The sequence below is a fragment of the Passer montanus genome, unplaced genomic scaffold, assembly GCF_014805655.1.
Source record: "Passer montanus isolate IOZ18808 unplaced genomic scaffold, ASM1480565v1 scaffold27, whole genome shotgun sequence".
Taxonomy (NCBI): domain Eukaryota; kingdom Metazoa; phylum Chordata; class Aves; order Passeriformes; family Passeridae; genus Passer; species Passer montanus.
Window position 1 is genome coordinate 1,375,326 of NW_024367372.1, and position 69,384 is coordinate 1,444,709.

The following is a 69,384-nucleotide window of genomic DNA, read 5'->3' on the forward strand; positions in this document are numbered from 1 at the left end:
GGTGCTGGGCACTGCCCAGGCTCCCCAGGGAATGGGCACAGCCCCAAGGCTGCCAGAGCTCCAGGAGTGCTTGGACAGCACTGCAAGGGATGCCCAGGGTGGGATTGTTGGGTGTCTGTGCAGGGCCAGCAGTCACACTCACGATCCTTGTGTGTCCCTTGCAACTCAGAATATTCTCTGATCCTATGATTCAGAACTTTCTCCTCTTCCTCCTTCCAGGATTCAGGGTTGATTTCCTTGCTGGGCGGTCACTGTTCACTCTGAAGGATTTCAGCTGAGAACATTCCTCAGAAGCTCTGGTCCTTCACATCTTATAGATTTGCCACAACATCACAGCATGAAGGACCTGAAAATGCTTTAAAATCCCATGTCAGATACCATTACCCAAAACAAACTATCTCAGTTGTGTGGATTGGGAAACCTGGTGGAAAACCTCACCGGAGAGCCACCGCTGTGCCAAGCAGCCAGGCAGGCAAATGGTGCTGAATGTCCTGACTGCAGGGAGGAAATAATGCAAATTTCAAAAAAGCCCCTGAAATCCCACTCACATTAGGCAGCCACTCATGGGGAAAAGAAAAGATTTTAAAATTCTGCAGGAGCCCCAAGTCATTAGTTTTGTCAGGAATTTTGCTTTCTCAGATCAGAGGGAAAAAGCCCTCAGATCTGTGGGTTCACAGGAAGCCCGAGAGAAAGGCAAGCTATGCACTGAGCAGGGCTGTAAGTCATGGGGGCTGATTATTGTTAATTTAGCATTTTATATAAGAATGTGAGAGATCCTTATCAAAGCCTGAAACAAACGCCCTGCATGTTTCAACACCTCACTGAATCCAGCTAGGAAAAAAAAAAGACCAAATGCTGGATTTTCTCTCTCTCTATTTGCATTAATTTTTTATACTATTTATAATCATGAATCCCTGCAATTGACAGGAAGTGGAAGTTAATAGATTATATGCACACATGCAAAAAAAAAACCCATTTCAATTGTTACTAAAGAAGGCCACAAAAATGACTACAATTTTCTTCCCGGAGTAGTCAGCTAGGAGTAACTCCATTGTGGGAACTTGAGCTATATGGAAAGAGATGTTTGATCCAATTCATCTGTAAGGGAATAAAAATAAATCTGTCCTAAGCAGCATCTGTCAGCAGAAATGACACTGGAAATTCTTGCAAGAAGAATTAAAGCTCATAATAAAAAAACAACAATCTAAACCATGACATTGTATGTGAGCAGGATGAAAATCCATCGGGCTACTACCAGCCTCCACATAATCCCCACACTACCACAATGTAGATATGCTGTTAATTAAATTGAGATGGTCACATTTTGTACTGCTGGAAATCCAGCTAATTAAGTGAATTGTTCAAAACTGTTTTCAGAACTCACTGGAAAAAAAATTATAAATTACATTCACCTTCCATTTCTGGATTTCATAATTTTAACATAGCACTTGAAAGCCAAAAATCTGGTTTAAAACTGTACTGTTCAATTTTATCACATTCAAAATATGAGCAGCACAATTAGAGACACCCAGAGAGCTGAGTGCCCATCTCAGTGACTGACATCTTCAGAGTGATCCCACTTAAATCATGATTTCTGCCAGTTTCCCTTAAGGCTCTTCAACCCCCACCTCCCAGCAAAGGCCTGACACCAGTCACTCCCAGTTTCTACATTTGCAAAGTAAAGCAGAAATCACAATGGGAAAATCCCTCTCCTGCCCTCCCCAGGCTGCTGTTCCTGCAGCAGACACCCAAACCAGACCTGGCCACCCCTGAAATGCTGGGGTTTACACCCAACTCAGCAGCAGGAATTGCTGCCTGATGCTTTAAGTGCTGCATCCCACCCAGCTGTCCCAACTGCTCAGCTCCTGGCCATGCCACAGCCTCCCCTAAATCCCCCAGGACAGGACCATCCTGTGTACTCACATGCCAGCAGAACAAAGCAAGCACCTAAATCCCTGCAAGATCAGGGCCTGCCATCACTCTGAATAATCCCTACTCAGTTTCAAGTCAATTAGTATTCCTACACCCTCATCACATGGCTTTAATTATATTTTTTTCCCAAAAAAGTTTTTGACCAAAAAGCAACAGCTTTAGCTGGAAGCACTCACTGTAAAGGAAAACCTATTTGCTGTGACTCCAGTAGGTCATCAGGTCTGGGCCACAGAGGTGGAATTTAATTTCTAATCTGGAGATCTCAAGCCTTTGGTATCAGATAGAGCTAAAGGGATCACAGGGAAGCTGACAGAAAAGCAGCTTGCCAAGCAGCACAATAATAACCATGCTTTGAATTCCTATGAGAAAGATATTTCAAAGCAAGTTCCAAATTGTCTTCTTCTTTCTTGATGGCATCCTAGCAGAAGATGATTTTTTAAGAGTTGACAGTTAATGGTTATTGTTAAGTGAAGCAAATGCAGAAATGACACAGAAAACACCTTGTCCCCTGTAAAACACTCCCTGTGTAGTGGAACAGTAACAGTCCAAATAATTTTCTCCCATTCATCATTCACAGCACCTGCTCATTATTTATGCTGTTCTACATTAATCTAGAGCAGGTTTTAAATTAATACTCTTCTTCATCAATACCTGTGGAATGAAGATGTTTTCCTTTGCAAAGAAAAACCTTTGCAACACCAACACAACGTGTCCCTCCTCAGCACCTGAAACGTAGCAGGATGGACAGCAAACAGAATATGAAGTGAGAGATGGGGAGAAAAAAAAGAAATGGAGAATCAGACAGACCTTGTGCTCCAAGGGCTCTTTCAGCCTGAGGATCAGGTGTCCCAGGGCTGGAGCAGCTTGCAAGGCTGGCTCAGCATGTTCTTCTCTGCAGCCAGGGAAGGGCATTGATTGAGCTCTGCGAGGCATCACGGGAACAGTGAGTGTCAGCCTGTGACAAACTTCCAAGGAAGCATGCAGCAAACACCCTGCTAGCCTGTCTGGATAAATCAGAGAGCACAGGAGCCATCCCAGCTGCTCTTGCCACCAGAGAGTAGGTTAAAATGGGAGTATTTTGTCTGAGGTTTCACAGGGGATGTGTCCACCTGCCCGGAGCAACGAGTGTCACAATGTCCCCAGTTTGCCATCCCTGGTGGTGACACACACCTGTGTCCCAAGGGTGGCTGGAGACTTGGAAATGTTCACAAACCCTTAGGTCTGAGGACACATCCTGTTCTCTGGTGCCACAGGAGATCCAGAAATTCCCAGCAATGTTGCAAACTCACCATGCATCCCTCTGCAAGCTTCTATTTTAGCTCACACCTAAAATGAGCAAATATTCTTCTCTTCACCTCTATATCTAATTTTTTACCTAGTAATAAGCCTCTCCCTAGTGAACCTACAGCTGCCCACATTGTGCCTAGACTTTTAAGGGTTTCTGTCATACTGTTCATAAGGCCTGGGGGACAGAAAGGGTTAAGAACCAACTCAGATTCTCTAGGGAAAACAGAAAGGCACCAGAAAAGCCAATTCAACTGATTTTACCCAGAGGGACAAAAGAAGGTTTAGTAAGTCCTTTATAAAATGTCAGAGAGAAAAGCTTTATTTTCCCACAGGGAAAAACATACCCATTAACAAATTAGGTGAAAGCTGAGTGAGATGTAAAAGGTCTGAAATTCCTCAATGCCTTTAAACTGTCTGTCTTCACACACTTCATTTATTTTGGACAGCAGCACTGCCCTTGCCAATTTGGGAGCAAAGAGGACTGTGAAAATACCTAGGGATGAATGTATTTTTAAGGTTAATAAGCAAATATTAATTGATCTGAGCAACACTGTTTGGGTTTTAGAGAACAACTAACTCCCAAACTCTAGCCCATCCGGGTTCTTCATTTTCCTCAGAGCATCACTGAGCAAACCTTCACAACTCTACCTGAGTGGAAACAGATTTCAGGGGAGCTACTCTTGTATTTATGAGTTGGGTAAATGCCCATTGAAGGGAGGCCAAAGAAATCACAGCATTTAATTATTCTTGACAAGTCACAGGAAAAAAAAAAAAGAGGAAAAAAATAACACCTTTGTAATGAAGGGCACTGTGACAAGTGAGCTTCTTCCACAGCCTGCAGATACCAAAAATATATAAAAAATATTCCCTACAGTATCATGGAAAGAATGGGGAAAATTCACTCATATTGCACTTCCAGAGGCTGACCATAAAAGCCAAATGCTGTTGGAGGGAAACTGCAAAGACAGCAAGGAGGAGGGAGGAAGAGCCAAATGGAGTGATGAAGCTGTAACAAAAGGGATCTCAGGCTGGGCTCCTGCTTGGCTGGGATGAGCATGGAAATGAGATGAAGTGCAGGAGCAGGAGGCAGCAGAGCTGGGCACAGACTCCTCCATCACAGCTAAACCAACAGCATTCATCAGCAGAGCACGGGTGAAGGGCTGGAGTGACAGAAACAGGACGGTGTTAACAGTTAATTATGTGTGTTAAAAGTACAGAACCATCAAGGAGAGGGGATCGGAGCTTCTGCTGACATCTGGCAGCGTTTTGGGGAAGCTTCGTTTCTCCCGAGGTCCTCGTTGATTCAGGAGCACTGATTTGCTGACGTTAATTGGAGGAAGAGGTAATGAGAACTGACTAATCACCGAGCTGTGTGCCCTGCAGACTCATTCCAGTGTCAGTCATTCTATCTTGCTGATCACTCAGCCAAAACTCAGTTTTAGGGGGAATTCAGTCATTGGTCAGCACCCTTCTTTGACTCATTGTATTTGCATTTAGTTGTACAATAAGCTGATCGAAACTGTGGTGGTGTCACAGTTCAGCTGACACAGCAGTGAAGGCATCACAGAACATGCTCTAATTCCTGGAGAGTTTGCACTGAAGGTCTGGACATGCTAATGTCACTGCTGGTGTCTCCAATGTGACCGTGACCCCTGCAAAGTGAATTAGCAGAGGTCTGCCAGCATCTGCTGCGTGCACACCTCTCCTTTTCTGTGCAAACACACAGGACTGCTATTACTATATTGTTTTTCCAGATAAGGCTTAAAGGATCAGTATTTAATTGCAGCAGTGAGTTCAAGGTATGAGACACGGTGTTTGCATTAGAGAGATTTGCCACAAAACTTGGAGGGAAACAGGAGCCCTCGCATGATCCATCACACACTCACCTCATTTAAATGCAATTCAATTTAGCCAGACCCTTTGGCACAAGAATGGGAAAGATGACTTAACAAAAAGCACAGAAGAATACTTCTGACCCCAGGTGTCAGCTGGATTTGTGTGTGACATTCACACAGGAGCTGTCCAAGAAAGCCTGCAGCCATTCATTGCTAGGCTGCAATTAAGGTGGCAGCCAATGTTTAAAACCTTCCTCATCCCATTCCCCCCCTCCCTTTTCTGGCCACATTTTAAATACAACACAGGATGAAAAATAAAAAATAGACTGCTGTGCCCTGCCCCACATGAGGCTGGGCCAGGATGAGTGGATTTCTATGCAAACAACACACAGAATGCTTTCCTTTAATCAGTTTGTTGCCTGACACAGATAGGAAAATTAAATGAAGTTAACTGTACAGTTTTCAAGCCACCATTCAGCCTTTCAGTTGAGACAGATGACTTCTACTTACAGTGCCTCTTCCTCTGGCATTCAGTGGAAAATTTGGCAATCCTCTCTGGGTCTGGTTCTCAGCAATTCTCTGACATGGGGGCAGCTAGTGTCTCCATTGCACATAATAGAGCTGTAGAAGCCAGGAAAAAAAAAAAAGGCTCTTTTCTGGCCAGTTTACTCCTTTCCCGACTGACAGAAGTGATTTTCTTCCCTGATCCAAAGGCCAACACACCCTGCTCTCCTCCAGTGAGTATGGCAGGCATAGCACACAAATGCTCAGAGTCCCCTAATGTTTGCAAAGAGTATCAAATTGCCCCATGACTGCCCTTCTCATAGAGTAAGAGAGGCCCAGTTTAAGCAGGGCAAAGAGGCAGCCTTACCATTGTGTGACTGGGGCTGCATCACCTGATCCAGGGAGGGGCACACAGCACTAGGGGGTAAATGGGAAGTTACAGCCCTTCCCATCACCCAGCAAACCTGGGAAATGACACTGGATCCTGGATTCTGGCTCAGCTCCCAGCCATTGTAACCTCACTTCTGCAGAGGGTTACCCCTGATTTACACAGGTAAAGTTAGACCCAGGTATCAGCTCTAATGGACCTGATTCTGTTCACGTTTACACCACCACAACCCGATAATAATGGTAAATAATACACAATTAAAAGTCAAATTACTCACTCGGTGAGTAGTCATGGCAACTTCTTTCCTTCCCCAGCAATCAATCCAGTATCTGCTGATACTGCCAGGCATTGATGAGGTCTGGAATGGAGTATTACGGGACAGGTAAGTATGAAGGTGATGGTCACACTTGTCAGACCAAAGGCACTCCAGCATCTCCAAGTTTTCTTTTGGGCTGCAGGCATTTCTCGAGAGCTTTTCCAGCTCTGTGCAGATCCTTTGCTCCCAATGACTTGACTGAAGCTCACCTGGTGCTCTCTCTGACCCTCTCCAAGTTCCCCTCAGCATCTCACTCTGTGTACGTCCCTGCCATGATGGGAATCAAGGCACAGGGACCAAAACAAGGCTAAACCACACAGAAGGAACAACCTCCACAACAAGACTTGGATCCTGCTGTTGACAGAGGGGTGCTGACTCCTGGACTAATTACAAAGTGCTGAATTTGGAGACATCTTGTGCATAACATATTGATTTTTAACTTGGAACATGGTCCAGCTCTCAGTTGCTCTTCTACGTGCTGCAAAGGCAGAGCTTTAACGCTGCAGGCAGTGAGGGCACCAGGAGATGGAAGCTACACCTGAGGCAAGCTCCACTCTTCTGAGACAATTACAGCTATAAAGGTTTAGCATAAAGCTCAGGAGAGCAGAAAGAAGAACACTGTCAGTCACAAGCTTTTAATTCTCAAACTACCTCCTAAAAAAGATAAGATAAAGCCAAACCAGATTAACCAACTTCAAAGCAAGCAGCAAGGCATTTAGGGCATGCTAGAATAGCATGCAGCTGTGCAGAGCACTGATGAATTAAACAGGTAGAGGTTCCTTAATGACTTGCTCCTTGTCCCTTCCAGGTTTTTGGAAGTCTCCTGTGATTAGTCCCATCCCCTAATGAGATTACAGCACCCAGGTGACGCAGCAGTGCCTCTGCAGAAATGTTGAAGAGGCTGATTGAGGCGAGCTAGCAGGAGCTCTGTGGAACAGCCTTCCCCAATTAGTTATCCAAGGAAGAGTGATATTGAATGACTCTCACAAAGGACACACAAAGCACTTATTGTTGAGCTAATCATCAACTTTCTAAGTAAAATTAACCAATTTGCTAATTAAGGCTCATGGCAATTCATCATGACAGTAACTCTGCACTGCAGTGATTCATCAGCGGTCACTGAACTGAGGGAGGGCTCCCCCAGCTGCTCCTTCCCTGCTCTGAGAGTCCTGCCCTGACTCACCTGGGCTGGATCGGGATGGCTGCTGCTTCCCAAAGGAATTTAAAAGATGGGGGAAAGAGAATGGAAGGAAAAGAAGAGAGGGAGAGGGGAAAAAAAGTGGGTGGGTGGAACCCCAGGCAGTTGGAGAGAGAAATAATCTTTTTAAAAATCTGCATGGGAAAAATAGTTGCCTTTTCTAACATTTGATTTGGATGATTTGAAATCAAGCAGGTAGGTCTCATGAGTTCTAAGTGGTGCATTTTGCATTAACATCTGTCCAACCCATGGCAGGGCTCAGTCTCCTGCTGAAGAAGGAAAGAGCAGAGAGGGAATGATGCCTCTGCTGACTAAGGAGACACAGCAGTTGGGAGGCTGAGGGGATTTGGTGCCTCCTGCTCTCTGGACCTGCCCTCCCTGGGGCTCCCAGCACTGCACACCCCCCTCATGGAGCCTCCCTGGAGGAGGAGTCTGTGAGCACAGAGCCCTCCTGAGGCACAGCCAGAGCTGCCCTCCTTTGGGCAGTGGCCAGCAGACCCTTCCCCTGCAGCAAAGCTGCCCTGAAAGCTTGAATTGCACACACAGTGTGACTCTTGGATCCTCAGAGGCTCTCTTAGCCTTCTAAACCCTTTCCCTTCTTCAAATGGATAAATAATCTTTCACCTATTTAACCTGAGACACCATACTCCATGACTCATCCAAAATCTCAATGCTTCCTTGTGCCCCTGCCATTTGTCCTTATTCAAGGCAAGAAACAACACCAGTATCGAGAGATTTATATTTTATGTTCCTCTCTGATGTAGCCTCGCTCACTTGAACACCATTATTTGACCTTCTGTATCTCAGGTTCAAAAAATGCAGACAAAACAATTCCCAGGGGCTTCAGGATGAGCATGTCTCCTCTCCAGGGGGTTCTGCAATGAAGGATTAATTAGCTGAGGAGATTCACAGCACTACAGCTGCAGTGCTACAGGCAGGGCCACACCAGGGGAGCCCCAGGAGCTCCCCCAGCTTCCCAACTGAAGCAGAGCAGCAGTGTCACCCACTGGGGGAGCAGCAGCCTCCTTCCCCTGAGATGTCACTGCAAGGGCAACACTCAGCACGATCCCTCTGCTCAGTTCAATGGTTTCTGAGGGCAGGGCAAGCCCACAAGGCTCTCAGGGAGCAGCTGTGAGGGCTGGGCTGGCACTGCAGAGCCCCCGAGCACAGCCCTCAGTGCCCACAAATGCAGCTGAGATCATGGAGCTGTCTGTGAGCACCCCAATCACCTGCCAGCCCTAAATGGGACATTTTAGATTTAACCATCCTGAGCTGACCCGAGCTAGCTCCACCAGCCTCCCTAATTTAAAGCACAACCTCTCTGAGTCCTCTCCTTGCTTTGCTGCCTGATTTGCCTCCAGGACAGGCTGTGTGATGTAAACCAACCTGCTTGAGGCTGGATTTTTCTGGAGCTGGGAGGATTTGGCACCTTTTATTACTCACTTGTGAGTCCCAGAAACACCACAAACAAGCCCAGCAGGCTGGCTGAGGAGGGAAGGATGCTCATCAGCCATGGATAAAGGGCATTAATCTAAGCCTTTGCACCTCTGGAGCAGTAAGAGGAGCCTGGCAGCACCTCCCAAGGACCTGCTGCATGTCTGAGCTTTGACATCTTCTTCCAAAGGGTTTCTTCAGTTCAGCTTGCTGTTTGTAAGCAAATCTCACAGTAAAGTCCTGTCTGGCAGAGCAACAGTGCAGTGATCACAACAACCCACCAGGCAGGCACGGGGATGTGGTGCCAGCTGTGCCTCCACAGAAATCCATCCATCCATCCATCCATCCATCCATCCATCCATCCATCCATCCATCCATCCATCCATCCATCCATCCCCACACAGGAACAGGACAGGAGAGAAGGAACAAATCAGACAGCAACTGCTGGCATCAACTCAAGTGGCACCCAAGCCAAACTGTGTCAGCAGTGTGAGACTCCCAGAGCATCCAGCAGCCATGAGCTCCTCCCTGGGAACATGCTGCCTCACACTGGGACATGGGAAAAGGGAATGGCCCTAAATCATCACTCACAGAGGGCAGAAGTACACTCCAGAGGGGAAATGCCTGCACGGGGAGGACAGTGAATGTAAAGTGTAAAGACTTCTCCCTGCCCCCCCTCAAGCAGCGTTAACCCAACTGAGAATAAACCAATTCACCACAACACCTTCAGTTTGATTTACACTTTTGGCTGCGGGGGCCCTTCTGGAAGGACCAGAGGCAGGTGGGAGAAATTAAGGGGCACATGACACTTGCTGAAAAGCTTCATCTGTGCAAGGTCTAAACTATATTTGGTACTACTAACTACAAGGTCCAAGTTCATTCCTCTTCAGCCCGCAGGCTCAGAGGAGCTCGGGCACAGGTTGTGTTTTAGGCTCTTGTAAAGCACGCAAGAGCACCCCGATTTCTGTAATCCTGCAGGATGGGGCAAACCCTCTCAGACAGCCGTGCAGGCAGACCAGAGGCTCCAAGGCTGGTAGATGAGGGTAAAGCTCCCCGCTGTGATGGGCTCTGCTCCCTGACACGTGGCACCTGGGGGTTAAAAGCAGCACCGGAGCAGGGTTGGCAGCTTTGTGTCGGTGGCTGTGCCCATGGAGGGCGTGTCGCCGCTGGAGCGGTACCTGGAGAGCTGCAGCGGGCAGGTAAGGGAGGAAAGAAAAAATCAAGGAAGGAGGAGAAAAAAGAAAATTGAAGCTGCGTTGGCCGGGAATCGAACCCGGGTCAACTGCTTGGAAGGCAGCTATGCTCACCACTATACCACCAACGCTGCGCTGGGAGCAGCCCCGCAGCCGCACCTCAACTGCGTCATTACCGCAATCCTGCCGGGATGAGCCCCAAATTCCATTGTCCCGGGGGTTCCTCCCTGTCCCGGGGGTTCCTGCTGTCCTGGAGCTGCCGGAAGTATGGAGGAGCTCCCTGCCAAGAGGGACGATGCGGCTGCGTTTAAACGCTGGCCGTGGGATGCTGCCTGCGAGGCTCAGCCCGGGTGCTGGTGGGCACCGAGAGGGCAGCAGGCTCGCATCTCCCGTTCGGGTGAGTAAATGTGTGCAAAAATTCCTTATTTCGGTGTTTGGCGTGGTCGTCCTCCACCCGCCATAAGCAACGTGTAAATCTCATCATTCCCTTTTCTGCTCCCCCAGCCAACCCAGTGACATGTGCTCTTCAGAGGGCTGAGGAAGCATTTCAAAGAAACACTCGAATAAAAATGCTGTTTTGTTTAAGGAGCCTTGCGCAAATGCATAAATGCCTAATTTTCATCAGGAAAAGCTGTTGTAAAACGGTGTGATTCAAAGGAAAAGCCAAGTGTGTTGGTTTAGCTAGACTCGTCCTGATCTCAGGTGGTTGTAGGAACAACTGGGAGAGGGCTGGGCTCCACAGCTGAGTTACACATCGTTACTCAGGGAACAAAACTTCTTTACATCCTGTTGTAAACTACTTTTCAGCTCAGAAAACAGGCTTAGCATGAGCTGTTTAAATCCAGAGACTATCCCGTGGCAGTGGGTAAAGCGCTCTGAATGTGCTTTCACAAAGTATATAATGTGGTAATGCATAATACGGCTTTTATAAGTGCTAGTGAGCTTTTTATATTTCATGTTTGCTGGTCCCCTTGATAGTAGCAGATGTGTGATATTACTGCAGGGAGGAAAAGAAAAAAATAATCCAAGTTTGTTGCTTAAGGCAGCTGGATTTGATTTGTGTCTACCTGAGTTGCAGGGATTTCTGCAGTGGAAGTGAAAAAGGCTGTTTCCCCTCAAGCTGCCCCAAACTGAGAGATCTCAGACAGGATCTGTGAGTGAAATCTCCTCCCTGGAGCTGCTGGGAGATGTCCAAAGCTATGCAGTTGATGGGGCCTTGGTGAAGTTAATTAACCCAGAGTCTATAGCAATAACCCTTGGCAGCCAGCCCAATGCAAACATGGTCTTGTGCCCCTTTTGCAGCCTCTGAGCATCTGTCTGACAAGAAGGAAATATTCCCCAGCACTTAACCCTATCAGGGCTTTTCCTCAGACCTCTTAGGTGCAAACCTGATCAGAAAGAAAAATTTGCTTTCTGTTTCTACCTGCTCAATGCAATTTACTCTACTTTTTGAAAACTTCACATCTGTGTGATACTTCCAGCCTCATGTGCCACTCGTTTCTCCATCAGCTTCTTTAAGATATGTCACAAACTGGCGTTGGTTGTTTGTTTGTGGGTGTTTTTTTTACTGTTATGATCATTCTTTGATGCCCATTAGTATGATGTGAGTAGTCTCACAGGGAGCTTTTGTATCATTTTCTCTATGCTGTGGTTACTACAAAACCTTCCTAATGAGCTCCTGTACAGCTAATCCTTAGTCCACTGAAATTCTTGCAGGGACTGTGACTTTCTTCCCTTGCTGCTGCCTTGAAAAATATCTATTTAAAATAGATGTATTTTTGTGATTCCATAATATTTTACTTGTAACTGTTAATTAAATATTTGATCCTTTTTTTCTAAAGAGTAAAGGAGTACCTAAACTTATTCAACAGCACCCTGCCCCACCAGATCTTCTGTGGGGCTCTGCATTTAGAAGTCAGTTTTAGAAGCAGTTTTAATTGTGCGTGTTGGCAATGCTTTCCTGATTGCATCTGTCTTCAGGCTAGTGAGGGTTCTCTGGGAGGATTTGTGACTTTGTCAGAGTTTTCCAGATATACTGCAAAGTAGGAGCAGAGATGTCCCCATGTGCATGGCTGGGTTGCCAAGTGAGCTGACTAGAAGAGAGCAGCACTAGCTCAGGGCTGGGAAGCATTGATCTGGAAATCCTGCTCCTGCTGGAGGTCAGGCACTTGCTGCCAACTCGAGGGCCTCACACACCATTCCCTGTTATGATTTGTGCTTGGACTTTTCAAGTCTTTCTGGCTCTTGAACCTAAAAATGCCTGATTAAACACAAAACCTCTTGTATGGATTCTTTAGTCCAAGCTGTCACCTGCTGTGGATGTTGGCCGAAACCACCTTCAGAAAGAGGCTTATGCACCAGAGAGGAATAAATTCTGTCCTGAAATTCTTGTCTCATTGACATGATGATGCTTTTTAAAAAGCTTTTAATAGTGAATAGTTGATAAAGAGGGACATCAGTATGAAAGACCTTACTTGCAGGTGTGTTGTGTGCTTGGTTCTGCTGACTGTGGTGAGGCTTTTTTTAGTTCCTTCTGCTCATCTAAAGCTTCATTCAGGCTGGTGGCCTCCAGGAGCTGAGCAATTAATTGCTGCTGGTTCTGTGAGCTGCTGCCCTCTGTTGCACAAAGCAAAGCTGACACTGTCCCCTGCTAGCAGAGAGAGGAAATGGAATCACATACAGAATGGGAGAGAAAACAGCCAGAAAATTCTGTCTGTCTTCCTTGGAAAAACTCATGAGTGTGATAACGTGGTTGTGTGCATGGCTGAGGTGGGACAGTGGCTGTGAAGGGTGAAGTGCCACTGTTGTACCTGCATTTCTCAATTTGCGCTGTCCCAGGAGCTCATGTGATGAAGGTTTCAGTGATGTTTCATGTATCCCAGGTTTCAGTGATGAAACCATGGACTGTGGTGAAAATGCATTATGCGAGCTATCTGGATTTTTACATGCTCACAGGAAAGCAAAGGATATGCTTTCAACCTTAAAACTAGTCTTTGCTAAAATATACACTGGAGGAAAATTATTGAAACTTCCTCATTGAAGATTAATCTTAATTTACTCTCCCTATTACAGTCACTGTTTTAATACAAGACCCTTAATGGCACTTTTTCTTAATTCAAGGATGACTTCTCCACTAGTCCTCATCTGTTCTCTCCTGTGAGCCCTTATGATTTAGAACTTCCAATTCAAGCATCTTCCCAGTTAAGTCAGTCCAAGGAGCTCCATACAGACTTCTCCTCCGTGGACCTCAGCTTTCTCCCAGATGTCACCCAAGATAACAAAGAACAAAACCTCTCAGAGGATGGTCATGAAACCCAAAAAGAGCTTGATGGGTCACTACCAAGTAAGGAGGAGAGTGGTGTTTTCATGGATGAAAGCAGCTTGTCACATCCAGGTGCAGCTCAGCCATCTCCTGAAGCACCTGGCGTGTGTCCTCCCCTGACTCCTCTAACTCCGATCACCCCGGCAACATCTGCCTCAGAAAGTTCTGGAATAGTCCCCCAGCTACAGTAAGTTGTGTTATTTATGTAGCACACACACCACAGTCAGAGTTTGGCTTAAACTGCAAGGTGTTGCTCTGATTTTTCACTTGGAAAATGTAGCAAGCATGACATGGTCTTAAATAAGCCACAAAACTACAGGAGTAGCTTTTTGTAGGAGTAGTTTTTTGTTGGTTTTTTTTTTTTCCTCCTCTTGAAGGGGAGAGGTGGAGAAAATGAACTGACAATATTGGATAAAAATATGAATATATTGAGAAGGAGGATTTCCTCCAGGAAGGAGAATGTGAAGGATGACAGCAGACTCCAGGGGTTAAAAGATGTCACTGTGCCTTTTCAAAAGGAGAAACACAACTGAGTATGAGAATCTCTGGCCTCATTAAAAGGTGCTGTTCTGTCTAAGATAGAGCAAATCTGGAATAGTTTATATCTGTAGGAAATAACCCACCCCTACCTACTTTAGGTGCTGTGGTAACTCTAAATAGTCAGTAATGGTTCAATCCCAAGGTGTGAAAGGCTTCAGTGATGCAGTTTTTGGAAGACACACAAACTTATAATTCTCAGAGACTAAAAATTTCACACTTTGTTCTATCTCAAAGCGCAGTTTTGGATTGAATTACCTAAGTTTTGCCAGAAGTAGCTTAATGCTTGAGTGGGGAAGAGACAGGCAGGAAATCAGTCGATGGCAATTATTAATTGGAATGTGACTGTACTACTGGGGTTGGCTCTGCAGTGGCTGGATTTTGCAATGAGAAAATTCCTCCCTCGTTCCTCAGGAATATCGTGTCAACTGTAAACTTGGGTTGTAAACTGCATCTGAAGAACATAGCTTTGCGTGCCAGAAATGCAGAGTATAACCCAAAGGTAAATCTTGGACTCAGAGCTTTACCCTCACTTCCCTTTCCCAGTGCTGATTGATCCCAATGTTCCTGTGACTGGGGTCTTAACTCCTCTGCTCCTAGGTGGCTGGGAAATAACTTCAGGGTGGGAAAGAAACACTTAAAAAGAAAATATGTGTTGTGACAAGCTTAGAAAGTTTTAATTGTTGCAAGACTGAATAGAAATACAGCTTAATTCCTGTCAGGTTTTCCTTTGGATTTGTAGAGGTTTGCTGCTGTGATCATGAGAATCAGGGAGCCACGAACAACAGCACTCATCTTCAGTTCAGGAAAAATGGTCTGCACAGGAGCAAAAAGGTATTTTTCTAGTTTTTCCCTTCCCTCTAAAGGTCTGGGTCTTGCAGCTATGCATATATTCTGATGGAGAATGTCTGAAAAGTCTTGCGTAAAACATCTAGCAAAGGACTAATTGCAAGAAAAAGTGAAGCACTGATATTGAAAAACTTGCTTTCTTTATGATGGCACTTTAGCAATTTCTGAACAGTGTACTTCTGTCCTTGAATTTAGATTGAGCTAGGCAGACATCAGTAGGAAAGCTGCTGAAATTCCCAGAAATTGTTAAGGGATTATTTGCATTTCTCACTGATTTTTAAAAGTGTTTAGGACATAACTTGTGTCTGTCAAGTCTCCCTTTAGTGTCTGTGTTCACCAGTCAACACATCTGCCTCTAGAGGAAATGGGAATTGGGGAAAGCAAAAGTTTATTTCTGTACTCTGAAGCTTTTTTCCCCTGAAGTTCAGCAGTCAGCTTTGTTTTTTATATCCCAAAACAGTCAATTAGAATTAATTAATTCATGCTTAAGAGACCTCTTCTCCAGCCTCTACCACCACCCAAGGTAGGTGACTGTACTGGTGCTGCAGTTTAACTCCTGGATCAGCGCTGAGCTGTTTTGAGGAACTGAGAAACCTCTCAGAAGGGGAACCTCTGAGTGATGAAACATCTCCAGTGGGTTCAACCAGACCACAGGAAGGTGAATGAACAAGTGCCTTACTCTTTTTAGCTCCCTGCAGCAGTTCTGGGGAAGGGAACCTTGCTATTTTGAGCAGCAGGATCTCTTTTTCTGTAGTGCAGAGTAGCACAGTGGTGGCTACAAACTGAATTCCACCTCAAGAGCAGAGGAAAGCACAAATAAGTGTTATTTTAACAAATAAGTTAATAAATTGTTTTTTCTCCTTTGCTCTTCCTTCAGTCAAAAGCCCCATCCCCCTGGAAGTGCTCCAGGCCAGGCTGGACAGGAGCACCCTGGAATAGTGGAAGGTGTCCCTGCCCATGGCAGGGGGTGGAACAAGATGGGCTTTAAGGTCTCTTCCAGCCCCAGCCATTGTGGGATTCTATGATTTGAGGGCTGTTTGGAGATTACAATAAAGGTTTCTTCCCTCAGTGAAGAGCAGTCGAGGCTGGCAGCCAGGAAATATGCACGGGTGGTGCAGAAGCTCGGCTTCCCTGCCAAGTTCTTGGACTTCAAGATCCAGAATATGGTGGGGAGCTGTGATGTGAGGTTCCCCATCCGCCTGGAAGGCTTGGTTCTCACCCACCAGCAGTTCAGCAGGTAGGAGGAGATCAGGTACAGCCCTGTGCACCTGGCAGCAGGGTCTGAGGCCACTTGAGCCTGGTCCGTGCCTCTGCTCTGATGCCCTGTGCAGGCTGACCTAGAACAGAGACTGGACAGAGTTCAAGAATAAAGCAGGGATTTATTCAAAGGATCTCCTCCATGGATCCACTTTGGGCAGCACAAGAGCCCAGCCAGGGCTGCACCCCAGGTGAACCAAAATGGATCACCAGTCACAGGGTCTCACACTTTTATAAGTTCTGCTCCATTTGCGTATTGGAGTTAATTGTCCAATTCCAGCTTTAGCCCCTGCAGTCCCATCCTGCTTGTTTTTCTCTCTGCAGCCCACGTTGTTTATGCTCTTGGGGCTGAGATTTGGATCATTTGTCCTTTGTCCCCAGCTAGAGCAGGAATTGTTTTGTGTCCCTGCTCTGTGCAGAGAGCTCAGAACTACACCATCAGAACCATCCCCTGATGTGAAGCCCAGCCCCACAGACTAAAGCAGCACAGGATCTGAAAAATATAAAAGCTAAACCTGAAGCATCAGCTCCACTGTGGATTTTAATACCAAGGTGGCCTCTTAAGTACCAGCAAAGCAAATTCCTGTCTGCAGGGATAAGGTTTCCAACCTTCAGGCATGAAGCCAAACTGCACTTGCAAAATGCAGAATTGCAGGTATACTGTGTTTTTCTGGGATATTGTTTCAGTTCTGTTTGGATGTTCTTTAGCCAAGAATTGAAAGTAAAGCTGGAGATGAGTGAGGGCATGTTGTACCTGTGAGATCAGCTTGTTCAAAACTAGATACTGCCATCAGGAAAGGATGATTCCAGCACTGACAAAGCCAAAATTCAGTTGTCTTTTATTAGCACTGCATCTAATAGTTTGCATTTCATTTAGGAATAGATATGTATTAAATATTTACATTGGCTGTTATCTTGTCTTAGTTGCACAGGATGCTTCCTGATAAGGGCTCTTTGCAGACTAAGAAAGATTTCTGTGAGGGTGGGAGGCCCTGGCACAGGGTGCCCACAGAAGCTGTGGCTGCCCCTGGATCCCTGGAAGTGTTCCAGGCCAGGTTGGCTGGGCCTTGGAACAAACTGGGATAGTGGAAGGTGTCTCTGCCCATGGCAGGGGGTGGAATGAGGAGATTTTTAAGCCAGGCCATTCCATGATTTGAGGCCTGTTTGAAGATTACAATAAAGGTTCCAAGGCCATGACTAATCACAAGTGGCTCACAAGTCTTTAAAAGTCAGCATGAAGATCCCCCACCAGCTCCAGCTGGTTTTAACAGGTTTCTCTTCAAGATGTCCAAAACCCGACCTGAACCTTTCTCAGGGCAGCTAGATAAAATCAGTGTGGTTAACTACCCTATTGCTACTGTAATTAAAGAGCACTTCATTCATACAACACTGAAACAGCATTTCCATTTTACTAATCTCACCTGCTTGCTTTGAACAGCTATGAACCTGAACTATTCCCTGGCCTGGTTTATAGGATGGTCAAACCAAGGATAGTGCTGCTTATCTTTGTGTCTGGGAAGGTTGTACTGACTGGTAAGTGCTGCCTCTCTGTGCCTCTACCCACTGCTTCACTTTCTGAGAGCATTTAAATTAAACATTAACTAAAAATCAGTATCTTGCCACAGTAAAGCCACTCAGGGATCTTTTTAATGGCTGCTGCAGCTTTATCTGTGTTTTCTGCAGATAACATCAGTATTGTTGCACTAGAATCTTGTATTGTTTCATATACAGAGTCTCAGATTTCCATGTTAAGTATTTTTTTTGTTCAAAGCCTGATGCCACATGCCAATGCAGAGGATGCCAACAGGATGCTGACATGCCAGCAACTACTCAGGCACTTAAATGGGAACCTCACAATAAGCAATTTAAAATTGCTTGGACAGGAAACAAACTTCTTAAAACACTTCACTGACAACATTTAGTAGGAATTGTCAGAGGAAAGGGTGGAGATCTAAGAGCTTGTTCCAGACTGTTTGGCAAAAAAACTGTGAGGCAAAAGCCCTGCTGAGTCAGTGTGCTCAGCAGACACCTGTACCTCAGATCCCAAGTGACTTTTTCAAAAAAGGTGAATTCCTGAGCTCCTGGCACGTCCTTTTTGTGAAGCTCATGAAAATGCTTATATTCAGATGTACTGAAAGGTAAATGGTGCTTATTCCCAGAAGCTCTGAATGTGGTAATCATATTCACAACACAGCTCTGAGACACGGGGAAGGCAAGAGAAGTGCCTGCCTTAGCCAGAGATTCTCACAACCATAAATCAGGAATGAGCTCAGCCAGCTGAAGGATGGGGCACTCAGGACAAAGCTTAAATGCTTCCCCCTCCAACGTCCACAATTTTCTTAGGTCCAGTAAAATCATACTGGTCAGTAAAATCATACTGGTCAGTAAAATGACACTGGTCAGTTCCATTCCACTGATGCTTGTGTTTTTTGGGGTACACTAATTGTAATGGCCTTGCTGCACACTCAGTCCTTTGCTGTGAGTCCTGGGCCCTGCTATAATGATAAACTGAATTTGCTGAGATGTGAGGAGGGGCTTTTTTCCCTAATCAAGAAAGTAACTTTACTTTTGAAAGTAAAAGTTGTGGTGAGGCAGATGAATTATTCATGTCCAAGTGAGGACATGAGAAAAGGTTTACACATTTAACTTAAGCAGGGTTTAATTCCACTTTTAGCTAATTTAAATGCAGTTTTCTTCTAGCTGATGTTTGTTGGACTGGCATGAGTAGTGTTGCTGGCAGGGAATGTTCCTGCCTACTGCAATGCAGTTTGTGTGCAAAACTTGGTATTAAAGATTTGTTTACAGTACCACAGAAAAGGATTTGAAATCAAAGGTGTCCTAACACACAGCTTAAAAGTAAAATTGCTTCTCAGAGCTGGAGAAGGAGAGTTCTCAAACTGTGGAACAACTCCCAGTATGAAATAAAGGCCTTCCAATTCTTGTTTCTACCTTTCCACTCACCTCATGAGCAGGCAGAGCTGTTATTCTAAAGCAGATAACACCATGGTGGTGCTCAGATGCTTTTTTTTTTTCTTTCTTCAAAGCCAGTATTTTGCACCTGTCAAGAGCAGAAAATTGTTGTTTTGGTTCCACAGATTAAACAAAACTAGTCTTAAAGCTAACCAAGCTAGGAATTGCTCTTTGAGGTGGCAGATAGAAATTCTGCTTTTACTAGCAAGGTGTTTTCAGTCTCCTAGGTTTCTTCATGGTTTGTAATCTCACTGGGTTTAAATTGCATTTAGTGTTGCTCTTTGAGGTGGCAGATTGAAAACACCTTGCTAGTAAAAGCAGAATTTCTATCTCCTGGGTTTCTTCATGGTTTGTAATCTCACTGGGTTTAAACTGCATTTAGTTTAAGTTCAGAACTCTGTTTATTCATGAATTTTTTTTTTCTTAAATGTCCATTTAGGAGCAAAAGACCGTTCTGAACTCTGTGAGGCATTTGAGAACATCTACCCCATTTTAAGAGGTTTCAAGAAACCATCGTGACACGGCTCCCAAAGCAATCCAGAATAACACCTGGGCTTGTGCTGCTGTGCATGGAGCAGAACCAAGGGCATTCCTGGACCCATCTCTGGATTATTAAGCAAATTATTCGTTTCTGAATGCCACATATGCTGATTTCTTTCTGTAACTTGTGAAATGTTCTTTTCTTTCAGATTATCTGTCTGTAATCCACCTAAGTTCTGACAATTTCTGTCAAGTTAAAACACTTGATAAATGCATCCCCTTTTAATAGAATGTATGTTAAGGTGGCACTTAAAAATATTTTGTAATAGAAAATTTAGTAATTTGTCTCTTTCCCTGTTGAATAGGTGAATCCACACTGCACTTCAAATTGGCTTAATCAGCATCCTCAGCTCTAAGGGTCCTGAATTGCTCCTGCAGTGTTGTAGTTTCATGTTTAAGCTCAACATACATTATTGTCTACAACATGGTTTACAAAATCCTGCATGAGTTTGATTTTGGTGGTTAGAACACAAGTGCTGGAATCGCTCTGATCCCACTGGCTGGATAAACTCTTTGTGTGTGAGGGTACAGGGTTTTCTTCCACAGAGGAGACATTCCAGGCCCTGGCTGCTGGGATATAGCTAGAAAATCTGTGGGTGGAGGGGTGTAACTAATTAAATTGTCTAATTTGACATGGGACAAGTTAGAGTTTAACCAAATGGGTACCCACTTGTATTACTCCCTCAGATGATGGGAGTTTGGTGCAGACAGAAGCATGTTGGTTTGGAACTTTGTTAAAAATAGATTTGAGGAAAATACAAAAAGCCTTGGATGGTCATGACTTAATTATCTGTGTTACTTAACCAGAGTTCAGCAATGGACCTACATTTGGTAATTTTGGAGCAAAACCAATGAGGTTTCCTGTACTTGGTTTGAACTCAAGCCTTTCTTTTCAGAAGGTGTCTTGCTCAGCGTGGTGCAGGGAGCAGGAACAGTGCAAAGCCTATCCCATGGCTGCTCTGGAAAGCCCCTGGAAGCAAGCCAGAACAGTTCTGCTGTGTCCTTCCCTCCTGAAGGTGTTGCTACCTGTCTGGAAACACCACTAGAGGTTGCTCTTAGATGACTTAAGTGTAACCCAGGCCAAAATCCTCCTCGGTCCTTGCTGGAAATACTTGGCTCAACTCAGAACAGCGTCTTGCTGGGCTGAGTTTTGTTGCCACAAAAGTTTATTTCTGATTTGGTGAGGGTGTGGCTTCATCTTCTGTATCTGTTATGTGTCTCTCACAAGTGTTCTTATATCTATCTCCCTGCAAACTTTGAAAAACTTTGTGCACTTCCTCATGATAAGCTGGTCTTAGCTGTTATCAGTTTCTGTCAAACTGTGGATTTCCACACTCAAATCTATTTTAAACACAGGCTTAACTTTTCTGTTTGCTTTCTAACGTTGGAGATTTTCCACAGCCATGGGCTGGACTTTTATTTGCACTGTAGCTGCAGTAGCAGCTGATGAGCTTCAGTTAGAACAATCTTTTGTAAGTGAAAACACCCTGGTTTTGTTGAGGTGTTGGGGGTGAAAAAAGTTTATCTGAGATGAGCCCTCTTCAAGAAATCACATTTTGCTTAAGAGCTTGCCATGTGATTTCAGTGGTAAAATTAGTGTTCTTTAGAAGTACAGATAAAGCCTGAGAGATAAGAAATGGGCTCTGTGCCTTTTCACCGAGCTACTGATTAAGTTAAATGTTTGCTATGGTAACTCTTGTCTTAAAAACAACAATCTTGGTTCTACCTCCACAGTGCTGTTCCTGCTTGGTGTTTGATAACACTGGGAAGGGGGGAAAGATATAGGCTGGGTAAGCTGGGAATTGCTCTTAAAAAAAAAAAAAAAAAAAAAAAAAACCTAAAAAAAAAAAAATCAAGGAGGGTAATGTGTTGTTTTCTTGCAGTTGTGTTTCTTGTGGGAAGGGGCATATGGGGATATTGTTTAAGTTATTCTGGCTTCTGTGGACTCTGTCTCCTCTAATTGCCTGCAGACAGAATAGGAAATTACTTCAAACTGAGAGGAGGTTCATATTAGGAAATATTAGTTAGCAGGAAAGACTTTTTTACTCAGAAAAGGGGTGGTGAGGCCCAGGGTGCCCAGAGCAGCTGTGGCTGCCCCTGGATCCCTGGAAGTGTCCCTGGACAGGCTGGACAGGGCTTGGAGCAGCCTGGGACAGTGGAAGTGTTCATTTCGAGGTCAGGAGCTTGGAACTGGATGCTTTTAAGGTCCCTTCTCCTCAACCCTCCTTCATCCTGTGTATTTAACTCCTCATCGTCGCTCCACCGTGGGGGCTGGGTTGAGGTAACCTCTCTCTGCGTCGCTTTTCAGGTTGTACATCGGTCTTCGCCGCTTGGACAAAGCGATTTGTGTGTCACTGTAAATACACGGCCGTGCTTTCGCTGGGAGCCGCAGTCCCCGCAGCAGCGTCACTGCCTGGTTATACTACAGCTACCCGCTGTGAAGCCCCACGGGCCGCATTCAACGCCCCCATCGCTCTGGGCCGATCCCAGCGGTGCTCCCTTTGCTCCTGCACGAGGCAAAGGGCGCAGTTTCTATTAAAAATCAGGATTTGTCCCGCGCCCTCCCCCGCTCCCGCCCGCCGCCTCAGCGCCCCTTCCCACAATGCCCTGCCCGGCAACAGCGTCCCACGTGACCCGCGGCCCCAACATGGCGGCTCCCAGCGGCCGCCGGCCGCAGCCCGCGGGGCCGGGCGGGGGCAGCGGCGCCGGGCCCGGGGCTCTGCGGGGCGCTGAGGAGGACGCCGAGGGTCTCTACGTGGCGGTGGAGCGGTGCCCGCTCTGCAACACCACGCGCCGCCGCCTCACCTGCGCCAAGTGCGTGCAGAGCGGCGACTTCGTCTTCTTCGACGGGCGCGACTCGGAGAGGTACGGGCGGCGCTGAGGGCAGCGGGGCGGCCTCTGCCTGCCCTGCCTCGGGGATGGGGGCCGGGTTGTGCCCCTTCCCCGCTGCCCCGGGGCTCGGGGGGCTCAGGGTGTGGGTGGGGAACGCTCCGGGGCCCGGCCCGGGGCTGGGGGCGGACACAGCGGGACCCGCGGTACGAGCCTTGAAATAATAATCGTTTTAATAATAATAATAATTAAGGGGTCACCCCGAGTTTCACTCGGTCAGGCGCAGATGTGTCCGTGTCGATGTAGCCACAGGAGCTCCAGGCAGCTCAGGGCACAGAGACCCGAGCAGCGTTATTTCAAACGGGTTACCTCTTTTCGTCAACACTCCTTGAAATAGTACTCTGAATCGTTAAGCAAAATTACAAAGGTGTATAAGAAAGAAAATAAACGTTTTTCTTGTGCGTATACCCATAAATGCGGACAAAAAAAGTATCCCCTGGAGTTCAGGGGCTGCTCCTTGTGGAGCGCTGGCTCTCCCTGGAGCAGCGCTGTGCCCATAAACAAATTTCCTCACGGCGTGACTCAGATGGCTCCTCCACCTCTGCTGGCCATCCCAGATTCTTCAAAAGTCCCCAGGGCCATGTCTGGAAGGGCTCTGATTCTTGGCTGGCAGCGTGGTCCCTCGTTAGCAGCTGCTGGGAGTGACTCCTGGGGCTATTTTGGGAAGGTGGCGAGCAGCCACCGCTGTGTGGGGTGGCCGTGTCCTCGCTCCAAAGGCTCCTTGTGTCCCCAGGAACAAGGGGACAGTGGTGCCTTTCACCCACCAGCGTCCACGGGAGTGGGGAAATGCTGTCAGCCGCTGTGAGTCAGCTTGCACAACTGAGACTTTAGTCTGTCACTGGATGGGTTTCCCTTTTACAATATAAAAAAGCTGTGTTGAAGAACCACAAACTAGATTTAGCCTGTCTAAAATAGGTGGAAAATGTGTAGTTGTGTGAGACCGCTTGGGGTTTTCTGCAGGTTCTATTAAAAGGTTGGATATGGAGCTTGGAATATAAACCAAGTTTGGTTTTTTTTGCCTGTCTCTTTTGCAGCCTTAAGTTTTTGGCTAAACATCAGGTTTAATTATAGAAATTCAATTGTAGCCTTTGTTAGAGTTGAAGCCCTGTTGCTTTGTATTAACCAAGGCTTAAGCAGTCTGTGCCCATCAGGAAAATGAAGTCATGAAGAAGCAGCTTTAGCCAAAGTACCAGAAGCAGCAATGTAAGAGAAAACCCTCTTTATCTTCTCACATGAGACAGGATCAGCTCTTCTGTCTGACAGTTGTCACTGCATCCTCCTGAGAAGCTTTCACTGCCCCATTTGTCTGTGGCTGGAAAAGCTCCTGTATATTTACCTTGTGTTTTTTAACTGCAAGGATTAAATCTCTTTATTTTTTTTGTCTTTTTTTCCCCCCTTCTCTGCCTGGACATCACAGTTCCATCCCTGGGGGTCACTGCTGTTTTATTAACCTGGGGCCTCCCTACACACTTTACTTCCCCAGGCTTTGTTTCTCCTGCTGCTCAGAACTTTTCCATTAATTTATTGCAGTAGTGCAATTCATTAAAAATGGCAAATTTATTTTAATGAATTAAAAGAACAGCACTCCTGTGTGAATAACACAGTGTTAACAACCTAAATATCCTCAGTGGCTGCAGGAACACTGTGCAGGGACAAAAGCTTGGGTTTTGAGGATAATGGGATTTTGTTTATACCGTGCCTGAAACATTTTGTTTGTGTTCTCTAATTAATATTTGGAGTGACTGATTTAAGAGTGCGGAAGAGGTCAGTTATCTTTGTTTGCTCTTTGTGGGTGTCTCTGAATTTCTTGTGATGTGAGCCCTGGGAGAGGGGGAGATGTTTGAAGTGGTGAGCAGCAGCACCAGGGCAGAGCCATGCAGGGACAGCTGCAGCTCAGGGGCTGCCTTTCAGCTGGTGTTTACAGCCATCGTTGTTTATTTATTTATTTTATGCCTTCTAGTAGTACCTGGGTTAATTTTAGATCAGCCACTGCTGGAGGAGTGTCATGACAAGGCCTTTGCTGAGTGGCTCAGTGTGAGACATTCAGAATGTGGAAGTGTTTGGGGGCACTTGGGCCTCCCATTTGTCTTTTTGAAATGTTACAGATGGGGGAGAAGGATCATTATCTTCCAGTTAAATAGAAAGAAACCAATCATTACTCCTTGTATCCAACCATGGTTTATTTTTATAACTTTCTTGTAAAATTTCCTTATGTGAAGACAAACAATTTAATGTTCTAATTATTTCAGATTTCATGGGACTGTATTGTGTGCTAACTTGTAGAAGAACTACAGCAAAATTGGAAGTTTTTCATCTGTCTGGGAAAAATCACACCCCGTATCTGTGAGGGGGAGAGACTGAGGAGCTGTTAAGATTAATTACTTAAGGAGAGCTACAATTAAGCATGAGTAGTCCAGAAGTCCTCCAGTAGAACAGTCACTGCCATCCTTCTTTTCATGACTAATGTGTTGTGTATTCAAAAGCCAAGCTGGCATCTTGATGTTGGTCTCAGCTCAGAGGTTCTTCTTCCTCCTGGGAGTGTCCTCCAGCCTGTTGTGTGCATAAATTCTCAGAGTGTGTTTCCCAGACTGCTGAACTGCTTTGCTTTGTGTATCTGCAGCTGGCAAAAGCCAAAGACAATGTAATTGTGACGTCTGAGCCTGGCTAATTTCTCCAAGCTATGGGTTCTGGTTAGGAATAGTGACTTTTTTCAGCAGGGGAGCTATAGTGAATACAGTGCCCTCAGCTCCTTCAGCATTAATCAACTCCTGTAGTTTAGGAAGCCCCTCTCTCTGGTTGCTTCTCTCTAATCATGAACATGTGGAAATAAGCCAGGCAACCACAGAAAATCTCACCTTAATGTGATAAGACTTGAGGAAAGAGAAACATTTCATGGGTAATTCTAGATGTTCTCTCAGTTTACATTTTATGGGAGTTCCTATAATAATTCATCCCGAGTTTTGTTTCTTTGCCAAATTGAAAGGCTAAAGATATATAAAGAAGAAGGAGTTGCAGGATGCAATTGAAATCAGAGCTATATAAAGCAGTGGAAATGTTTGCTTAGGAGAAACCTGCTGGAGGATTTGGTAGGAGCTGTTTGACATCACCGCCAAAGTGATGAGATGGAATTTCTACAGGCTTCCCAAATACTTCTGTCTTCCCTCCACAGCCAGAACTTCCTTTGTTCCTGTGTTCTTTGACAGATCATTCAGCTTTTTGCTGATGTGATGGACAGCACTTGGGTGATTCTGTTCAGTCTGTGCCCATGAATCCAGCTGAGAAACCAAGAGCTGCCAGATCACCCCAGCACTCTCCCTGGGTGGCTGCTGAGCTCTGTGTTTTGGGCCAGGGCACTTTTGGTGGCAGCTAAAGGTTGGGGTGCAGTGGGTGTGCTCTGCTCTGTGGTAAACAGGAGGCTCATGCAGGGCCTTTTGTCATTTCCAGGGTGACTCCTGGGGTGAGGACACACAGGAAGAGGGGATGAGCTGGGCTGAGCAGCTGGGCTCCAGTTGCACCACATTCCTCCAGCTCACGTGTGGCCTCTGGCTTTTGTGCCAAGCACCTGCATTTGGTTTTGGTTTGTTTTGGAAGGAAAACAGATTCTTTTGCTTGACTACAAAAGCAGCAGCCAGTGGTTTTGTTGTTCTAATGCTAATGTCATCTTGGAGGGTGGTTACACAGGCTCTGAATCCAAAGGTAGTCACCAACCTTTCAGATTTCAGCACTTGAAGGAAAAAACTGAAGCATTTTGAAGTTTTACCTGAAATCAAATCCTCAGAGTGACAGAGAGGGAAATCCAATATGTCATCCTGTCAAGGCTTAGTATACTGTTCTTTCTAAATAAAGCATAAATGTCCATTAAATGAAGGTAAAATCATAAAATCACTTGGTTTGGGTTGGAAGGGACCTTAAGGACCATCTAGTTCCAACCCCTGCCATGGGCACCTTCATGCCCCAGCCTGCCTGGCCTTGAACACTTCCAGGGATGGGGCATCTGCAAGTATCATAGCTCTAGTGGGAATGAAATCATCAATTCTATGTGTTGCAGAGAAAAATGGAATGAATTATGGAACAGTAAGGGGAGGCAGCATGTGGCTTTTCTGTATTCTCAAAGGGTGAAAACACAGGATGATGAGTCCTGTGAAAGTTCCTTTCTGATCAGTTCCCATATCCTAGAGTCCAGTGAAGCAGAGCTGAAGCAGACATTTGGGTCATGGGCTATGTGAGATAGTACTGTTAATTTCTCCAGTGACTGAAGGTTTTTAAAGTACCCCATGTTTTTTGTAACACACAAAATACTGATCTTGCTAAGCTATAAATCTAGAAATAGCAGTAATTTGCTATTTATTTGATAGTTTGACACTCTGATGTTTCTCCAGCTTAGAGGCTGTGTTGCAATTCCAGTGAGACTCATGCTCTAGAGTTCTGCAAGAGTTTTACACATTTAGCCATTAACTTCCCCAGATCAAGACAGATAGCTGAGGTTTGGAGAATCCCCAAGCTTCAATTTTATTATCTTTTTCAGACAACTTACAGTGCTGTAATTGTGCAAGATATCAATAAAAGAATTTAATCTCTTCCAGGTTTTCAGAAAAGAAAGAAAGGCTGATGCATCTTAAAACCAAACAGAGAGAATTCCAAAAACAGTAAGTTGTACTTATTAAATTGATATAAAAGCTAAGAGATCTCATAAAAGGAAACAATCTCTTCTAATACACTGTTGCTGCAGACAGACGAAGTCCAGATAGTCATAAAACTTTCAATCATGTTTTTTCCTCTAGTGTTTTGAAGGCCATGGAAGGGAAAGAAATAACTGATCAGCTGGTGAGTTGCTCCAAGTGTCCCATGGTTTTTAAACTCTCTGAATTCCTAGATCTCCTAGTTTAAAGTTACAGTTTACCTTGAGGGCATTGTGCTGCTTTCCCAAAGAGCCTGTTGTAAGCAAAACTGAAATGGGCTCTGCCAGCAGAGTGTTCCAAGCTGTCTGAGTTTTTCATTTCTCATTTGTTCAATAACTTATTTTACCAATTGACTTTATACTAAGCACTCATTTTGTTTGTGGCATTCTTCTGTGCACAAAACACTGTATGAAATATTTACTTGTTTGATCCATTCAAGAGCATCCTGCTACTTTTTGCACTAAAGCTGCTGGCTTTGCTGTTAATCATTAGTTCAGCGTGTTTGAAGTCGTTTGTGCCCTAGAGTTGCTGAATGTTCTTTTTCAGAGATGGAAAATAATGTCTTGCAAGATGAGGATTGAGCAGCTGAAACAGACCATTTGCAAAGAAAATGATGAAATGACAAGACGTGAGTAATGCCTGTGCTTTTGTGATCTGGAAAAATTCTCTGTTCCTTAGAGTGAAAAATCAATTGAGGTGAATTTGAGCATTAGTTTTTTTTTTTAAATGGTGAATTTCCAAACCATCGCTTTCTAAATCAACATGAAGGCAAATCACTGAGTGGATTTTGGCCTTTTTATGCTTGGGTTTTAATTAGCAAACAGCAGACATTATTCAGCTGGATGGAGATGGTTTTGCAGCAGCTTTCAGAGCAAATGCTTAGCAGCCTGTGACTCTGGCTGTGTCCCTAGAGATGGCTTTATTCAGTGTAGTGTTTCTGATCACTTCCTCTTGATAAGGAGGAGCAAACAGCTCTGCAGCTGTCACAGATTTCCTGAAACTGCTGAATTTTAACCCACACCTGTCTGAAAATCCTAAAATCCTACTTGAGCAAGAGTCACTGAAATGAAGGTGTAGGCTCAATTCAGAAACTTCAGCTTTTGAAACCCGTTGGATTGTTTTACACTAAATTTGCAGGGTCATTTTCAGAAGAGAATATGCAGCTCTTCTTACAACCTACATGCAAGGGAAGTAGAGGAAGCATATTCAGAAGCATATTGATTGAATCTGGGATATTTTTGTGGCTTGAAATTCAAGAGGAGCCATACAGAGAGTGGAAGCAGAGGCAGAACCTGAGAAGAATCATAAAGGATTAGCATGGGCTTGTAGAAGAGAATATGCAGCTCTCCTTACAACCTACATGCAAGGAAGCATATTCAGAAGCATATTGATTGAATCTGGGATATTTTTGTGGCTTGAAATTCAAGAGGAGCCATACAGAGAGTGGAAGCAGAGGCAGAACCTGAGAAGAATCATAAAGGATTAGCATGGGCTTGGGGTAAAAAACCAAAAAGGCTGAGATGCAAAATTATTTTCAATTAAAAAGGAGGATGGATAGTAACAATAATAAATGGATGATAAAGAAAAGGTGAATGAGCAGACAAGTGTGTTAGTTAACAGAAAAGAGAGCAATAACAGTGCAGAGAAGTCTGAAGCATTCATTCAGTGCTGCCTTTGCTTCATCTTCCTGCAAAGAAAACGGGATCAGCTGCTTGGCCAGGTTAAATCTGACATCATGAGAGGACTGCAGGCTAAGGAAAGGAGACAGACAGCTACACATTGATTTGCTTTATGGAAGCCAAGGAGCAAGCTGAAGTGGTCTGTGGAGCACTTGGGAACACGTGAGGGAGCGAGGGTGTGTGAGCAGCTGAAAACAGTCCCTGCTTTCAAAGGGTGCAGGAAGGGAGAGCCTCAAAGTGATGGCACAGGCATCCTGCCACAGACCTGGGGGGCTCTGCTGGTAACTGACAGGTAAGGTGGTTAAAAATAGCCATCACTTGGTCATGATACTCACGTCAAATCCATGTTTTGTTATTTATGTCATGGTATTCATGTCAAATCAACCCCTCATCTGGGGACCAAGTGGTGCAGTGGAGGACGAAGCAGAAGCTGCACGTAATTTGGATTTGGGCACTGCCTGAAACTGTCTTGTGAGCAAACAGAATTTGCTCTGGGTGTAACCCCTGCAAGGTCATCACAAAGGGTTAGAAAAGCTGCATTCAGAGAGTGGTGGCACTGGTCAAGCTGAGGAGGTGAGACAGGTGGAGCTCAGCAGGAGCCAGTTCCTGGCCCAGTTCTCCTCAGTATTTCCCATAATAGCTCAGTAGAATAGAGGGTGGAATGGAGGAAGCCAGGCTGGATGGTGAAATGACTTCTCTGGAGACCAGGACCAAATTCAAAATCATGCAGATAAATAGACAGCATCATCTAAAAAGGACAAAATCAAGGTACACATTGTTGTAAAGAGAAACACAAACCCAGAATGGGGGATGGTGGTGAGATTTGTTAGGAAGGGATCTGGGGAATTGCAAATTAAATAAAATTTATCAATCTTGTGCTGCTCCAGAAAGGTTCAGGCCTCTTTCTGGGTTAAGTACTATAAGTGCTGTATTTAAGATGGAAGCAGTTATCCTGCTGTGCCAGGTGTTGCTGTTGCTTCAGTGGAAGCCTGGTGTCCCATTTAAACAATTTTAAAAAGATACAAATCATCTGAGGAAAGTCTGAGCATTGGAAATTAAATAGAACAGCTAAGAAAATTTGTGTTTGGTTTAGAGAGGAGGAAGTTGAAGAAAAACAAGCTTTTCAGTGGGTAGAAGATGATTGTTATGGAGATTAGATTATGACTTTTTGTCTTTTGCCTGTGAAGAAAGGAGAAGAGGAAATCAATGTGACTTTAAGGAATTAGTCACCTCTTCTCAAAATGCTCGGCTCTGGAGGTGGCAGAGTGTCAGGACCAACCAGGGAGTGGGGTTCTCCATTTTCCCACTCTTCTCTGGAATTTATTATCTGCAACTTTTGCAACTTCTCTTGATTCACAGTGGATTTGATTAGATGTAACCAAAAAACTGAGCTGACTGTTGCCCAACTAACCTATTGTTAGCTCAGTTGCTTTTGGAGAGAGACCAGAAATGAATTCTAGCTGTGAGTAGCCAACAGATCAGGATCCAACATGGTCACTTTTGGGCCGCATTAAAAAGTGTGAAAAGGTTGTTTCTCTGCTCTTGGATGTGGCATAGTTTAATTTTCTGAAATAAAAGACATTTCTAGAACGCTGGGTTTCTGCTTTTGGAGTTCACTCTCCTGGAAACCTCAATAAGTGGTGTGCTTAAAATAATGTTTTAAACTCTTTGTGTTTGCCTTCTTTCTGTGCAGAACAGTTCAAGGAGACAGGCTTGCAAATCTCTGGCAGAGCTCTCTGGGCAGAGATCAGTGTGCCTGGGCTTGCATTTATCAGGCAGTGCAGGTGTGTGGGACACAGTGGTGTTCCTGGGGACAGATTTTTAATCACCTCATAAACTGGGTCATAAAGCAGAGGTGCTGTGCAGAGGGCAGGACAGTTGTGGGACTGCTGAAGAGGAAATGTGAGTGCATTGTCTCCCCTGTTCCCAAATAATTGCTGTTGGACCTGCAGGGAAGGGAGTTCACTCTGAAAAAGTAGCCTTTCAAGTCAAAAATGAATGTGAAAATTGAACAGCTGGACCTTTTCCTCCTTGTCCTGTCTCCTGTTCTTTATGCAAAGGGAGAGTTTGGGAATATGACTGCAAGTGTTAATTGATTTTCTGTTGATGTTACAGGATTGCTTAAAGGAAAGGGAATTACAGCTGACACATAGGGATTCAGGCATTGCTCAGAAAAAAGTGGATTTTTCTACTGCTTCTCTAATAAGGGTCACTTATTTAGATTATATAAACCTGAGGATTATTAGTTCTTATCTTCATGGAGGAGTTTTTCTCACCTCCTTTAATTTGGGACTTTGCATCTCCCACATACCAGATCTTCCTTCCTACCAGACACACCATGGATTGCAGCAGATCAGATGACTGGAAATAATTCCTGATGTTCAGAGAGAGCAGCCTCTGTCTGCAGGGGCAGGCACATTTCAAACTAGGGCACAGGGAGAGTTTAAACTTGGGGAGAGCACAAGAAATCTTTCCCTGTGCTTTTAAAAGACAGAGGTGGCTGACTCTCATTACTGCAGCTATTTATTTTATATCTGAATTAGCAGATTATAGGCTCATCAAGGTTGCAAAAGACCTCTAAGATCATCAGGCCCAGCCTTGGATGCTTCAAGATGCTCTTGCAGGGTATTTTTCCAAGCCTCAGTGTGCCTCACACGTGGAGTGAATCCAGGCAGTTGCAGCACTTCATCCCATGAGCACAATTCCCATTTGTGAGTGGAAAGGGAGCTAGCCAGTGTTCCCTGTGGGAACAAGGAGCCTGCACTGTTGGGATCCAAGTGCTGTGAGAGCACATCCATGAGAGAATCCCAAATAACCCACACTACCAGCAGCAGAGGTGCCAGGGCTGCTGAATGAAGATGCTATCTGCACTTGATTTTGGCTGCAAGCAGGGCAGGGCTTTTTTGACCAGCACGATAGAAACGTGTACAGTCAGGCTATTTCTGTCAGGATGATTACCTCAGGAGTTTAATTAAACTGGGAGATCTTGGCTTTTGTGCTCCAAATCCAGAAATAGCTGGGTAAAAGATAGGGAAAGAATAATCCCAGTTGCAGTCTCTTGGAGATCTCCAGAGGAGATAAAAAAGTTATACCACTGAGCAGCTGGAAGAAGTTAATAGTTTAGCAGGGTTTTCTGTTTTAAGCTGCCATAGATCTTGTTTTCCATAAATATTAATAAAGCTTTTCTCAAGCTTTTCCTACAAGCACTTCCCAGCTCCTTTTCCAAGGGCTAACATCTGCTGCTGTTCTCACAGACACAGAGGGGCTGCTGAGGATTAAAGAGGAGAACCAGAAGCATTATCGCAGGGCTCAGAGGCACCAGGAGAAGAAGGAGAAGATCCAGAAGCACAACAGGAAGCTGGGAGACCTGGTGGAGAAAAAAACCTTCGACCTGAAAACGCAGTACGAGCACCTGGCGAACCTCCGGCGCGCGCACATCCTGGAGCTGACCTCGGTCATCTTCCCCATGGAGGAGGTGAAGACAAGCATGAGGTATGGCAGGCTTGTCCTTTTGGGGTCGTTTTGCATGGCTTTAGGCACCCAGAAGAGAGTTGTGTCAGTCTGTAGGTGGTCTGGCTCCCTTAGGGTCTGTGGGGAGGAGGAGGAGGAGGAGGAGTTGTGTTCTCACCCACAGAGAGAGGTCCAGGATGGAAGAATCTGAATCTGGAGGTGCTTGCATCTCCCCACTGAGGGATAACAGCTGTCCTCTGTTCAGCTTCCTTAAAATATGGATTCCCCATCCCTGGAAGTGTCCAGGGCCAGGCTGGACAGGGCATAGAGCAGCCTGGTCTAGTAGAAGGTGTCCCTACCCGTGGCAGGGGTGGAATGAGATGAGGTGTCCCTTCCAACCCAAACCTTTCTAAGATTCTACAAAAACAGGTAATTAAAATCCCAGAGCAAATTAAAGTAATTTTGGGAATGAAGAGTTTTGCAGAAGTGGTCTATAAGGTCCTTTCCAACCCAAACCATTCCTGGATTCTACAAAAACAGCCAAATAAAAACCCCAGAACAAATGACAGTACTTTTGGGACTGAGGACTTTTACAGGAGCACTCCTACAAGCACTTTGCCCTTGGTGAAACCTGGCTCAGTGCCTGCCAAGTGTGTGTCTGATTCCATTCCCAACCACTTCTTTCCAACCCCTCTGGGCCCTGCAGGGACCCTGCAGACGTGTCCTCAGAGAGTGACAATGCCATGACCTCCAGCACTGTGAGCAAGCTGGCAGAGGCACGGAGAACCACGTACCTGTCTGGGAGGTGGGTGTGTGACGACCACAACGGGGACACCAGCATCAGCATCACGGGGCCCTGGATCATCCTCCCCAACAACGGGGACTACTCTGCCTACTACAACTGGGTGGAGGAGAAGAAGACCACACAGGGACCTGGTAAGGGGCAAGGCATGGTTTTAGGCAGCTGGGACATTTGGGTGCCAGCAGAAGGCACTGAGGAGTAGTAGACTGGTCCATTTGTTCTCAGCCTGAGCCAGAAATAAATGGCAGAATTTTAGGAGAAGATTCCCTGCCCCGTTGGAATTAGGTGGTCTTTAAGGTCCCTTCCAACCCAAACCATTCTGTGATTTTATGACTAGTCTTCTGAAATCTTCTTTTGCATGAAATGCTCACTGGCATGCACAGCACAGTGAAATAGAGAAAGTTAATTATTCACAGTTTTGACACAGTTCACATGTCATCATCTTAACAGGAATTCCAAGAATTACTATTTTCTTCCAACTTCTGACAGATTTCACTGGAAATGATTGCAGATTCAGGCTGTTCTCCATACTTAGAAATGACATATTCCAGAGTAGACTCCAGGAACATATTAACACACCCACTGAGACTTCATTTAAAACAAAGATTTCATGTTGTTTTTATTTCTTTCAGATATGGAACATAATAACCCTGCTCATACCATCAGTGCTGCATTGTGCTATGCAACTCAGCTCGTTAACACTTTGTCTCTCATACTTGATGTAAATCTTCCCAAGAAGCTCTGCAACAGGCAAGTAAAAACACAGCAGGGGAATCTGTGACCTTAGATCAGGTCAGTTTGAGGAGTAAAGTCATGGATTGGAACAGCTTTTGATAACACAGGTGGCTTGTGGATTTTTGTGCTGTTTGAGGGGAGGCCTAGCAGGATTTTAGGGCACAGTTAACAGTCCCTCCCTTTTTACCTCTTGAGAGGGAAGCCAACCATCACAGTTGAAAATAACACCTCTCTAATTGACATATTCAGCATCCTCAAATGAGAGATTAAACATGGCAGTGCACGAATGGCACTTTTCATTTTACTGGACCCCACTGTGCTTCACAAAATCCCAGCCCAGTGCAGCAGCTCTGGAACAGCTCTGCTGCCTCCTGTGCTGTAGGACAAGTGGTTTAATATGGCCTGGCAGCAGTGTCATTCCCAATGGGATGAAAAACCCATGGGCAGCACACCTAGAGCACTGTTAGAATTTTGGTGTCTGTGTGGAGCAGCTGGGATCTGCACAGAAGGAGCTGCAGACCTGCTCAGACTGCCAGGGGTTCCAGATGTGCTGCTGAGATTCTTTCAAGTGTTTTAAAGTAGTGGTTGTCAAAGTGAGGGCACAAAAGTTGTGTAGGGTGTCAGCTTTTCCCCACCCTGTGGCTGGGGGTTTGGAACCAGATGATCTGAAAGTCCCTTCCAACCCAAACCAATCTGTGATTCTCTGATTTTGTTTGGGTGTTCAGCCCTCACAGAAGGAAAAGGTTGGGAACAGGAAATGATGCAAGACTTTAAAGGAGATCTGAAACAGTTTGGCTCTGGTGGATCTGAGTTCCCTGCAGTTCACACCACCTGTCCTGTGCAAACTGGTGAGGTCAGGGCAAGCAGAGCTTGATGATAAAATGCTCACAGTCCTGCTAGGTTTAAAATTAATCTCCTCAGCACTCTAGAACTGGCTGTAGACTTTGAACAAGTGCTCGCTGTGAGGATTTTTACTCCAGGATTTGTTAGGAAGCCAGGGCATGGAATGCTGATGCTTCTAGTAAGTGTATTTTCACAGAATTTTGTTTTCTGTGTGTTTTTGTGTGTGTGGTGTTTTAACAGTGAATTCTGTGGAGAGAATCTCAGCAGACACAGGTTCACACGGGCAGTGAAGAAGCTGAATGCTAATATCCTTCACCTCTGCTTCTCTCAGGTAGGGAGGAGGCACATTTGATATCTTTGAATAGCTTTTTAAATATCAGCTGTGCCTGCTGGTTTCCTTCAGGATCTGCTCATGTTTTGTTTTTTTTTCCTTTCCCCATGTCAGCATGTAAATTTAGATCTGTTGCACCCCCTGCATACCCTCAGGAACCTCATGTACCTGGTCAGCCCAGACACCGAGAACTTGGGCAGGTAAGAACAGCAAAATATGAAATCTTCTGTGGCTGAATCCCTTTGGAATTGATGCCTTGTTACTTGTGAGGGAAATTCTCTTCTGCTGTGCCTATAGACCAGTCCTCAGCACAGAAATCAGGGTAGTTCTAGGAGAAGGAAAGACTGGACAGACAAAGGGGCTCCTGAGTAGGGAATTAAATTTCACAGACGTGTGTTTGCTGTGCTTCTGCCTGTGGCAGGCTCAGCTGGAGGCTCTGCAGCTGGTGATGGACTCATTTCCCCTACACCCAGGAGCAGGAACTCCTTCCCTGCAGGGAACAGCAGCACAAATGCCAGGCAGCTTTGCCATGCTCCAAGTGTGACCCTTGCCAACATGCAAATACCTGAGAGCATCCAGAAATACAAACACTGACAAGAATCCCAGGCAAAACTTTCCCAGAATACTTCCAGTCAATGAACTGCCTAGACCAAAGCTGACCCTTTAAATAATACTCATTTATATGTAAATTAAGATTAAAGACAACTGTTCTCTTAGCTTAGAACGTGATGAAAAGAACATCAGTTCTGGCATGCATGCAGCAGGTTTAATAATTTATTTCTTTTTTTACAAGTTAAATATAAGAAAGCAAACAACACTGATTTCCCCATTGGAATAACCCAGACACAAGTCAGTTATGCCCAAGACAGTCTGCAAATATTTGTTTGATGTGCCTGGTGTTTTATTCCCCCCTTAAACACAGTGATGTTCTGAAATCTACTTTTCTGCTTTGTTCTCTTGTACGGATCTGGTTTTATTCAAAAACCTGCAGTGCCACTAAGAGGAGCTGCCTGTTCCCACTTCCTTGTGTTCTCTGGATATATCCATACTGATTCAGCCCACAGACACGGGGAGCCACATTTTTGTAGAAGATTATGGACAAAAATCTGTGCTTGCTGCATGAAGTAGAGTGCTGGAAATAGCCAGAGGATGGAGAGCTGTGTCCTCAAAGGAAAGCAGCTGCTCTGAAGGGTGCAGGGGCTGCAGTGGGCACCTGTGCAGGTGTCACAGAGCTCCCCGTGCATCAGCTGGGTGCAGAGAGTAAAGAAAGGGTTACAGGAGAGCTGGATAAAATAGCCAGCAGGCTGCTGGATGGCTTTACAGACCCCACTGGGAGCAGAGAGTCTGAGCTGGCTGAAACGAGGCACATGCACTTAGCAGAGACATCAATTACCCACAGGAATGAAGGTGGGGATTCTGTTTCCTTCTGTCATCCTCTCAAGGCTGGATGAGTTTCTGGGATGGATGCTGTCATCAGGCAGGAGTTGCTGGGCTCAGGACAGGGAGAAGGGTGGGACCCAGTGGCCTTTGTTAGAGAGGAGGTCACTTGAGATGATCTAATGGGCCCTTCTGGCCTCAACCCTGATGACTCCTTCTTGTGTTGCCTTGTTAAGCAAAAGGCTTTGCCAGGAGGCAGCGCTCCCATTGCTTTCCAGATTATGAAAGAGGAGTGTTTGCCTTTAATTTCTCAGCTGCTGCAGAGTTTGCAGCAACCAGCTCTCTTTGTTTTCCTTTAGATACCTAAGCCTGTGGTTGTCTGACAATCTCCTTTATATGCTGCTGTTTTCATATGCTTATAATTTTACCAAGCTTTAATTATCTGGATTAATATTTCCCATGACAAATCACTGCTTAAGGCTCCTTCTCCCAGTAAGGCTGGATAAACTCTTGCCTGTGTTAAATGGTTACTGTGTTTAATGGTGGGACTCAGTGATCTTGGGGGTCTTTTCCAACCTAAATTATTGCATGATTCCATCAAATTCCTGCTCGTGTTCAGGGGGCAGTTTTGTGGCTTGGAGCGAACTCTGTCAGGGACTCTCCTTGCTGTGGGGAATCTGCCTTTTTCCGTGGAACACAGGCAGCCCAAAGCAGAGGGATGGGGCAGGATGCAATCGCCTCTCCCACCAGGCAGTGGCAGCAGGGAACTCTTGAGTCACAGTGCAGGTGGGATCCTGCAGGACCCTGGAGATGCAGCCCCTGGCCCTGCTCAGAGCTCTGCCCACCACTGGAGCATCTCCCTGCCCAGGAGAGGCTGAGGGAGCTGGGGCTGTCCACCTGAGAGGGGCCTCAGCCCTGTCTGAGGGCTCAGAGACAGAGCAGGCTCTGCTCCAGGGGCCAGCCATGGCACATGGGGAACGAGCAGGAACTGATGCCCACAAGTCCCACCTGAACCTGAGGAAGAACTTCCCTGTGCAGTGACTGAGCCCTGGACAACAGAGAGGGTGTGGAGCTCCCTCACTGGGGACATTCCAGAGCCATCTGGACCCAATCTTGTGCCCTGGGATGACCCTGCTGCAGCAGGGAGATTGCACCAGATGAGCCACTGTGGTCACTTCCAGCCTGAGCCACTCTGTGACTTGGTGGGGTTTGGAGTGTCTCCAGGGGAGACCCCTATGGTGACTTCCAGCCTGAGCCACTCTGTGACTCTGTGGTGGGGTTTGGAGTGTCTCCAGGGGAGACCCCTCAGCCTCTCTGGGCAGCCTGTGCCAGTGTCTGGCCAACCTCAGAGTGAGAAAGAGCTTGAGGTGTTGCTCGGGGCAGAGTGGGAAGTCTCCACTGGTGAGACTCTGAAGTGTCTCTGCTTGTGCCAGACCTGGGAGTTGCCTGACAGAGCTGAGCTTGAGGCCTGGCCAGGGCTGGTGTTGGAAATTAAAGCTGCTCCACATCAAGCCAGGATTCCCACCAATGATGCCCTGAGTTATCACCAGCAGCTTTCTCTGCTGTGTTTCTCTGTCCCTGCCAGAGCAGAACTGCTCTCCCACCGTTCCTGCTCCGTGGTCTGGAACCCTGTCCCTTCCTGGGCCAAGTGTTTGTGTCACATCCAAGGGGGTGGCACCAAGTTCCCTCTGCAGCTCCTGCGCCAGCTGACAGAGACAGGGCATTAATCTCTGCTGTGCCCTGGCAGAGCAGGGTGCTGTGGGGTGGGAGGACACTGATGGCACCGTGTCCTCACCCCCAGGTCCGGCCCCTTCGAAATCAGCGCCGACCTGGAGGACTCCATGGAGTTCGTGGAGCCCAGCGCGGCGGGCGAGACGGACGAGAGCGGCGACGAGCACGTGAGCGACGAGGAGACGGACCTGGGCACGGACTGGGAGAACCTGCCCAGCCCCAGGTTCTGTGACATCCCCTCGCAGCAGGTGGAGATGCTGCAGAGCCAGAGCAGCCAGGTGTCCCAGCCCATCGCCAGCAGCAGCGCGGGCGGGATGATCTCGTCCGCCGCCGCCTCGGTCACCTCGTGGCTCAAGGCCTACACCGGGCACCGCTAGCGGGCACAGGGGGCTGTGCCAGGAACCCCTCCCCGACTGGGCTGTAGTCAACCTTTACCTATTCAGTTAAGTAGTGCCTGGAACAAAGGAAAGGTCAGACTTGCGTTTTGTAAACCGGAGAAAACCTTTTTATTTCCCCAAGATGACCGTGACGGCCCCGTTTTGTAAATTAGCTCCGTGCTCCCGACGGATCCTGCGAGGGCACTCGGATCCTGCGAGGGCACTTCGTGTCTTGGTTCTGTGCATCGAGGATTGGCAAAGGACCCAGCAACCTCCAGCTCTACTTTCTGAAGGAGAAACAGGTTTTGGAGTGTTTGGATCAGGATGAGCGCAGGGAAGGCTGCTCAGGGTGCGGTCTGGACAGTGGTGCAAATGCAGTTCCCACTTTCTTAACTCCTTATAGGGTTTTCCTTTGTGTGTGTGTTTTAAATCTGTCTTGCATAATGCAAAAATGCATATTTCTAGATTTTTTTCATTCAGGACATGAAAATTATGCATTTTTAACATGTTTTCTAATCTCTGTTGCCATATTTTTAATACAAACGATCAGCATGGACAGGGAATTCACACAGCAAATTGCTCTTGGTTTAGATTTGGTTGTGAATCTTTACCCAGTTTTGCCATAGAAAACTGGCTTGTTTCATGCTGTTTCCACTAGTAGGTGTAGAAGTTTTGTGTTGTGCTGCGGCACACAGGCTCTGTACTCTTAATACCATACACCAAAGAAACACTGGACATTCTCTTGCTAGACCCACATTGGATGCTGATACAGAATTGCATTGTTGCAATAATATCCATCGGTTACCACACCATGTTGCCACTTCTTAGCTTTAGAAAAACCCCATTTCAAGACAGTTTGGTGAAGTCACACGCTCTCCACACTACATGTGTTTTTAACCCTATTTTATTGTGTTTTCATGGTGGGGTTTGTTGTTTACTGACTGCCAAGAAGTTGGTTTGGTTCCCCTGGCACAGCTGGCTCGTGGAACCCCAGGAGGTGGGTGCTGAATGGTGACTCGGTGAGCAAGGGCTCCTCCTCTTCCTCTGCCTTGCAGGATGGGACACCCACGGATGGTTTGCTCAGCAGAGCTTCCAACGTTTACATTTAGAGCTGGGACAGTTCCTCCAGAGGGCCAGCCAAGGAAGAGCCTCTGCCCTCCCTCCACGAGGGAGGATTTCTGCCATTGCCCCGCAGCTCGTGGGGACACAGCTCCTAACGAGGACGTGGTGACAGAGGCCACATCCCAGCTCCAGGGCTGGCTTTCCCAGCCACCTCACAGGGTGTTTGTGGTGGATTTCTCTCTCCCTCTCCAGTGCTGCCCCTGTCCCCACCCAGGAGGGGTGGGAAGCCAGGGGTGGCAGTGACACCCGTGTGCCACCCACCCCTCCACGGCAGCTGCTTCTGTTTAGCCCTGAGCTGGGCATCTGTTGTCAGTAGTTTCTTCTATTTTTTCTTTTTGTCTTATATTTTTTTTTAAACCAAAGACCCTTAACTCCGCGCGAGCACCGCGCACGTTGTCAGACAACGCCAGCCTCGCTCCTCTGCTCCAAGAGTTGGGTTTGTTTGAGGAGAACAGCCCAGGCCCCTGGGCTGCTGCAGCTGATGGGGCCAGTGCCCCCAGCCCTGCTGCCAGGCTGAGCTCTGGGCTCTGTTGGCTCACAGCACTTTATCACTCACAGCTCTGAGCAACCAGCACACGCCAGTATTGGAAACTGGGCTCTCAGCCCAGCCCCTTCTGCTTCCCTGTGGATTTTGCACTGGACCTCACCATCTAAATACCTTTTTTTGTTGTTTTTTAATAGGCATTTCAGTCCCTTTTTCATTGCTGCCTTTGTGCTTTGAGCCCCGGAAGGTCAGGCCATGACTCAGCTTCGTGCACTGTCACTGAACTTTGGGAAAGAAAATCCAACACAATAACTTTTCTAAGCCATATTCTTCCTATCCATGTTTTCCAAAATAATTTATTTGCAACCGTGTCATACTCTGAGAGTGCACAAGGGCACCGTGAGGGTGTTCAAATGTGTTGGGGTGGGGCTTTTCATGGAACCTTTTTTTGTAACAGAACACAAGGTTGTGGTGGTTTTTTTAAATGTGTTTTGCACATGTGTAGCTGAGGAAGAATTGTGTGTGTCCAAACCTTGAGTGCAATCACCAGGATTCGTTTCCCAGGTTATTTGGGGGGGTGAGGGAGGGAGGGCAGGAATATCCATAATGATAAATATTTGAAGGCAGCCGGCTGAGAGTTTACAAAACTTTTTGTGTAGCATGAACACGGGAATTTCAGTTCAGGCTGGGACTTCTGCTGGTGGCCAGTGACCTGGGGTGGCCAATCTGGGCTGCCAAGGAAGAGCCTGATTTCGGGGGCCCAGCCCTGTGCCGAAAATCAGGTGCCTGTGCAGGGTCTCAAGTGGGACACCCAGGGTGGCTTTTTCACCTGGGGAAACTCACAGCCCCCCCTCACAACTTCTGGACTTAAGATGTAACTAAACACAAATGGTTTGGGGTTTTTTTTCTTTTTTTTTTTCTTTTTTTTTTGTTTGTTTTTTTCTTCTAAATTTTATTGTATTATTGCAATAAATCTTTAACAGTAATTTTTTTAAAGTTGTATATTTATGACTGTTACTTCTGTGTGGTTTGTTTTTCACCGTGCTGGGCAAAGTACACAAGAATTTCCAGCCTTCAAAGCATCACAGGGAGCAGACCTGTTACAGTGCAGTCACACAGTGGTGGAATAAGCAATACCCATTCTAAAAAAATACTCTTACATAAAATAACTGCATCTCCATGGGAGCTGGGGGTGGAGTCCTGCACAACACACACACACACACATCCCTCTATGTACATGTAAACCTCTAAATAAACCTCGAGTGAGCTTGGCTCGGGGCTGCTCCTGTGCAGGGGGTGGATTCCTTCTGCATACAAGCTCATTTCAGGATGCAGGAAGGTGTCTTTTGAAGGATGGAGTCACTAAAATGAAGCAGTGTCAGAGTGACAGGGATGGGAAAGGGCCCTGGTGGTTCACAGGCTGCTGTGAACAGGCAGTGGAGGAGAAACAACCCCTCCCACTCCATTTATTGTGACATATGGGATGGGGAGGACTGATGGTGCTGTGATTCCTGGCTGCTGGACACTCAGGAGTGGCAGCAGCACCAGCTGGGGCTCCTGCACAGGGAGCTGGGCAGTCCCAGCACAGTCAGGTCATGGCCAGGGCAAAGCCAAGTCTGGGCCTGAGCTCAGCTCCTGCAGACAATGCTCAGGCCACTTCTGCTTCAGCAGGACAGCAGCAGCAGCAGCAGCTTCTGTCCTCTGCCCACTGTGGTTTGTGGCAGGAGAGCAGCTGATAATGGCCTCACCTGTCCCTACACCAGCACTGCCTGGACCAGCCAAAGGCAGGTGGGAAGGGGAAACAGCCCCAGGTGAGGCTTCAGCACCATTTCCAAGAAGTGGGAGTTGAGCCTCAGGTCGGATCTGCCAGCACAGTTTTGTGCAGCTGTGAAATCCTAGAATGGTTTGGGTTGGAAGAGACATTAAAGATCAGCTCATTCCACCCTCTCCCATGGCAGGGACACTGAGCAGAGGGGCTCCAGCCCTGGGAGCTCTTCCATGGCCTTCCCAACAGCTCCAGGGGCTGGCACGGGGCAGACACTGCAGGACCTGGGTCCAGCACAGGGAACTGAGCTCTGCTGCAGCATCCCAGGATTTCTCCACAGGGAACAGGGCCCAGCAAAGGGAAAAGCTGCTGCAGAAACAGCCAGGATGGAGCAAGAGCCCAACCACAAGGCTCCGCCACAGGCAGCTCTCGCAGTGCTGCCCATGCCAGGAGAGCCCAGAGCTTGATGAAAACTGGAAGCTTATGGACAATGGAAATGTTATTACAACTTCTTTGCAGGCCTATCTGGAAACTCAGTCCAGACACTCCAAATGCTCCCAGGCAGGGAAGTCAAGCACATGGTGCACTCCTTCATCCTCAGTTCTAAACACTGAACTTTGTAAATCCAACACTGGATTTTATTTTTTTTTTAATTGCTTCTTAGGGAAAAAAACCAAAACCCCAACATTCATCAGACCTTGGCTTCTCCCTGAACCATCCCTTAAGGAAACAGAAATCTGCATTTTACAAAGTTACAGAAAAAAAAAGCCTGCAGGCAGCTCAGCATGGCAACACTCAGACCCAACCCACTCCTGGATGCAGAGCTTGCTCTGTGAAACAATTTTTAACAGCAATGCTGTGCAGGAGGGACAGTTCCAGCAGACAATGTAATAAATGATGTATAAACCAGCCCACGCTCCCCAGCCAGCCTGGGGGGAGGGCAGGGATGGGGCAGGGGAGACAGCAAGCTGTCCTCTGGCTTTACCTGCTCCAAGAACAAAATAGCCTCATGGTATTATTTTATCCTCATTTTTCCCCTTGTTCAACAAAGGTGACCACAATCTCACACCCTGTTCCAAATAAAATGACCTCACTGGCCCCTTATCTAATTACAAAACATTTTCCTCTGCCACTCCATTCCAGCCTTGCAGGGACTTTCCTTGCTGCTGTCAGCCTCAAGTTTTCCAGAGTCTTGGGTGGGAGAGCAGGAAAGCAGCTTCTTTCCCTTTTTCCCTCATCAGAATTAAGCTGGAGGCTTTTGATGCCCGTGGCTTTGGCAAAAAAACAACAGCCTGGAGGTTGTTGTGCTGCTGGTCCAGGTGCAGCTGAGGGAGCAGATGGAAGTTTGGGTGAAGCCTGAGCCCCGTTAGGGGATGAAGTCAGGGGTTAGTTCCTGCTCTTCCTCTCCCTCTTCCCAGCCGGTTACAAGGCTGCCACACCCTTCTTTTAGATTCCTAATTTCATTCCTCCTGGCTGTCATCACGTCTGCAGTGCAGGGAGGCTGAGCAGCTCCTGGGGGGAGGTGGATGACACCCGGTGGGTGGCAGGAGCAGGTGAAGGCAAAATATAAAACCAGCACATCCTTTAAACTTCCCTGAAAAGCCTGAGCTCACCAAACCCACATTTCAGGCTGTCAGGCCTTGATTTTCCTTCTCCCACTGTTAAAGGAAAGAACAAAAGCCTTCAAACCCTTTTCTCCTCCTCGTGCTCCGAAACCAGGCAAGGCACTCCCTGTGAGCCCGGGGCAGCTGGAGGTGGGTGGCTCAGCCTGGCCCCCACAGCCAGCAGTTCTCCACACCTCGATCCAGCACCACAGGATAAAGAATGAATCACCAAAGGATGAGCCAGGTGCAGGGCCACCCCATCCCTGCCCTTTCCAGCAGCTCCTTGGGGTCTGCAGAGCAGAGGAGAGCCCAGTGGGAAGGTGGCACCAGCTCTTCTTGCACCAGGTCAGAGATTTGGAATGGTGGGAGCCAGGAGTCCATCTGTGCCCTGAGAAGGGGCAGAGGAACAGCAACAGCACCAAGTGGGGCAGAGGAGGGACGTGGCCAGGGCAAAGGCACGGCTGCCACACTGTGCTGGGCTCCCTGGAACCCGGCTGCTGCTCTGGCCAGGGTCCATTCCCAGGCTTCCAAACCATCCACCCTGCGAGGGCTGGAACAGGAGGCTGAGGTCTGGCTCACAGCACTGCAGGACAGGAAAGGATCCAGGGAAATTCTGCCATGGATGCCAAGCTCTGCTCCCGTTCTGAGCGTGAGGAATTACCGTTCATCCGACACGAACCTCAGCAAAGCACTGACCCAGGGCACTGGGAGAGGCCAGGGCTGCAGCAGAGCAGGGAAGCTCTGCAAGGAGTCTTCTACAAGGAATAAATTCCATACAGAGCAGGTAGGAAAGCTTCCAGCACATCCACACAGAGCCAAGGCAACTCCACACTCATCCTGCTGGACCTACATTCCATCCTTGAGCATCCAGGGAACAGGGCAGGTGCCCACACAAGAGCCAAGGAGCAGGAGGACCAGAAAGTGCACTTAGCACCAGAATTTCCAATGAAAGGGGCCTCTGCTGCATGCTGGGCTGGCAGGAAGGAAAGGAAAAGCTGGAATCTGTGATTGTTACAGCAGGGAGTTCTCCAAGTACTAGAGATGTGGGGGGGTTTTGTTCCTTTGTTAGTAGGAGGAGAGGTTTCCTAGAGAAAGCACATTGCACGTCTGAACTACAGCACAGCACCAAGTTTCTGCCACGTGTTTCACAGCATTTTTATTTTGGGGCAAAAGTCTTACAAGAGAAAGTCTGGTAAGGCAGATCTAGAATGCACATTTTCTTTATGTAAAAAAAAAAACCCAAAACCCAACCAGACAATATGGGTAAGGTAGACAAGAACTTTTTTTATATTTTGACTATACAATAATATTCCTCTCTTTCTTTCTTTAATCCACTGCCACGCTACTATAATGGATCTGTTCTATAGTCTAAGTTTCAGGTTGTCCAGTTAAGTTGTCTGCAGCTTCTTTAAACAAGTTGACCTTTACCTATTTAGAGTTTCTTCTCAGAAACATTCATATATTATACAGGATATACAGATTTTGAAACAAGACACTTAAAAACACACACACCTATAGCCGCAACACTGGGATAGCTGCATTGTAGGGGTTACCTTGTTCAGCCAGCTGTAGACTCTGTATGTACAATTAGTTTTTATAGTGTTATTTACAGAGATGGACTAAAAGCTCTCTTTTAATCTAAAAGGTAAAGGCTCTTGTGTTTGAGTATGTGCAGTTTCATAGCCCTGTGGGGAAAAAAAAAATCACGACAATTATATACACTGTAAACAGCACAAGGCATGAGAATCTCCTCCTCCTCCTCTCCCAAACAATCTTGCAGAAAAGTGTTTGTGCACTAATATTCCTCTTCCACCTCGGCTCCCGCTCCTCGGGTTTTCTTATGGATGGCGCGGTTAAAGCTGTGGCAGGCGGGGACCCAGTGATTGTCATGGAGACCCAGCTTGCAGCCCGGGATGCCCTTCTGGGAGCGGTGGCAGCACATCCAGTAGCCAGGCCCGTAGGGCAGAGCCTGGCAGTAGGGCTTGGGGTGCCACCGGCACAGGGACACGTCCCCCTTCACGTATTTCTTCTTGCACTGCTTGCAAGGGTCTTCCCGGTAGCGAGGGTCGCGCACCCAGCGCGAGTCGGCCGGCCTGATGTTGTAGTACTCAATGATGAACTTGAAGTAGTAGCAAGTGCATTTTAGGGCAACCAGGCTCCTGGTGGGAAGCAACCCGAAGATCTTCACGATGATGTGGTGAGGCAAGAAGGCCATGTACTGCTGAGGCTCCAAAAGCTGCTGGATTTTAAACCTGGTCTCCAGAAAGTCATGTGAAACCTGCCGCTTTAGACAGGAAGCATCAAGTACTTGCAAAGCCCCTTCTGTGGGAGGGACAGAAGGGGCCGATGGCTCTGTAGGGACACTGCTTCTGACACACAATCTACCAGATGCCAGATCATCCTCATCCTCCTTTTGGGCTACTTCTCCCGGCTTCTCCTGGGGACCCTCCCGCCGTGGCTGCTGCTCCTGAGCAGCAGGCTGCTCACCCTGGAGGAAAAACAGCCTCCCTGGGAGTGAATCCTCACCAGAACCAGAGAGCTTCTCCTTCCTGCACCCTTCCTCTGTCTTGGTGACCGATATACTGATGCACAAGGGTTCCTTCCTAGCAGGATGCTTTGGGAAAATTACAGGTTCTTTCGACGTACAATCAACAGTCGCGTTCTTGCTCTGCGAGGGATCCGGTGGCAGCCTGGCAGCAGGGGGACACGAGGACAGCAGAGCCCTGGGAGGCTCAATCCGTGTTTCAGCGTCATTCCTGCCAGCTGTCATGGCCAACACCGCGTGGGCAAGTCCCGAATTCACATTCCCCACCCGGGTATCCAGCCCCGAAGGAAACGGCTGCCGGGCAGAGGCGCCGCCATCCCACAGCTCGGTGTCACCCAGAGGGCCACAGCGACCTCCGTACCCAGCCTCTGCCACCCCTGCCTCCCCCAGCCCGTCCCCCTGAGCCGGGACCCCCTTCCCCACCTCTCCCTCGGGCTGGGTGCCGCTGGCCAGGAGCACCCTGCCGACGTTCCTGCGGAAGCTGTTGTTGCGGGAGAGGCTCCCGGCCTCGCGCTCGCTCTGCCGCCTCAGGCACTCGGACTCCAGCCTGGCCACCATGTCCAGCACGCGCACGGGCTCGCCCTGCGCCTCGCCGGGGCCCCGCTCCGCCGGCGCCTCGCACGCCCCGGCCGAGGGGAAGGGCTCGGAGCCGGGCAGGGCCTTGGGCTGGCCACCCAGCCTGGTGGCAGAGGGGGCCGTGCAGGTCTTGGCACAGTCCACCAGCAGGGCGCTGGCCCGCTGCTCCAGGAAAGCCACCATCTCGATGACCGACAGCGAGCGGCCCGGGAAGGCGCCCTCGCCGCCGTCGCTCCCGAAGTGCACCGAGCAGTGCTCGATGCCGCAGGCGAAAGGCTCCGGCTGGGAGCACCTGGAGTTGGCCTCCCTCATTCTTTCCAGTTGGATTTTGTTTTTCTTAAGGTCCACGGATTTTTTCCGGCGCTTGGCCGTTCTCCCGTCGATGTCCCACGTGCTCTTGATTTTCATGGAGCCCGTGCGGGTGCTGCTGCTGCACTGCTGGGCTGCGAAGAAGGCGATTTTCTCCTTGGTGTTGCCAGGTTTCACCACAGCCCAGACATCCAGCGGCCCTTCCCCTTCTTCTCCCTGGTGGATCGTGGCAGACAGGGCGTTCTTCTTCTCCCTTGCACTTGGGCCGTCCGCTGGGCCTTTCCCGTTCATATTGCACATAGTATTTGGATAAATAATCCCCAGAAGCTTTTGAGATGGAGTCACCAGGGAGGGTTTTGGGAAAACGCTCAGTTTGGTGCAGTTGGTGTATTTTTCTCCTTGTGCTGGTCCCTGGTGGCCTCGCAGGGAATCCTGGCTTATTTCTGGGGATCGCTCTTTCTTCTGTAACTTGAGATATGGCTTTAAGTGCATACCAGAAACCCTGGAAAAACAGAGAGGGAAGAAGTTATAGTTGCAAAATATGCCTGTCTGGAATTAGAGAAGGTGGCCCAGAGCAGGCACCAGCCCACACCTCAAGAGGAACCACATGAGAAAGGAAAAGAGCCACCAAGGCTGCAATATCCACCCTTGAAGAACTTCCTGCAGTAGGAGAGAACTTCCCATTACAGAAATCTGTTTCCAGGCAGTTGCAAGGAGAAATCCTACAGTTTAAGTTGTATCAGTTGTGAAAACATAGCTAGTGGCTCATTCTTGAGCTAGAGCCATCCTTCTGCCTGTTCATTCCTCGATCCAGTTGCAAGGCACACGTGGATCACAGGTTTTATCTGGACATCACCTACCACACACACTCTTTTCAGTAGATAATATGTGGTTAAAGCTCAAAAGGGAAATTAGCAAGAGTAATCAGAGATCCCAGGGGATATCTAATCTCCTCCTATCACCCAAAATCACACAGTGGTTTGGGCTGGAAGGGACCTTAAACTCATTTTGTTCTGCTTCCTTCCATGGGCAGGACACCTTCCACTACCTCAGGTTGCTCCAAGTCCCATCCAGGCCATCCTTGGACACTTCCAGGGATGAAGCAGCCACAGCTTCTCTGGGCAATTAAACCTTTCCTTTAGCATAGTGGTAATGGCAAATTTGGTGACTTTCTTTCTTGATGGGTCCTTATGCACCATCAATGCCCCTCCCAAAGTGACAGCAGCGTGACATCCAGCTGAGGACACCCCACTCTCAAGGAGGGGATTTTACACTCAGGAATTCCAGAGCTGTGAAGGACCCCTTGGATGCTGCTGACACTGCATCCTCTGTCCTGTCACACCTTCCCCTTCCCTTCAAAGTTCAGGAATGCAACCACCAGGAGACTCCAGGCCCTTCTCCCAAGAGCATCTCACAAGCAGATTACAGAACTGACTACAGGTCATGTTTCCATGGTAATCTTTGAGTTGGTGCACTCCAAGGCCTCCTCTTCAGGGATGATCTGTGCTCAGGAGTGAAGAGCAGCAGGTTCAATGCCACGTTCACCATGAGCTGACACAGACACATTCAGGCACTGAGCATGTTTCCCTTGAGAGCCAACACCAAGAGAGTTAAGTGTGGCAACTTTGTAGGTTTCTAGCCTAAAACCAGCTTTTTACTAAAAACCGCTATCTGTTGGTCTATAAAGTCCAACAAAATTGTAAGTGATGTTGTCCAAGCAGAGGAAGCCTCCAGGACTAGAAGAAGCTGTGCTGCTTTCTCTGGTTCCTCCTTCTGGCTCTAGTGACAAGAAGGGAGGGCAGGCACAGAGATTTTGGGGAGGTACATCAAGAGGAAGGGCTTAGTTCACCTTTCTATACCTCTTTGGTCCAAGCAGGGCTTTGAAGGCCAGGAAGCAGCTGCTGGAAAGGCAGATTTCGTGCTCCTTCCCTCTGGATTTTTTAGGGAGATCACCATCTGGCTCTTGCAACCAGATAATGCCAAAATCACCTGCATCTCACCTAGAGGCTGTGGGGTAAGAGATCCCAGTGCTGCACACACACCTACCCAGCCCCTGGGTTAATTTTCTCCCTGTGCCTCCTGTGTGCCAATTCCAGCAGCTGGAATTGGGTCACCTCCCAGTTTAGTCTCCTCTGCAAAATGCAACTGAGCTACTTTGTTTGCCTCCTCCGTCGGATGCTGAAAACTAAAATAATCTCATAAAAATAGAACTTCAGGGCGTTGAAATAGATGCATGGAGAGAAAAATGGGAAATCAAGGCTGCTGGAGTTTGCTTTGGCCTCATTTTTCACAGGGGCTGCCTCACTCTGGTTGTACTTCACAGTGAAGCAGGGTCAGGCCACTGAGGTGACCTGGCCAAAGCCCAGCCCAGAAGAGCAGCAGGTGAAGCACTGCAGCAAACTGCTGCAGAGAACGGTGCCTGCAGCCTTCCCCTCCCTTCCCTTCCAGAAGGACATTTCCCAGACTTGGGAGAGAAAAACTCTGGTGGCTGCTCGCCACCGTACCCTGGGGAGAAGAGGTGAATACAATTAAAACACGACTTTGCATGCTGAAATCTCCTGAGCCAGGAGCAGAAGATCAAATTTCATTCATGAGTTTTGTGCCAAGGTGTTTGAAAGATGAGCTGAGCTTGTTTTTAAAAGGCTTTCTTCAAGCAGTTTTCAGGAATCCAGCAGGACAATCAGCTCAACACCCTTCATTAAGAGAAGCTGCAAATGGAGGTGAGACCAGGTATTATGTGAATAAAACCAGAACCAAACTGGTTACCCCAACAGGCTCAGGGGACATGTTCAGCCAGCAGAGTTGGTTCAGCTGCTCCCAGCTATTTCTGGTCCATGGAGAAAGACAAAGGGTAAGTTCTGCCTCACCTATTACAGATTTCTTGTTTAAGGTTATATTTCCTATGTTTCAGTTAGTCCCTGGCTAAGCCAACAATACCATTTAAGGTTGAAAAGTTATAATTTACATAACAAAATTATGCCTTAGTCAGAAGTTTTACTGCCAGAATAATTGCCTCATTTGAATTCAGCATTCAGTTCATTGCACATGTTTTAATGGATCTGGATTTAAAGAAAACCTTCATCTAATAACTTCAGACAGCTATAAAGAGCTCTGCAAACTCCACAGCACCAGCTGCCACCTGCCTCAGAGTTTTCCAGCAGCAGGGAAGAGAACTTTCATTTTAAAAGCCATCTTAGCAATGGACCTTACCTGAAAGTGTCACTTGGAAAAAACGAGCCCTCACCTCACACGCCCTTTGCTGTGGACATTGAGAATGAACTTTTAGGCAATCACAGCTTCTTCCCTGCACATCAGCAGCACATTTCATCTCTAGCTCCTACATTTAGAACAAGGCTTCCCAGCTGAAATTGCTTTGAAGATGAACCAGAGCCCAGTCCCCACCCACAGACTCCCCTGTTTCTCAGTGCTGGCAAGCACAGAGCTGTGGCAGCTGCAGGTAAGCTTTTAAATATTTAAAACCACCAAAAATAGTTGTTAAAAGGTGAAGTCACATATTCCCTACGACACTTCATTCCAGAATAATTCTGTTTGCTTTCCTCCACCCTTTAAGTTATCAAGCTCTCCAATTTTATCTTTAGAGACAACGACTCTTCAGAAGTCCACGGGAGCAAACATAAAAGGTTTTCAATCCCAAATGTGCGGTTTTAAATTGCTGATAAGAGAGAATTCTGCCAGGAATGATCAGCACTGAAACAACGAGCAGTGCTGCCTTTATACTGTTATTCTATCCTTAAGCTGATGAAATAAAGGGGCCAGTTTTTCTATTTCTAATCAGCCATGTCTGAAAAACAGGATACTTGCACTGCTGGAATGAGACTGCTGTTTTTGTAAGTCCTAACTACAGCTTGTTTCCACTGCAGTTTTATCAAGCTGGGTTACTACACACTGCTGATACAGAAATATATTCCTTTATATGAGCTCAGATACTCACACACCCCTCCTCTCCCCACCCAAGGGAAGACCCATAACCCACTGGTGGACTCCCCATCCCTGAAAGTGTCCAAATCCAGGCTGGATGGGGCTTGGATCAACCTGGTCTAGTGGGAAATGTCCCTGCCCATGGCAATGGTTTGGAATGAGATGGGCTTTAAGGTCTTTTCCAACCCAAATCATTCCATGATTCTACTTGCCAAGAATCCTCCAGCATCCTTTTGTGTTTATGTATGTTCTAAATCACAGCAGCCTAAAACAATAATATATTTGCTTTAGTGGAAACTCCAGAGTTGGAGGCAAAACTGTTAGAAAAGACTCAGTTTTCACAACTCCTTTGTAAGGTCCACAGAGAGCCTTAATTCCCCTTGCAGCTCCCAGCTCAGGGACTCTGATGATGCCCTGTGAAGCCAAAAGATTTCCTCTGGCCAGCAAGCAGAACAAGGAACAAAAAAGCCTGATCTTCACAAACAGCATGTTCACACTGCAAGTTTTCTGGGCAAAGCACCGGAAGGTTTTATTAGGGGGAAAATTTCCATCAAAACCCCCAAGTTTCCTATGGATTTCTCCTTGTAAACACCAATTCCAGTCGACACAAGCTCCTCACGTTGCTGACTGCACACCCAGTGCCAACTACAACTCTGAAAAACCCCTCAGGACATACTAACACAAGGCAGAAGCCAAAAAAAAAAAAGGAAAAAAGTCAACAACAATAAAAACCCCACACCTCTGGCAAAGCATTCCTCTTCCCTGGCATCCCAGCTCTCTGTCCATAGAGTTTTCCTCCTCTATGAAGGACACTGACAATTAGCAAGGACTGAGCACTGAGTGGGAGTTAACCACAGCTAACCACTTGTTATTTCTGGAAGGGCTTGGTGGGTCCTTTGGGCTCCATCTCCAGTCCCATTTCCATCCCCTTTGCACTGCCAGGGCAAGGCAAAGCAGACAGAGAGCTGCTTCAAAGGCATTCCAGGGATTCTGCTGGGGAAAGTCCCGGGATGGAAGGCACTCTGCACTCATGGAGTTTGTTCTGGAGCATGGCAAGGGTCCAAGCTCACAGAAAGGAGGGCTGGGAAGCTCCAGAGCAGGGGTGGGTTTGACTCTGGCAGCTGTGGAAGCATCTGATTTCCTGAAACCCCACTCCCCTTGGAGCAGCAACTGCTCCTGACCCACCTCCCAACACCTCCAAAATGCCTCTTGCAGCAAAGAGAGAGCCAGCAAGGATTAGAGAGGGATTTGAAGGCAAACAGAAGGCATGTGGCTGCTGAAGGAGAGCTCTCTGCTCCAGTGGCCAGCCTGGGGCAAGTGGAAGAATGCCAAAACCGTGGGGCAGAGCTGGCCCAGCAGAGCTGAGGAGCTAAATGCACTGTGTAAGAACCAAATTCCTAATGCTGGGTCCCTCCCCAGCTTGTTCACCTTCATCAGGTGCTCACATAACCTGACTCTGGGCAGACAACACCCAAACACAGCTGCACCCAGCACAGCCAGAAAATCCATCCCACAAAGCCCAGCATCTGCAGCACAGAGGTTTTGGGTGACAGAATGCACCCCCAAGCCCAGCACAGACCACTCCACTTTGAGGGCTCCCACCCATCAATGTTTTGAACATGTTTTACACTAAACACACCCACACCCTTCAGTAAAGCACAGTTGCCTTGGCTACCTCCTAAATTTTGTACAGGAAGAAGTGCCACAGCTTTGCCAGGCTTTTGTATAAAAGCACTCACCATGAAGAGAGAGATGTAGCAGCAATTCTGTGCTGAGCCTCAGGAAGCTCAAAGCCCTGCTTCCCAACCACACCAGACATAACACAGAGATGACAATGCAGAAGGGAACAAAACAAACTGAAAGATCTGGAATTCAAGGTTATCAGCTGCTCCAGAAATGTGTAGCTCAGAGATGATGGGATGGCACACGTGGCTGTGGTGGGACAGGATGAGGGGAAATCACAGAGGGACAGCAAGACAAAAACTGGTGCTTTTATAGAGCTTCTCCTGAAAGCTGCTCAGAGCAGCACAAGTAAGTGCCAAGTGTCCTTCTGGAAGTGTTTCACATTTATTAATTTGTTTCCTGATTTATAAAGTGCAAGAGGACCTTTCTTCATATCACAGTGCAACAAATTTCTTGTGTTAACGAACCACCACAGAGTGATGCTATTTATAGCCTTCATTTTTGTGCATATGTAATGAGAACACATCAGAGGTTGCAGAAATTAACCTTGGACCACACGATCAGTAACAGACTCAGCATTCAAAATAAAAACAAGCAAAAGTAGAGCTGAAGGCAAGTTATCAGGCTGCTCTTTGGAAACTCAAGACTGAAAGAAACTGGTTCATGAATTCAGCTGGGGAGAATTTCACTGCATTCTCCAGGAGTCAGAAGGTGTTTTCATTATTAAGACCACATCCCAAACAAAAGATTTAAAGCAACTGCAACTGGATGTGATCCTTCTTTATGAAGGATACCAGAAGCAGACACAAGTTTCAGGTCACATCCCTTGGAAACTTCTGTCTAGAGACCAGAAAGTCCAGGAATAAACATGAGAACTGGAGCAGTGTTAAGTCACTGCAGAGATATTTAACAACAAAGAAATAGTGAAAGGTTTTTGTTCAGTTTGTGAGAGAAAAGAGAAACAGGGCTGCAAGCAAGGGCAGGGCAGAGATCAAGAGTACAACACAAAATACCAAATTTGACTTTGCACCATTTTTAAAGAGGGGAGGTAAGGGTGATGATGAGGGCAAAAGCCCAGGCGTTAATCTGAACAAGAGCATTGGCAGGGGGAGGATTAGAGAGCTTCATAAAAATTGTGAGGATTGGCTCATCCCAGTTTTAGAATCCAAACCAGATAGGCTCATGCACTGCAGGCCAAGAAACAGGATTTATAAACCTCTTGAAAGGCAACAATAGGAGATAATAAACATGTGGCACATTGGAGGGGGCACTGCAGGGGAGAAAGAGAAGGAGAATGATCACAGCCTCTCCAGGGCTCGTATTCTGACTCCAATATAAAGGTGCTTTGCAAGCAAAGAGGATTAATGTGACACAGAGAAAAAGGGGGAAGAGGGAATAGTTCAATATGCCAGACTAACCTCAAGGTTCTCAAAAAAAGCCATCTTTTTAGAGCAATCTACTATATCTTCCTCACATGGACTTCAGAGAGCACAAAGAGATTTACTGGTTAAGACAGATTGGCAGAGGAATGGGAAAACAGACAAAGGAGCTGGCTTAGCAGCAGACAGCTCCAGGTGATGCTGAATAAGAAAATACCAGCCTGGAAACCAAAGACATGCCTCAAGAATCAGCCCTGGGAACATCTGACTTTGTTAGGAATGACCTCAGCACTAATTCTGCACCCACAGAAACAGAGGCAGCTCCAAAACAGCAGAGGCACAAAGCTCCAAGTAACAGAAACTGAGGAGGGTTTTGAAATGCAGGCAGTGATGCATCAGCAAGAGGAACACCAACAAATTTTGGAAGTAACTGAGGTGAACTGGCTACCACAGAGACATCCAAGAAATAAGACATGGAAGTGATGGAGAAGCCCTCCAGCCAGAGCAGCTCCAGAGCACAGCACACACTTTTAGCCAGGACTGAGAATATTCTGTGAGGGGCATCACACTGAGAACAGCAGCAATTGCTACTCAGGAAGCTACTAGAGAACACTTGGGTCACTTAGCAAAACCACAGGTGAGGGTTACAACCCCCTCAGAATGCAGAAGAAGAGGTAAACCACTGAAAGTAAGCAGCAGTCCTGAGGCAGAAGGCAAATAAAGGAACAGAAACTCAAATGAGTCTATAAACTGTCATGAATGTTCAGCCTGGGAATGAAAAGAAGGTTCCTAATTGCACAGCAAGATCTGTCATCTTCAGTAATGGCTTGATCTACAGGAGGAAAGAAGAAAAGATGCAAGATGTAAATGTTTTTAGGCTGGACTAAGTTCACAAAAGGGATTATGAGATCCTGCTTGGGAAAGCAAGGAGCTGGGTGACCCAGGAAGTCTTTTCCAGCACTAAATTACCATGAGACTAACATAGCAAGTATATGCTGTCTACACAACCACAAAGAACAAAGGTTAAAAGTTTGCTTTAAACCCACACAGCCTTTGGAAACCAGAAAGCTGGCGCTCTTCCTCCAGACTGAGGAAGTTTAAGAGCCTTGGTTTCAGAAGAAGAATTTTTAAAAATACACATTTATTTTGAAGTAGTTTGAACTCCAACAAACTGGCATGTCCTTGCATTTGCATGAGGACAAGTTGTTCTGCATGGTGTTCCTATAAGGAGACACAGTGAGAGGCGTTCACTTAATTGTCACATAAGCACAAGTGTTTGAAATCAATCGTGCATTTCTCCTTAATAAGAGACACAGGAGAGTGAGCAATGCAAAATCTGAGCTTAAACTAATCTAATTACTTAGTCCATAGTAAGACAAACCACAACAATGACTGCCAGCATTTCCACTCTCTTTAAGCTGCCTGCATGTTTTAAAGCCTACTCTGATGAGCCTTTCGCCAATTAAGTTTTACTTCAAAGTCCTGTTTCCCAAACTAATTTACAGCTGTTGCTGGAAAACCCAAGGATTTCTGCAAGTACACTACCAGCTGCAGCAAATCTGCAGTTGTCATTATCAAATAAAAACGTCACAGAACATTTCTGCCCTTAAGCCATTACAACATTTTGCTTAAACACCACCTGAAAGTCAGAATTTCGAGCAAACATTTGAGAGACAGGACAAGACAATAGGAGAGGGCAAGGAGAAGGCTAAAATCAGTGCTGAACCCTCAGCTGCAGGCAGAGCAGGCAGCGTGTTCGTACCGTTTGACTTGATGGAAGGTGGAGGATGTGGAATTGAGCGGTTCCCTGTGGAGGCCAGCTCTGCAGGAACTCTTCATGGTAACGACCTCTCCGGCTAAGGCACGTCGTCGTCACAGCCAGTCCATCCTGGGCTACACCCCAGGCTCCCCCATCAGCTCTGCCTGCCCCACACTCGGCTTCACCGCGTCTCTGCCACCTAAAAACTGAACAACAGAGAGCTACGTGAGGAGATCACAAGAGCAGATGATCAGGACATGGACTTTGCCATGCCCATGAGAGAGAATAGATATAAATATATACAAACACAAACATGCTACGCATGCATAGATATCAAAGATACGTATTCAGATATAAAAGAACTTAACACCATCATTCCAGCGTTTCACCTGGAGTTCCTGAACACCACCAAACACAAATGAACACACCCCACCACAGCCTGTCTGCACACACAGAGTTTTTTCACCTTATATCCACTGCAGCTCTACCTTGGCACCTCCCACGGAACACGCTGTCTTCCCAGCTCCATGTAAACAGGACGCACAAGATCTCTCTGCTTGTTAGCACCACATCAGCCTTTGGAGGGAAGTAGCTGCTAGCAGTGAGATTTGAGGCTGCCAGGAGTTACGTTAGCACTCTAGTCAAAATAACGTGGTGGATTTTATAAAAGGACAGAAAACATGTCACCACGCAGCCTCCAAGTCTTGTGAAAACTGCCCTGTTTTTGCATCACATGCAGATAAGACAGATTACACCAGAACAAAGCTGTTCTGCAGTATCTCTTGTTCTCTCTGGGCTGCTGCCTTCCCCACCTTGTCCTTGGAGCAGACACCCTTACCGGCACTTTAAGGCACTTTGATGGAGAAAGAACAACAACCTTCAAGCTGGAACATTAAAGGGAAGAGTGACACAGCAAAAGAGCCCTGGAAAACCTCAAACACTCCAGCCTGAGCTGCCAGCAGATTGTTTTAGAGACCGTTTGCTTCCTCTCTAGAGGACTGTGCACAATGATGCCGTAATAAAGGAATGCCATTTGAGGATGCTAACTATGGAGCTGTGTCCCCAGGGGAGCTGTGATTTAGTGCAGCAGGTTGTTCTCTCCTTTTCAGCAGTTCTACCCAGTGTTCCTACTGCTGTCCTACCCCTGCTTTTGCAGAGATTGAGCCTCTCACATCACCCCCTTCCCAATGCCTCCCACACAGAAGAGCCCCCATTAAGCCCAGCCCAGCCCTGCTTCACTGGTGTGGTTCACAAACAATGCTCCCACTAAACACTCCTGGCCTGGAAAACCTGCTCTTGGTAGCCACACTTGCCAGGGAAATTATGAACCTTCCAGGCAGGAAAAACAGAAGCTGGTTTAGATCCACCTGACTTGATGTCTGCTACAGCAATTCCACATTTCATCTAATGATGGCGAATAAGAGGTTAAGCGTTTGCCTATATTTGAGTAGCAGGAGCCTAAAATAATATATAAAATATTATATAAACACATTCCAGTCTTCATGAAGAAATCTCTGCTGAGCTCTACACAAGGCTAAGAAACGTGTGGGGTGGAGGAGACGGAGGCAGGGCAGTGGCAGAGCAGGAGGAGGAGAGCATGTCCTCTGCTCCAGGGATTCAGGCAGACCAGGAATTAAGCCGCCACGATCAGCAACAGCAGAAATTGAAGCTTTGTAGTTAAACACCATTTTCATCAGACTACCCAGAGTCTCTAACAAGGACCTACCTCTATGAGTGAAACCTAGGCACAAAACCAGGTGTTTCTGATGTTCTCATGCTGTAAAGATATATATTCACAAACAATAATTCACAGAGAAGAAAAAGTGTATGCCCGGTGCTTTAGGAAAATCAAACATAAAATTGTTACTTTCCCATGAACCATCACTAAAAAGGCACTGAAACTCTGACTTTTCTCCAAGCTTTTGTCTGGCTCTCCTTCTGGCTTTACTAACACTAGCATTTCAAACTCAGCAGGAACTGTATCACAGAAGCATGATTATATCCACACCCAAATAAACGCAACCACACCATTTCAAGAACGCCACTCACTTTTCCAACAGCTTACACCCTTTCCATGGATCCCTGGTTAAGAATACCACATGTTTTGTCCTATCCCACTCCTTTGGAGATCAATTGAGAAGTAAAAGATAAAAAGCCATACAAAGAATTGAAACTCAAAGATATCTTGTTTGCAGTGAAGAGCTCGAGAAGCAAAACCACCAAGAGAAGTGGTTCAGGTCAGGAGCAGCCAGAACCCTGATCCAAGCACAGGCACTGTATGGTGGGATTTCGTGAGTTTAGGAAGGGACCAGCAACTACTTGAGGGTAGCAAAAGCTGACAAAATAGACACAGCCAAGTTCAGATGGGCACTGCAGCACAGACCCAACCACAGCTCCACACAAAGCATGCTTTTTCCCCCCCTCTGTAGCTGCTGGGCTATAGAAAAGAGTTGAAATAGACTATTAATGCCAGGCAAGCTCCTGACAAATTCCTACTGTGTGAGGAGTAAAAAGCTGTGCTTGTGAATTAGAAAAAAGGAAAAGAGAGGGAAAAAAAAAAACAACCCAGCATTTAAGCTAGCAGATATACTTACTGCCTTTAACTACCACTGTTTCTGTACCAAGGCTGATCCTTAGCAGAAGGAGCTGCAGCCGATTTAAGTTTTGCACAGAGTCAGGTACAGCCCAAAAAACTGAAATACAGATGCACAGAGAAACAAAACAGAAGAGGAAGTTAAAACCCTAATCATGTTCTTCTCCCTCTCTGAAACCACCCCCAAACATATGCCTTTCTGCACAAGATGTGGGAAGGACTCTGGTTTTGGCAGCAGAAAGCATCACATCCTCTCAGCCGCTGACGGACTCAGGGAACGGGCCCACAAAATTCCCTGTCTTATCACCAGGTCTGAGCACTGCTGCAGCCTAGAAAAACAAATGTATCAACCCAACCAGGCTGCAGTCAAGGTCTCTCCATCTGTGTAGCAATTCACCACAGTTTTTGATATTTTGATTAGTGCAAGTGTGTTTTAGCTGTAGCAACAGTAACTGATCAACAAACCAGTTCAAAGGGTGGGCACATCCTCTCAGAAAATTTACTTTCTTGAAAGGAGGCCGTGGCCTCGGGACTGGATCTGAGCAACAATCGCCCTGTTGGTAAAAACATGTGTAAAAACACATTTGACCACCCCACCTCCATGCAGGGCAAGCTCTGGGATGTTCCATAGGGATGTCACTCTGGATCAGCTGGGCAAAGAGCATCAGCACACTCAGGATGCAGAAAGAAGCAGCAGCAAGTGTTTCAGGGCAGAACTCAGAGGAGTTAACAACAAAAAGTCATTAGGGTGGAAAAAGTCAGTGCTAGGGTTTTATAATAGGATAAGGGTATTTGTTTTCTTGCAAGAACCAGGTTGCATGTCCATTCTCCCACAATGGAGCTCAATTTTAGGTTGTTATATGATACAATTAATTCACCAGACATGCAATTCTGCCATCCCCCAGCCAAGTCATCCCTCCCTCCCAGGCACCCCTCAGGACACCTCTAACAGCACCAGACTCTCCTAAGCAAGAGGCTTTGGCACAAAGTCTTTCCCCATCCCAACACTCCCACTGGGAAGGATCCCCACACACACCAGGTCCTCAGCCTCTCAGACACCTACAGGAACACAACCATTTATTTTTAACCATTCTTCAGGTAATATCTACATATTTAAGCACCTAAAGAACTGTCTTTTAAGTAACAACAAAAACAGTCATTAGGGTGGAAAAAGTCAGTGCTAAGGCTTTATACTAGGATAAGGGTATTTGTTTTCTTGCAAGAACCAGGTTGCATGTCCATTCTCCCACAATGGAGCTCAATTTTAGGTTGTTATATGATACAATTAATTCACCAGACATGCAATTCTGCCATCCCCCAGCCAAGTCATCCCTCCCTCCCAGGCACCCCTCAGGACACCTCTAACAGCACCAGACTCTCCTAAGCAAGAGGCTTTGGCACAAAGTCTTTCCCCATCCCAACACTCCCACTGGGAAGGATCCCCACACACACCAGGTCCTCAGCCTCTCAGACACCTACAGGAACACAACCATTTATTTTTAACCATTCTTCAGGTAATATCTACATATTTAAGCACCTAAAGAACTGTCTTTTAACCCTAAAGGAGCCATCACAGGCATCATTTGCCTTGTGAAACCTTGTGTGCTCAGCTTCCCCTCTGATGGTCCATCAGATCTGGTATGATCTGATCTGAAGGCAATGGAACTGCCACAGGGAATCCAGTTGGAATTAATGTGGGGGAGCTTCCTGTGTCTACTCCCACACCAAAACCAGCTGATGGCACTTCTGCCAAGCACCAGGAACCAGAGGTGGCAAAGCAGCAGGACTGGTTACCATTGCCCTGTGCTCATTTCCCCACCAAATTCACTCCAGCCCTTCCTTCCCAAAGCTCCTCCAAGCTCCCATCCTTGGATGCCACCAGACAGAGCAGCAACTAAAATGAAAACTGAAGATTCCCATGTAAGCAGAATCAGCAGAGGCCACAAAGACAATGAGGGGTCTGGAGCACCTCTTTTATGAGGAAAGACTCCAGGAGCTGAGCCTGTTTATTCTTTCACACCTTCCCCTTTCTCAGCACTGCCTCCCTGTCTGATTTCTCAGCTGAAGCCTCCCAAGGAGCTGGACCAGGACAGAATTAACCCAAACTGGTCAGCTCCCTGAACCCCTGGCCTGGCAGGACAAGGTTCTCAGAAACTCAGACTGCACTCAGCCATCTCCAATCCACACCTGGAATCATGTTGGAAAATCATTGCTACAAAGTGGGTTTTAGGTCTTTTCAGTGGAAAGGAACACTTCTGAATGCACAGTGGGCAGAGTGTTTCAGAAGCAGGGAAATGAGCATGTAGGGCTCCAAGGCAACATTTGACTCCTCAGAGCTGTCAAACAGCACTACTTGCTGTACTGATAAGCATGTGAAATGCTTATTCCAATGAAGCACTACAGGGAGAACCTGTTTTCCTTCCAAGACCACGTCAAGAAAGAATGAAAGGCTCCACATTTGTGGTTCACATGCTTTCTCTCTAGGTGGGGTAGGAGGTGGAAGGACTAAGTTGTCCCCTCAAAAGGAAAACCTCAGAAGGGAAAAAGAAAATAAAGACAAGCTCTGCTGCACCCTCTTAGCCCTGCATGAGTATTGGGAAAAATAATATTACAAGTGTTTCCCTTGTTCAGCTATTCCTGAAAGGTCTCAGCTGCCTTGCACAATTTGGGTAAGAACATCACTTGCTGCTCAGCTGGGAAGAAGTTAAGAACTGGCTCATTAGATTTGTTCTGCCTGATCCAAGAGGAAAACAAAACCAGTAAATCCCTCAGTGGGCAGTGCTGCTGCAGCTCTGGTGACAAACACACGGGGCTCACACATCACTCTGCTTTCTAGAAAGCTGCCTTGGCACCCCTTGGCACCACCACGTGCCCCGAATGACAAACTGGGGGTGGCAGAGCCCCTGTGAGTGGGGCTGTGGCTGCTGCACCCTCAGCTCATGGGGACAGACAAAAATCCTCCCTGAACACCCCACACTTGAGGCTACATGACCCACGAGCCACATCTGAATTATTCAGCCTATAAAACTCCATCTGTTTTGCCATGCAGATTGTGAATTAATGAAAGCTCAGCTGAAAGGCCACTTTCTTGGGGCGAGAGGAAGGAGAAAGCTTCCAGAAGCCTTCCTATTATAGAAGCAATAGAGCTGGTTCCAAATATAGGAGAGCAGCACTCCCAGAGCTCTGGAGACGTCGTGCCCTGGTTTTGTGAGGCTGAGGTCTCGCTGGATTGCTCCTGCACATGCAAAGATGGGCAGAAAGGACTGCAAGATGCAGAGTTGGCGTGAAAAGGGAGTTTCAGGACAAACACCAGAGGCAGAAACCCAGACTGCCTCTGTGAAAGATCAGCCTGAACACCAGGAGAGAGCCAACCTGCCCCACTTTAGAGAAAGCCAGTCAAAACCTGCAAGAAAAATCCCATTTTTTCAAGAACACAAAGTAAGCTTGCTAAAAAAAATCCTGATCATTATTACTGTTATTACAACCCCAACGTGGCAGATTAGGATTGCCAACAATCATTTCATCACCCTGTTTTGCCAGTGGTAGCAGGGATCCTGGCTGGAAAGGATCACTGCACTTGACTCACTTTGGCACGCAGAGGGTGGATTTGTTTTTGTTGTGACAGCTCATAAAGTGACCATCACATGCCCTGCCCGACAGAAATTCCTCACCAGTTCACCAGGAACAGTTTGTCAGCGACCCATTTTAATTCCTAAAGTTTCCTTCTCTTGTTTCAGGGCGGATCTTGTAACACAACAGAAATAAACTCAGTTGCAAAACTGATTACAAGTGTATCTTTGTGTATCTCTGCATCTGTGTACTCCAGCATAGGACTGGCCTTTTGGTTGGCAAATAGTAACAAAGTAAAATGTCACCAGGACAGCAAAAATCTCACACAGGACACTACATAGGGAAAAAGGCCCCGTGCACCGTGGCACAAAATGCACAGGAATAACTGCTCCTGCACATCTCTCCGTGGGCTATGAAATGGCTTCTAAAATAGCAGAAAAAACCTACAGCTGACTTCTAAATAAATTAATAAATACAGCAAACACATGAATAAATAAAGCAAATAAATGCAGTTCCTTCTTTAGAACTCTGCTAACAAGGAAAACCCCACAGCAGGTGACTCAATGTTAAGCACTAATTCCATCAGCTTTAAAACTCGATTCATTGACAAAAATACAGCTTTAACAGGTTTCTATAGCTCTAATGGTTTGGACCAGCCCTTGGGTTGCCAATTCTCCTTTCTGAGACCACCCCATGTTCCCTGATCACAGGTCCATACCCTCACAGTGTAACAGAACAAGGGGCAATTAATTTTTATTTACTTCTGTAGAGTCTTACCCTTTCACAAAAAGGTTATTTTGTGCATTTCTCTGTCCTGTACCACTGTGGATACTTTTTCAGCAGAGACAGAGGCACAGAAGACACCCCAAAAAACACTCCCCAAAAAACCCCAAGCAAACCAAACCCACACAGACACACAAAAGACTCAAAGCAGAACAATGCAGTTTCCTCCACATGGGTTATTCTGCCAGTCCACTGCAGGGCTGAGAGGTTCCAATATCCTTTAGGCATCTCTAAAGTGTCCAGATTTTTCCTAGAAGTCTCCAAATCCAAATTCAGCTAACCTTACTCAGCAGCACAAACACTAGATTAAATAGAATAGTACCAAAAAAGAGCTTTAGAAGTAACTGTGCCATTACTTGCAAATATTTGGATAGGTTGGATAAGGCCTTAAGCAACCTGGTCCAGTGGGAGAAGTTCCTGCACATGGCAGGAGGTTGGGATGAGATGATCTTTAAGGTCCCTTTCCAACCCCTTAACATTTTATAATTCCATGATTTCTGTCATTCAAAATGCCCAGGTTTTTCCTATCATATTCCTGAATCCTATTCTCTATTCTCACATAAAAGCATTTTCTGCTATTTTTAGTACCAATGTCTCATGAATTGTCAAAAAACCTTAAATCTTGTCAAACTTTAGACAAAAGTAGGCCATTGCTGGTGCCCCAACGTCACACTTTCACACAGAACTATCTTCCACCTTGCAAGGACAATGCAAAAATGCTGAACTCAGAAACCTCAAATTTATAGGTCAGCAGTTTACAAAAAAGTCTGCTCTGCACATAGGGAAAGACCTACCCAAGTACACCAAACTTCAGGACAGATTTCATACAGAAACAAGTTCAAGCTATTTTTCACAGCACATTTTGGAACAAAGTGCCTCATTACATCTGCAAACTTCCACCAGAACAGATTCCTTAGGAACATCTGAAAACAACCCACCCACCCACAAACAAACAGGACACACCACCACCCACACCCTCTGAAGAAATTTGGGATTCACTGGGCTTTCCAGCTGTGTCTTAAAACAAAACACAAAAGCTCCTAAAGAACAGGTTACAATCTTAAGACAAAAAAAAAAAGAACCAAAACAAAACAAAAAACCCACACCCAAACACTAATTAATGTCAGGTTCTAATTGGAGGATGTCAGGGCTACCCCAGGCCCTTTCCAGCCTGCTCCTCATGTCCCACCACAGGATGTGTCTGAGCCCATCACTGAATCAACTGGTTCCACTGGGGAAACATTTAAGAAAGGAAGAAAAATACTTGACAGAGAGACAAGGACACCAAGGCCAAGGAAGGATAAGGAGCACTCCCCACATGGAGAGAGAATATTTTGGTTTTATGCTTGTTTCTTACTATTATTTTACTGTTCTAGCCATTAATAAATGTTATTTTTCTGTTTTGTCCACAACAGTAATCAGGAATCCCATGAACTTTATCTTGACCTTTAAGCTCTCTTGGCAGTGCTTCTGTGACATCTCCAAATCCAGTCTCTGGGAGGCAACAACCTCTTGTGGCCAGCCTGTCAGGTGGATGTGTCTGTCCCTGCAGCAGGGAGTCACCCACTACAATCACTCACAGCTTATTATTAATGTCAGTCTTCAGGAGGGGCAGGAATATTCCTCCTTGTATGGGGAGTGGCCATTTCCCAGTGTCCCTCTTTTATTCACTTCTGACTTCTTGTGAGAGGTGGTGCAGACCCCACCGGGATCCCTGATGCAGGGGGGAATTCAGACTTGTGAGCTCTCTGAAAACATCCTATTCCACAGAACCCTTGAGAGGTTCAGGTTGGAAGGGACCTCAAAGTCCATCCACTTTCAACCCCTGGTCAAGGGCAGGGACACCTTCCACCATCCCAGGCTGCCCCCAAGCTCCATCCAGCCTGGCCTTGGACATTTCCAAGGATGGAGCAGCCACAGCTTCTCAGGGCACCCTGTGGGGGAAAATCACATCCCCTGACCTGTTTTGAAGCAGCCCTGGACTCAGCTGTCCCTCTGGACTGTGAGCACACACAGCTGGCTCGCAGCCCTCTCTTCATCCACCACAACTCCCAAGTCCTCCTCTGCAGGGCTGTCCTCAGTGACTTCTTCTCCCAGTCTGCACTCACACCTGGGACTGCCCTGACCCAGGAGCAGCACCTTGCACCTGGGCTTGCTGAACTTGGTGAGGTTTCTCATTCCCGGGAAGGCCACACAACCTTCTTACATTCTCACACAGCTCCTGGACCTGGTGACACAGCTCCTCAATGGGGACACACCTTCTGGAGAGAGGACTCTCAGCCCCAATTTCCTGGACAGGGAGCAGCCACTCTTTACAACCAGAGGCCTCCAGAGCTCTACTGCCACCAGGCCTCTTTGGGAGGGACCCTCTGACACCCTTGGGGCTGCCAGGAATGAGCACCCCTCCTTCCTACAGCTCCAGGCCTGCAGCGTGAAGTCACACAAGGGAAAGAAACAGGACACCAGGGTGTGACAGCCAGCAACACAAAGCTGGAACCCTCACCAGTGACAGGAGGAGCAGCACAGCAAGGGCAGAGGGGGCTCAAAACAGCACTTGGCATGACACCACGACCCAAGAGCCCTGGACATCCATCAGCCAGAACCAGGCACCTGCAGAGCTCATCCTGCACAGACAGAGCAGCAGGAGCAGAACAGGGAGGGAACAGGGCACGGATGAGCAGAGCTGGGCTCACACAAATGCAGGTGAACGATCCCAAAGCAGCATCAGGGTATTTCCCACCCTAAACTGCTTTGCAGCTTGTAAAAAAAGCACAGAACCCGTTTAAAGGGACCAGAAAGGACTCTGAGCAGCCAAAGCACAGACATGTGACACGTCACGGCCAAAGGGCTCAAGAGGAAGACTGAAGGCAGCCAAGAGGACACACTACAAATCCTTCCCAGACAAAGCATCACCTGGGTTTACAGAAATTCTCAAGAGAACATTATGCACAAAACATCTGCTGAACCAACTCAGCTTCACATAAACTCAGGGGTTTTAACTGGTAAACTGCAGTAGAGACCAAAATCTTATTGCATGATTATTTCAAAGGACTGTTTAAAATCTAAGCTAATCTGGAAACCTACCAATTCCACAGATCTTTCATCTTTTTTCAGCTCTGTTTTTAAAGATTTTTTTTTCCCTATTAATAACTCAAGAATTATTGAAGTAAAAAATAGTTTGATATTTTCAGAGCTTTGTAGTCAATACACCTAGCAACTGACACAATTAAAGTTTCAGAAATCCTAAGCATAGCACGAATTCCACTGTAATTCATTCTTAAGGAAAAAAGAAAGGCCCCAAAATAGCATTGAAATTTCAGTAAAGGACAACTTCTGCACGCTTATGAACTGTGACAACTTTTGCTTTCTGCTTCTGCCTTTCCCTTTTCACATTTCCTCTTCAAAATTCAGTGGCACAGACCTATAAGAGGACACCAGAAATAATTCTGGTGCAATCTTTTCCATGTTAATAACCACTTTGGAAGTATGAACTTTCCTAAAGTCCACTGGAAACATCAGAATCAGGTTGGTTTTACAAGACTTGAAACTTTTTTAAATGAAAAAACACAGAAAACATAAAATCCTAGAATGGTTTGGGTTGGAAGGGACCTTCATGATCACCTTGTTCTAATGCCCTGCCATGGCAGGGACATCTTACACTATCCCAGGCTGCTCCAAGCCCTGTCCAACCAGACCTTGGACACTTCCAGAGACAGGGCAGCCACAGCTGCTCTGGGCACCCTGTGCCAGGGCCTCACCATCCTCACAGAGAAGAATTTCTTCCCAATATCTAATCTAAATCTCTCATCTTTTATTTCAAAACTGCTCCCCTTTGTCTCATCCCTATCTGCTCACATAAAAAGTCACACTCTTTTTCCCAAGTCCCCTTAGGCACTGGAAGGGGCTCCAAGGTCTCCCCAGAGCTTTCTCTTCTCCAGCTGAACATTCCCAGCCCTCCCAGCCTGGCTCCAAAGCAGAGGTGCTCCAGTCCTCAGAGCATCTTTGTGGTCTCTGCTCTAACAGGTCCAAAAAAATAGCTTTTTAATCAAGACAGAAAGAGGAAAAAAATACCTACATTGCTCTCTAACCCAATATTCCCACTGCTCCCTCCAGCACAAACAGTATTTTCTTCTCAGAGTTTCCCCTCTTGGACAAAATGAGAAAATATGAATAAACCCCACCAAATCTCTAAGAAGTGAAGCAGAAAATAAGGAGCCACAGCTGTGGTTTAGAAAGGATGGTTTAAATGAGCCAGCTTTGGAGCTAGGGATTGTGACCCTGGTGTGGAAATCCTCAGCACTTTACAAACCAAATGTGCCACTCCAGAGTTCCCACTCATCCCCCTGGCTTTCAACAATCAATTTTTCTCCCAAAAGCCAGCTGCAGCTTGCCAGCCCAAACCCTGAATTACCAAAGCAATCACCCATCTTGAGCCCTCACCCTTTGACATCTCTCACCAATTCTCCATGAGCTTGCAGGAAATAATTTCAAACAGCTCCCTCAAGAAAATCAGTTTCAAGCCTTAGTTTTTTCCATCCCAAGCCATCCCTGCACTATTTCATAGCTCTGATAATTATACCACTGACTAAACCTCCAACTGGGAATAGCTGTTTTTATCATCACTATTAAAAACAGTCCCTCACACTGTTAGGAATCTGGAAATTCACTGGAGCTGCATCCCACCCTTCGGCCTCTCAAAACACTACAGAGCAATGAAAGTATGTGCTGAAACCAGAGGATCCCTGTGCTGAACACTCCTGCAATTTCTGGGTAACTGGAACTGCTTCCTAAGTGAACCATGGAGGCCTGGTTATTGATTTTAGCAGGGCAAGTGGCACCAGAGCTCTGAAGCAAGTCAAAGTTTTCCATACTGGACTGGGAAAGTTTAGCTACTTTTAGAAATGCAGCAGTGACATGCATGCTAAAAAGCTCCTCACATTCACCTAGTTTTGTAGTTTTTATGGCGGTTTTTTTTAAATTAAAGTAAAAAGATCATCTGCAGTTTTCCTTTCCTAAAAGCACATTATCTTGGTTTTTACACCTTGGCCAGAAGAGTGACTGACAACTCTCAGAGAAGTAGCAAGATGCAGAAAAACAAGAGTTGAAAGAAAAGTGGATTTCAAAAACAGCTTTTAATTATCTGAAGGTACAGTTGCCAAGTAGACAGCAAAGAGGCTGTGCATCACTTACAGATGGGAAAATTCCCCCAGGTTGATTTCACAGCCAGTTACAGTGGATTAACCTATTAGGAAGAATGAAATAGATATATATTTTTTGGTGGATGCAAGTTTCAACAGTTTGAAAAGTCATTGCCACTGGTACTTTGATACATAGGATCAGCAATCTGTTTTATCACACTTCAAGTCATCACCATCCATAAACACACCCTAGAAAAAAACCTCACCCTCTTTTTTAATGCTTCTTCTGTCATTATTTCCTTCTCAGGGAACAGCATCTCTCTTGGCTCCCCACTTTGAGTATCACTTCATATATCAATATTTCTTTTATTGCTGTTAAAGAGAAACATCTAGCACCTTCAAGCTGTTTTACACACACCTTTGCACACACATATATTACTGTATCTGCCAGATGCCATTGTATAAGGCATTTGTCAAACAGAAAAGCACCAAAGCACTGATTTTCAGCTTTCCAGGATCCCTCTGCTAAATCCTGGGTGTGCCTACTTTTGTTTGGTATCAAGTTCCTCCTGCTGGCTCTGCTGCAAGAGCAAACTACAGGGATAGTTAAGTTTTTCCCCACCACCAAAAACATCTGTTCCTTTTCTGAGTTCTCCAGACTTCCTTCCCCTTGACTGTATCACAAAGCCTCTCTTTTCAGCAAGGCCGCCTTCCTGATAGTCCATCACCATTATCTTCTTGTTCTCTGCAGAGCAGCTTGAATCACTGGGTCCTGCAGAGCTTCCAGTCCTTTCAGCTCAAGGCCAGGATCTGAATTCAAGCATCATGATTTACAGAGAGGGTTGTTAAACTCCTTCCCTGACTCTTTTTTTACCACTTCACAGTTTCCTGTCCTGGGAGGCAACCAAACTGCTACAAGAAATGCCAGTTTCTGTTAAATGTCCTCAATTCCTGTGACACTGAGCATTTAAAACAATTACACTGCTTCCAAACTTTGCACTATAACAGCTTTTATCCCAAAAAGTGCAGAGAGGAGCAAAAATTACTTTAGCACCAAGAAGTGTGAGTTGGTTGTTTGCTGCATCTCACAGCATTTCTAGTTAACATTCAGCCTTGGCACAACCCACCATCCGCTCAGGCACACAGCACAATGTCACCCCTCAAAACCCCACTGTTCAACCTAAAGGCATTTTTTTTTTTATTTTAAGGGTGCATCAGCTGCTCACTGAAAGTGGGAATGCTTCATTTAGCACACACACACTTGTTAAACTGCTCACAGCATGCAAATAAAACACTGCATTGTGCAAAAGTCATTCAGTCTCTCCATCCGTAGATATGAGCAATGGAGCTGGGGCCAGGAAAGAGAAACTTGGAACAACGTGCAAATATTTCAGTCCCTTATTCCCAGTATTCACATCCCAGGCTAAAGCCCACAGCCCTGTCATGCTGAGGGGTGACCATGTTTAAGAATCTGCCCTGTGCAGTGGGTGGGAAAACGACCATTATCTGTCTTGCCCCTGGACTGCACCCTTTTATTTGTAGTTATTACTGCAAACTGCCTTTTTTTTTCCAGACAATGGTTGTGTTATTATAGGTACCTTCATGCCGTGCCAAAGCACATACACACAGCAATTCAGAACAATCAGCCTTGTTTTCATGGGAGCAAAGGTTGCAGCCAAA

General features: G+C 46.6%; 3 protein-coding genes, 2 long non-coding RNA genes and 1 other non-coding gene across 14 annotated transcripts in view; 3 read left to right on the top strand and 3 right to left on the bottom strand.

Annotated features, from left to right (window-relative positions):
- Positions 1-4,116: 4,116 nt before the first annotated feature.
- LOC120503820 lies at positions 4,117-7,079 on the bottom strand. Of its 2 annotated transcripts, XR_005627848.1 has the most exons (4): positions 6,472-7,079; positions 6,224-6,304; positions 5,565-5,675; positions 4,117-4,871 (listed from the first exon to the last, which is right to left on the bottom strand). It is a non-coding gene; the product is annotated as an uncharacterized LOC120503820 (long non-coding RNA). The 2 variants fall into 2 exon arrangements; XR_005627849.1 differs by lacking the exons at positions 6,224-6,304; positions 6,472-7,079 and adding an exon at positions 5,926-6,015.
- Positions 6,024-7,203, top strand: LOC120503821. Its single transcript, XR_005627850.1, has 3 exons — positions 6,024-6,111; positions 6,261-6,328; positions 7,071-7,203. It is a non-coding gene; the product is annotated as an uncharacterized LOC120503821 (long non-coding RNA).
- Positions 7,204-9,835: 2,632 nt separating this feature from the next.
- Positions 9,836-21,190, top strand: TBPL2 (TATA-box binding protein like 2). Of its 2 annotated transcripts, XM_039712707.1 has the most exons (7): positions 9,836-10,093; positions 13,208-13,596; positions 14,361-14,448; positions 14,689-14,780; positions 15,865-16,032; positions 17,491-17,585; positions 19,462-21,190. In XM_039712707.1, the coding sequence occupies exons 1-7, from the start codon at positions 10,043-10,045 to the stop codon at positions 19,539-19,541; spliced, it is 963 nt and encodes a 320-aa protein (XP_039568641.1). In that variant the 5' UTR covers positions 9,836-10,042; the 3' UTR covers positions 19,542-21,190. The 2 variants fall into 2 exon arrangements, with proteins under 2 accessions (XP_039568641.1, XP_039568642.1); XM_039712708.1 differs by lacking the exon at positions 15,865-16,032.
- Positions 10,147-10,218, bottom strand: TRNAG-UCC. The gene has a single exon. It is a non-coding gene; the product is annotated as a tRNA-Gly (tRNA).
- A 1,019-nt stretch (positions 21,191-22,209) lies between the features above and the next one.
- Positions 22,210-38,742, top strand: ATG14 (autophagy related 14). The gene is made up of 10 exons (XM_039712719.1): positions 22,210-22,427; positions 27,035-27,097; positions 27,233-27,275; positions 27,677-27,758; positions 32,064-32,301; positions 32,966-33,195; positions 33,694-33,811; positions 34,880-34,970; positions 35,085-35,170; positions 38,149-38,742. Exons 1-10 carry the CDS (start codon positions 22,210-22,212, stop codon positions 38,453-38,455), a joined length of 1,476 nt encoding a protein of 491 aa, XP_039568653.1. The 3' UTR covers positions 38,456-38,742.
- A 5,818-nt stretch (positions 38,743-44,560) lies between these two features.
- The window catches only part of FBXO34 (F-box protein 34), a 26,068-nt gene continuing 1,244 nt past the window's right edge, over positions 44,561-69,384 (bottom strand). The window contains exons 2-4 of one of the 7 annotated variants that reach the window (XM_039712711.1): positions 58,215-58,313; positions 55,624-55,826; positions 44,561-47,362 (exon numbers count right to left, since the gene is read on the bottom strand). In XM_039712711.1, coding sequence (XP_039568645.1) covers positions 45,226-47,362; positions 55,624-55,700 — 2,214 coding nt within the window. In that variant the 5' untranslated portion in view covers positions 55,701-55,826; positions 58,215-58,313 and the 3' untranslated portion in view covers positions 44,561-45,225. The other 6 variants (XM_039712716.1, XM_039712718.1, XM_039712717.1 and 3 more) reach the window with 6 other exon arrangements.

Bases quoted from the DNA above. Each gene is read 5' to 3' on its own strand.
- TBPL2 (XM_039712707.1), top strand. From the start codon at position 10,043: ATGGAGGGCGTGTCGCCGCTGGAGCGGTACCTGGAGAGCTGCAGCGGG. The intron at 13,597-14,360 runs GTAAGTTGTGTT...CTCGTTCCTCAG, and splicing joins GGAATAGTCCCCCAGCTACA to GAATATCGTGTCAACTGTAA. The intron at 17,586-19,461 runs GTAAGTGCTGCC...ATGTCCATTTAG, and splicing joins TGGGAAGGTTGTACTGACTG to GAGCAAAAGACCGTTCTGAA.
- ATG14 (XM_039712719.1), top strand. From the start codon at position 22,210: ATGGCGGCTCCCAGCGGCCGCCGGCCGCAGCCCGCGGGGCCGGGCGGG. The intron at 33,196-33,693 runs GTAAGGGGCAAG...TATTTCTTTCAG, and splicing joins GAAGACCACACAGGGACCTG to ATATGGAACATAATAACCCT. The intron at 33,812-34,879 runs GCAAGTAAAAAC...GTGTTTTAACAG, and splicing joins CCCAAGAAGCTCTGCAACAG to TGAATTCTGTGGAGAGAATC.